The 69,806-nt window shown below is 45.3% G+C and overlaps 2 protein-coding genes and 2 pseudogenes across 2 annotated transcripts; all 4 read right to left on the minus strand.

The window, feature by feature from the left end:
* Nucleotides 1-5,617: 5,617 nt before the first annotated feature.
* On the minus strand, nt 5,618-6,998 carry LOC147980969 (F-box protein At5g49610-like). The gene has a single exon (XM_087517002.1). It carries the CDS (start codon nt 6,944-6,946, stop codon nt 5,807-5,809), a length of 1,140 nt encoding a protein of 379 aa, XP_087373128.1. The 5' UTR covers nt 6,947-6,998; the 3' UTR covers nt 5,618-5,806.
* Nucleotides 6,999-8,925: 1,927 nt separating this feature from the next.
* Nucleotides 8,926-10,359, minus strand: LOC147980970 (uncharacterized; annotated as a pseudogene).
* Nucleotides 10,360-14,051: 3,692 nt separating this feature from the next.
* Nucleotides 14,052-14,594, minus strand: LOC147980971 (F-box/LRR-repeat protein At2g42720-like). Its single transcript, XM_087515817.1, has one exon. It carries the CDS (start codon nt 14,592-14,594, stop codon nt 14,052-14,054), a length of 543 nt encoding a protein of 180 aa, XP_087371943.1.
* Nucleotides 14,595-20,092: 5,498 nt separating this feature from the next.
* LOC147980972 (F-box/FBD/LRR-repeat protein At5g22700-like) lies at nt 20,093-21,693 on the minus strand (annotated as a pseudogene).
* Nucleotides 21,694-69,806: the final 48,113 nt, after the last annotated feature.

Here is a 69,806-nt window from a genome sequence, read left to right on the forward strand (position 1 = left end):
ATTCGAACTGCAAACCTTCTGCAACACCATATGATCCTAGCGTGCGGATTCGAAAGTTCGAAGGAACGGCTGTAGATCAATTGAGATATTCTCAAGTGGTTGGTTCACTGATGTACCTAGCATGTGCTACTCGCCCTGACATCTCATTTGTTGTGTGCAAACTGGGTCGATTTGTTTCCAATCCGGGAGATGTGCATTGGCATGCTATTGAGCGAGTGATGCGTTATTTGCAAGGTACTGCGAACTATGGAATTCACTATTCTGGGTACCCGACGGTACTTGAGGGGTATAGTGATTCGAATTGGATATCTGATGCTGATGAGATGAAAGCCACAAGTGGACATGTCTTCACACTTGGTGGTGGTGCTGTTTCCTGGAAGTCTTGCAAGCAGACGATCTTAACCAGATCGACTATGGAAGCAGAACTCACAGCATTAGACACATCATGCATCGAAGCGGAATGGCTTCGAGAGCTTTTGATGGATTTGCCGGTGGTTGATAAACCAGTGCCGGCTGTCCTTATGAACTGTGACAATCAAACAGTGATTGCCAAGGCTAAGAGTTCAAAGGACAACATGAAATCCACAAAGCACATAAGAAGAAGATTGAAATCTGTCAGAAAATCAAGAAACTCCGGAGTAATAGCGTTGGATTACGTCCAGAAGGCTAAGAATCTGGCAGACCCTTTTACGAAAGGGCTATCATGGATTGTGATAGAAAATGCATCGAGGGAGATGGGTATGAGACCCACGTAAGTTGCCATGGGGGTAACCCAACCTATGTGATCGGAGATCCCGTGAATTAGGACCTGGGAAAACAATCCAGCGGTCAACTGAGGAGAGTATCCTTAATTAACCCACTCCATTGGAGACGCACAATACTCTCAATTCTGTAAGGCAGGCTGACTTTTGTCTTAATGTGTTCCAAAGCTTATGTAAGCAAGATGCTAACCTACAGAGCATTCTTTGGAGGAACACACCTATGTGAGCCTGACTGCTGGTCACAGTCTATGAGATTGGGTAATCTCTAGTAAGCTCATGAGAAGGTACGAAGTATGACTAATAGGCTCCACCCGTGGGGTTTAACCTTCGGCAGCCACGTATCAGCTGACAATAGGCGAAACTTCTGCACGCCAAACTGACAATTCAAGGCATAGTCCATTGTTCAGTTGTGAAGAAGTCTAATCCTGTTGCTCTAGGTGGAAGTTCAACTTAACAGTCTCCACTGAAAATTCTGGTATATCAAACATTGTTTGGAACAGTTGACAAACTTATGTGCCTCGAGATCTGGTGGGGGATTGTTGGATTATGGATGGGCTTAGGCCCATATAAGACACTAATCCCTGGTTAATATTGAGGCCCATGTATGAGATGGCAGGTGGTGGGAAGTTTAGTCCCACCTTGCTAGTTGAGGAGAGTTGAGACCCCTTTATAAGGGCTACTCTACCACTTGCCATTGGGAGCTTGGGAAAAGGAGTAGTATACACGCGCTCCTCCTCCTCCGTCGCCCGCCTCGCCACGCCTCGTCACGACGCGCGTGCCACGGGTCGCGGGAATGAGCCGAAGCTTATTTTTGCCGCTCAGGAATGAATTAATTAATCAGGGATTAATTAACGAGTCGCTAACATGTGGGCCACTGTCCAAGACGTTGGACTGTGGGCTGACTTGCGTTGCCGGGATTCGTCGACCCTCTTGCCAGGAGTGCGACCCTTGCCGAGACCCGATTCGTCGACTCCCTTGCCGGGAGTGCGACCCTTGCCGGGAACAACGACTCCCTTGTCGGGAGTGGGCCGACTCGGTCGTGGGCCTCGGCAAGGCCCACGACTTTCTTCCTTATAGACTATATAAGAAGGCTCTGACCAGTGAAGTAACCTAGTTCGGTTCACTCACTCCCTCTCGCGTGACCTAACCGTCATCTACTGTTCCTCACTCTGTGCTGCCTCCGGCGATCCCATCCCGACGACCGCGTGCACGGCTGGTTGGGAGAGCAGGTGTCTCCGGAACCCTGTCGTTCGAGATCCTGCCCGGGAGAACGGCAATAAGGTTTTTGGGGCGCGTCTCGACGCGACTGCTCCCGATCTGTCCCCAACTCCGTTCGCCTCTGCTTCCACTACTTCCTCTGCATCGACACCATGGCCGACGCCGCCGCAGCTAAGAAGAAGGCCACGGACGACGCCGAGGCTGCTGCTGCCGCCGCCGCGTTGGCCGGGTATGATCTGTTCATCCCTCGTTTACTGGTACTTATGCTAGCCGTATGTGTGCTGCTCATAGAAGGTTCGATTCTATGTTCTGTACGTGCTAGTATGCTTAGGTATCGCTATGAGATGCATACCTTTTATGCCATGCTTACTGTTTACTCGTGGATAAGTCTAATCAGAAAAGTGCTAATATTTCCAACACCTACAGGCTACAGGTACAATACTCATGTAAAGATTTACTACATACTTCACTTTAACGGTGAAGAAGCTATGAACGGGAAGTTCAACCTGGAACTCCTGCATGTTTATCTGATCTATTCACTGTATTACACACTGACACTATGTTGGTCATGGGGAATGATATCATATCATCATAAAGAGCGGAAATACGTGTACAAAAAATAAAGGTACCTTAGCAATTTACATCAAATATACGCAGATGAGTAAATGACAATTGCTGAGTGGCATACTGGCATGGAGAAAACTCATAAACAGGTAACATGTAGATTTTTCTAAATATGAGTATTCAGCATTGAGAATAGCACTAGATAATCAATCTCTCAGAACAAAAAACGGGACATAGATAAAAAGGCAAAGTCAAATTTTCAGTTCAAGAAATAGACATACGAGACAGGTAGAATGCAAAACAATTCTCCAGTTCAAGAAAACAGAGACATGAGGCAGACTAGTTCGCAAACATCTTTCAAACGCACCTGTCCTTCCACTCGGGGTGAGTGGCTCTGCTTGTCGACGGCGTGGCGTCCTCCGATCCAGGACGGAAGGCAGGGGTCCCTTCTTCGGGGGCAGAGACGGATGGGGGTCCAATTTTGGTTGGCCTAATGGAGGTGATGGAGCACGGTCTTCCTCTGTCGGCGGGCTGCTCCCTTGTCCTTGTCGCATCGTCTGCATGATCCTGTTCGCCAAAAGCCTCGATGCTCAAGCCAACGCTTGGGCATTCGATGTTTGTTAGCGGCTCTTTTGGCATCTTGTATCTTTGCCGTTTTTTCTGTTAGTTTGTTCCTCTTCTGTACTTGGATCGATGTAGTGTAGTGGTGGTTTGCTTTATAATATAAAGCGGAGGGAGACCCTTTTTCTTAATGACTTGGCACTTTTGGTACCGAAACAAGCATTGATTTCATGCAACGACATAACAGGGAGAGCTTCTTGATCACAAGTTGATATGCATCAACAGAGAAGTGCGGGTCAAACTTGATATTGCAGCTCATAAGGATACTGACAGTTTAGAACGTTCAGAAGCAGCACGCCATTCAAAAGCTATTAGATCAGATGAAAGGCGAAGCGCTCACAACATCACCAAAGAAGGTATGTGAAACTAAAGTTTGTTTGAGCCAAAGTCGAGTATCACCAAGATTTTTGCAGTGGAAACTGGCAACCAACTTGCCATCCATATCAATTTGAAGTAGACGCTCACCAAATTTGACCAGCACCAGCACATCACCACTGCAAGAAGTGAACACCACATTCGAATACTCGGCAAACTTTCCAAACTGCACCCTGAACTCCGCAACCGGCAATTCAACCCGGTATTTCAAGGCCCAGACCTCGCTTTTCGTAGTCCTGCGCCATCCACATATCAATGGTTGACATTGCAACATTAAAGCTGGACATGCCGAGCATCCCATCCATCTCAAACAGGGTAGCGAACGAAGGAACAACGGGGGGCGCATCTCACGGAGCGACTCATTCGCGGTGTCGAACACCATTACCACGTTGGTTCCGGTCTCATTCTGCTGTATGTTCCAATGCAGGCTACCACGGAACAGGAAGGATGGGGGGTATATTAGGTCCTCCACATCTGTGCCCTCTATGTGCCTCAGCAACGGCTGGGCAGAGCCTAATGCGAAGATGTAGCAGCCATCTGGCGAGTCAGGTGGAAATTCTCCAGGGTTCAAGGTTTGATCCCAGTACAGCAATAGACGGTACTCGCCGGTTGGGCTATACGGGTACATCGCCAAGAGAAGGAGGCCGGAAGACAGCGGGAGTGCGGCGTACTCACGAGTTGCCGGATTGCGGACGACGAAGTGGCCGGAGTTTATGCACATGGCAAGGAGGCCGTCGCAGCAGGCCTCGAGGCGGAAGCAGGCATCCAGCCGGGAGGAGGCGCGCGCAACTCTTAATAATCTCACAAATAAACAGACATTTTTTTTCCAATTCTGGGTCCAAACAAGCGCAGATCAGCAAACAAGTAATTATGAACTACAAATTTTCTTATCCATGACTCACACGATACCCGGGATATGCGATAAAAGCAACCATGAGAGCAGTCCTTTGAAACCAAATGATTCTGACATATATTCTTCACAGCACCAGCATCATTGCAATGATTTTTTGGCAGTGACATGCAGTTGAAAACAGAGGACCAGTGTAACTTGAAAAATTAAACATAACATATATTGCAACAGACTGGTATCAGCAGCCAAATTTCCTGTTTAAATCGAGACTTCTTACTAGAGCTTCCTGATCACAACTTTATATGCATCAGCGGAGAAGCCCGCGGGCTCGAACTTTTGATATTGCAGCTCATGATCATACTAAAAGCTAGGTCGTTTCATCATCAGCTACAACAGAACTTCGAAACATGAAACCAGTGTATATCCGCTAAATATTTAGTATGAATAAACCACTGGATGACCTTTAAGAAAGAAGAAGAAATCGATTAAAAAATCAAGTCAATTCTTCAGTTTAAAGGGAAAGGTGAGACACTGACGGATCAATTGGCAACTATTTCAAAAGCTAGCCAAAATGACTCCATAATTTTTAGAATCAGCATGCTAGCCACTTCAGCCCAAAAAGGATATTCACACAGAAACAAATTTCATGCGACCATGAAACAGTCAAAGCTTCTTGATGATAATCATCCAAGAAACTAGCCGGGACATGCTGGACCCAATTCATACGCATTGCGCCGATCACAGAAAAATAAGAACATGGTTGGCAGTTACAGAATTTAAAGGGGGACACAATCTGGGACCTGAGCCTGACCACAATAACCTACCTTCTGCTTATCAATACAGGTTTAATTTCCCCAGCCCTTAAAATGTTAGGAGATACAGTGAAGTGATAAATATAATTCCAAATGATGCAATGCAAAGGCAGAAGTGTAACAGTATCTTTCAACACCTAACCAGATGCTATGGAACCATGAAGAAGAATGAACTGCAGCAGAACATCTCACTGAAAAGTTGACTATAATGAAAAGAGGATAATCTGCCTCATTTCATCGTCAGCTAAAACAGAAAATAGAAACAGAAATCAAATGTACATTTTCTAAATATTTAATATTAAGAAGAGCACTGAGTAATTGGTAAAAAAGAAGATCTCAATCAACGGAAAAGTTGATTCTGCGGTTAAATAAATAGAGACTTGTAAACTTAGCATAACACTCACGAGTCATGACAGCCACTCCAGCCCAAAAGGATATTCACACAAGTACAAATTTTATGAAACCATGACAGGGTCATGACTTATTGATCATAGTTTTGCATACATCAAAATGAAACTAATCGGCTCATAGTGGACCCAAGGCATACATATTGCAGCTCATGAGAGTACTGACAGTTGGGTCGTTCAGAACCACAACCCACTCTATCAGACGAAAGGCAAAGAGTTCACAACATAACCCTCTAGTGTCGGAAAGAAGGCATGTTGAACAAGAGTTTGCTTGATCCGAAGATTTGTAGGACCAAGGCCTCTGCGACAGAAACTGGCAACCAATTTGCCATGAATGTCAACCTGAAGCAGACAGTAATCAAATTTGACCAGTAGGAGCACATCATCATCCCAAGGCACGGCCACCACATCCCAATAATCAACAGACTTTCCAAATTGCTCCTTGGTCTCTGCGATCGGCAGCTCAACCCGGTATTTGAAGGTCCAGACCTCGCCTTCGTAGTCCTGCATCATCCAGATATTAACGCTTGCTGGTTCCTCACTATGACTGGAGATGCCAAGCGTGTCACCCATCTCAATCAGGTGAGAGTAGCCAGGACCAACCGGAGAGCGCACCTGCCGGAACGACTCAGCGATAGTGTCAAATGCCATCATCAGATTGCCTATGCACCAATGCAGACAACCACGAAACAGGATAGACTCGGGGGAGTGTCTCAGTTCCTTGGCCTCAGGGCACGCTATGTGCCTCGGCGGCTGGCCGGAGCCCAGTGTGAAGACGTAGGAGCCATCATGAGCTTCCGGTGCCAGATCCGTGGGGAGCAGGTATAGCAGTAGTCGGTACTCGCCAGTAGGAGGGTCAGGGTACATCCCCAGGAGCATGAAGCCATCAAGCTGCGGAAGGGGTGCCAACTGACGAGTTGCCGGGTTGCAGATGGAGAGCTTCGGCGGATACTGAACAGAAACGATGAGGAGGCCGTCGCAGCAGGCCTGGAGAAGGAAGCAGTCATGAAGACGGGAGGAGTCGTGTGCAAGTCGAGCGACGGAATGGAGCTGGTCGGCGGCGGCGACCCCTGCCCGGTGGTCGAAAGGGACGATGCTCAGGGACTCGATGTCGTCGCCGACGAAGTCGTAGCCGTAGAGGAGGTGAAGGACGGGCTGGCGGGCGTGGTGGGCGAGGAGGAAGCCGCGGGTGGAGGTGGCGCGGCGCCACGCGGGGCAGACGGCGCGGCAGCGGAGGACGCATTTGGGGGGCAGGCGGAGGAGGATCTCCCAGACGGAGATCTCATCCGGGAGGCCAGGGAGGAGAGGCTTCGCTCGTTCTCCTGCGGGCTCCGCCATGGCCGCCGGCCGTGAGCTCTCGATCCGTCCCAGGAGCAGAGAAAGAGGAGTGGTATGGTAGCGACGGCGGTGGACCTAGCTAGGTCTTTCCCGAGAATATAACAGAGGCATTCGGGCTGGGCCTAGGCCGCCTCTTTGTCATTCAACTGGGCTGGGCTCGGCCCACACTCGTTTACAACTGAATACTCCCCTGAAAAGAAAGCGAAGGAAAAATGAAAGGAAATGGCTGTCAGCGAGGCGGCGGCGGCCGGCGGGGAGCAGCAAGCAACAGAGGAGCAGGCGTGAGGCCGGTCAGGGGGCGGCGGGTGGTCCGCTTGTCGGGATGGTATGGCGCGGCAGCGCAACGAGGCGGCTACTACATAGTGATCATGGCACTCCTGGGTGAACTCACTGGTTGTGCGATGCTCGCAAGGTGCTCGAGCAAATGCCGCGGGCTAAAAGTGTGAAGATGCTCTTGAGGTAATCGAAAGCTTTCACCATGGGCGGACGGGAGAGGTGGTGCCGGACCGGGCAGTGGATGACGTCCATGGATGCCAACCTGGGAAGATGTAATGTGAGAAACAAAGGGAAGGGGGAGGAAGTAGTACTCAATTTACGTGTGAGGTTAGTTTTCTTCGGCGAGTTCGGTATTGTAGTTCTGCCAATTATTAAGAAGTAACTCTTCTGCTCATATGATAATTCTGTAAAAGTACCGAATAGTAGTAGTTTTTAAGTTTTGTCATGGTATTTTGCTGTTTACTCCAGTTTCCATGCTAATATGCTAGTTAATTATTTGGCTGCTGATGCATTATCCATGCAGTTGCTTTTTCTCCGGTGTCCAGTTGCAATTTCAAGCACTATAGAACAGCATATCAAGTTCTTAGTTATTGTAAATAAAATAAAATAAAATAAAAACCGTACACCACTCCAAAATAGAAGGTTGCTTCTGTGCTGCTCTTAAATGTTTGAAATGTTTTTGTTTTCATTGGATCCCTTGTTGAATAGTTCAATCAGATCAGATTGACAAGTCTGCAAATCTAAAGAAAACAATGCCTTTGCGAGTGGCAGGCTGTTAGTTATATCCTTGTCTGGTATTTGGCCAATCTTTTCTGCCTTTCCATTGGCTGGTCTGAAGATTCAAGATAAGAAAGCATGTTGGGCATACTCTTGCCGCCAATAAGCAGTAAGAAGCCCAGAAAAGACATTCCTGTCAACGGTCCAACATATGTCAACAGGAAGCATGCTGTTAGTTATGGCGTTCCAGCAATCATAAAGAAGTACTGAATTGCTGTCCTAATCTGACTCCTGTTGCAGATCCAACATCTGGTATTTAGCCCTGATCAGGCTCAGGCTCAACACACTGGCGCTTAGCAATATTCTGAAAAAAGTAAATATTGTTACCTTTCTGCATTGGTGTGATTTGATTTTGTTCTGTTAATTTCCGTCGGAATTTATTTTGTATTGCTGGTTTCACAGACCATGTTAGCGAGAGAGCAATCTGAGGAGGCCGCTCCACATGGGCACATTGATGGGAGGAACCGCTATCATCTTGATTTACAGTGTAATAGCCTGATTTGCATTTGACCTAACCTTTCGTTCAGCATTATGATAAGCACATTCACCCCATTGTTGGGCCCAAGTAGCCAGAAGATAAGATGGCCTCCAAGATCTGGAGGTTAGCCCTGCTCTAAGTGAAGCCATGGCCTCCAAACAGGTGGTGCGTATGAATCAAGGACAAGGGGAAACAAGCTATGCACGCAACTCCAGTGTTCAGGTATCTTCTCCTCTCTTGATTAATTCACTATAGTACTGTTTCTATGGCATGTTGATCTGCTCTATGACACTTGTCTTCTCAAAACTGTTTCATCAAGAACTTGCTCACAGTATAGCTTATGTTATACTGATATTTAAAAGAAGAATTGGGAAATTTAAGAAGCACGCCGTTTCGCTAAAAGATTAGGCTAGATTTTCTGAAGAATTATAAACCGATTGCAGTGCAGAATGCTCAGCAGAACAGGATGAAGTCCCTGCTGATAGAAACGGACACTGTTGACTTGTCTCGTAGGTTTTTTTTCTGGATTGGAGGGGATAATTCCTTTGCAATTCGATTTGTTTCTGATCGTCCATATAGATCAACTCTAGGCAGAGAAACAGGTCCATATGAACCTTGCCCTGTTTTGCTCAGCGCTAATTAGCTATTAGCATCGATGCATGATCGGTCACATGAATATAATGTCGTTTGGCTCAATCTTGTCCATGGCCCAGCCTCTCATCTCATCCATGAGCTTGTTCTGTATCCAGAGCGGCCCCTCGGCAAATCCACAGTATAGCGCCTCCAGCCGGCCGACGATCCTGGGAACTTGGACAGCTTCCGCTGCGCGCCGCCGCCCTGGTAGTTCACCAGGTTGATCTCCCTCAGGCAGGGGACCAGCAGTTGGTCAGGCAGCGTCTCCAGGAAGATGGTGCCGCCGTCGTACTTGAGATGGTGCGCGTCCAGAAACTCCTCCTTATAGAGGCCGTAGCTCTCTGGCTTCTCGCGAGGCGGCGCCTTGAAGAACAGCGTGAGCACCTCCAGGTTGGGGGCGTGCCCCAGGATCCTTGCCACTGCAGCGACGACGGCGTTGCCGTGGGTATCGTCGTCGTGCGGCAGGGAGCCCGTGAGCTCTAGGTGGCGAAGCTTCAAGAACGCTGGGAACCGTGTGGCGAAGGCGTCGTTGTTGATGCCGGAGCCCAGGCGGGCGGACGTCAAGTGCAAATGCTCCGTGGTTTCAAAGTGGCGGAGGAACTCACCGAGGCGGGTGAGATCCTCCTCCGACGTCAGCTCCCCGCCGCACAAATCGACTCTGCATGACGAGAGGCTTCGCGGGCCATGGTGCATGGTCAGAAAGGATGGCTGCGCGGGCACGGCGCCCCTGTACTCGAAGGCGCGCAGCTCCGACGCATCGATGACGACGCTCGCCAGCCGGTGGCAACACCGCAGGGCCAGCCTGCAGAGGCGCTTGTCGAGGACGGAGAGCTCTGTCACTCTGGCGCAGGCCTCGAGCGTCAGGTCGGCGAGGAACGGGCAGCTGGAGATGAGCCGTTGAATCTTCTTGCCCGAGTCGGCAACATGGGTCAGGACCAGCGCCTTGAGGGACGGCAAGCTGGTGCCGACGGCCGGCGGGTCGAGCTTGCAGGACCCGAGGCACAGTGTGTGCAGGCGCGGCGCAGGAGAAGACAGATCGTGGAACAGTGTACAGCTTGTCCTTCTGCTGCCGTAGCCATGGTCTTTTGGGAGGAGGGGGCGTCTCCACCTCGTCGTCGGAGATGCCGTCGAGGGCGAAGCCCGCCAGGGGCAGGAAAGAGCGCAAAGCTCTTTTTACCGGAACCGGGATGTACCGGTTAGTAATCCATCGTCCATTGGGTGCGTGAGGATTCGTGCAGCTGCCACGCATTATTTCCAGTTTCTGTGATACAACATCTATACCTGATCAAATACAGTGAATGGACCCCACCAAAATTATTACTTGGGCCTACCTTTGATCAGATGCATGCATGCTCCTCTCTCTCACGTACTGTAGGCCACATGCATGGCAGCAAAAGTACATGTGCAGTCTCTCTCCTCTCTTACACAACAAATCCACATTTTTATTTTACCTTTGCTAATTTAAATCATTTATATCCTTTAAACTAAAAAATTAATTATGAAACTATTTATATATTTGAACTTTTGGCGCGAAAATCTTTAAAACAAGGCCAATCTTGAATATATTTCGTCTAGTTTGAGTTTTGTTATTTCAATAATATTTCCACTTCAATATATATTGATAAGTGAAATCTGTTTTTGAAGCAAGTGGAATCTACCTTTCGAAACAAGTGGAATCCATTTTCTGAAATGAGTGAAATCTGTGTTTTGGAATTAGTGAAATATGTCTGCTAAATTGAGTGAAACTATTTTGTCGAAATAAGTTATATCCAACTTTTGAAACGAGTGAACTAAGTTTTTCGAACGAGCGGAATCTGTTTTCTGAACACAACCAAAGATACTTTTTGGAATGAGTGAACCCAGTGTTTTGAATGAGTGAAATATGTTCGTTAAAATGAGTGAAATCACTTTTTGAAATGAGTGATTTTTTTTAAAAAAATGATAGAAATCATTCTATTAAGCTGAGTGAAATATATTTTTTCAATTTAGTGAAATTAACCGTATTGAAATGATTTAAATATACTTTTTGGAATGAGTGAAATATGTTTGTTAAAATGACTGAAATCACTTTTGAAATGAGTGAAATCTTTTTTTATAATGATAGAAATCATTCTATTAAGCTGAGTGAAATATATTATTTCAATTTAGTGAAATCAACCGTTTTGAAATGTTTTAAATATATTTTTTGAAATGATTGAAATCACTTTTTGAAATGAGTGGAATCATTTGTTGAAATGATCAAATCATTCTATCAAACTGAGTGAAATATGTTTTTTAATTTAGTGCATTCTATTAAACTGAGTCAAATATGTTTCCTAATTTAGTGAAATCAGCTGTGTTGAACTAATTTAAAATTTTTTCTTCAAACGAGTGAAATAGTTTTTTTAATGGGGATAAATCCATCTTTTGAAATGAGTGAAATCTATTTTTTTTAACAATGATTGAAATAATTGAAATTGTATTTCAGAAATTTAATGGATTCAAACATGTGAAATTAGTGGTTCGAAATAACTGAAATAAATAGTTCTTCTGAAATAAGTGAAACATATTGAGTGAAACAAATGGATTCAAACTTGTTCAAAAAGTATCCAAAACTAAGCTTGTTCTAAAGATCTTGAAATCATGAGTTCAAATATATAAAAAGTTTCAAAAAATAAATTTTGGTTTTAAAAATATGAGCCATCTAAATTATCAACAGGAAATTAAAAGCAATGAGTTGTATAAGAGAAAACAGACAATGTGTACTGTACTATGTGCAGAAAAAGAGATGCATGTGTCAGTACTGTCTCTTCCATGCATGGGTCCCAGGGTAAAGAAAATACAGATAAAAAACCCAGAAAAGGAATCAAATACGATAGAGAAGGATTGAGATACGTCAGAGTTGGAGCACTGCTATTGGCTAGTGGTCAAAAAACCCAGAAAAGGAATCAAATACGATAGAGAAGGATTGAGATACGTCAGAGTTGGAGCACTGCTATTGGCTAGTGGTCTCCGGTAGCTCCCGGCTCCGGTAAAAAAACTTATTTGAAGAGCGCAAAGCTCTTTTTACCGAAACCACTAATTTTTCTTCAAATGAGTGAAATAGTTTTTTTAATGGGGATAAATCCATCTTTTGAAATGAGTGAAATCTGCTTTTTTAACAATGATTGAAATTGTATTTCATAAATTTAATGGATTCAAACATGTGAAATTAGTGGTTCGAAATAACTGAAATAAATAGTTCTTTTGAAATAAGTGAAACATATTGAGTGAAACAAATGGATTCAAACTTGTTCAAAAAGTATCCAAAACTAAGCTTGTTCTAAAGATCTTGAAATCAGGAGTTCAAATATATAAAAAGTTTCAAAAAATAAATTTTGGTTTTAAAAATATGAGCCATCTAAATTATCAATAGGAAATTAAAAGCGATGAGTTGTATAAGAGAAAACAGACAATGTGTACTGTACTATGTGCAGAAAAAGAGATGCATGTGTCAGTACTGTCTATTCCATGCATGGCTAGTGGTCAAAAAACCCAGAAAAGGAATCAAATACGATAGAGAAGGATTGAGACACGTCAGAGTTGGAGCACTGCTATTGGCTAGTGGTCTCCGGTAGCTCTGGCCGGCTCCGGTAAAAAAAACTTATTCAAAGAGCGCAAAGCTCTTTTTACCGAAACCACTAATTTTTCTTCAAACGAGTGAAATAGTTTTTTTAATGGGGATAAATCCATCTTTTGAAATGAGTGAAATCTGCTTTTTTTAACAATGATTGAAATTGTATTTCATAAATTTAATGGATTCAAACATGTGAAATTAGTGGTTCGAAATAACTGAAATAAATAGTTCTTCTGAAATAAGTGAAACATATTGAGTGAAACAAATGGATTCAAACTTGTTCAAAAAGTATCCAAAACTAAACTTGTTCTAAAGATCTTGAAATCAGGAGTTCAAATATATAAAAAGTTTCAAAAAATAAATTTTGGTTTTAAAAATATGAGCCATCTAAATTATCAATAGGAAATTAAAAGCGATGAGTTGTATAAGAGAAAACAGACAATGTGTACTGTACTATGTGCAGAAAAAGAGTTGCATGTGTCAGTACTGTCTATTCCATGCATGGGTCTCAGGGTAAAGAAAATACAGATAAAAAACCCAGAAAAGGAATCAAATACGATAGAGAAGGATTAAGATACGTCAGAGTTGGAGCACTGCTATTGGCTAGTGGTCAAAAAACCCAGAAAAGGAATCAAATACGATAGAGAAGGATTGAGACACGTCAGAGTTGGAGCACTGCTATTGGCTAGTGGTCTCCGGTAGCTCCCGGCTCCGGTAAAAAAAACTTATTCGAAGAGCGCAAAGCTCTTTTTTACCGAAACCACTAATTTTTCTTCAAACGAGTGAAATAGTTTTTTCATGGGGATAAACCCATCTTTTGAAATGAGTGAAATCTGTTTTTTTAACAATGATTGAAATAATTGAAATTGTATTTCAGAAATTTAATGGATTCAAACATGTGAAATTAGTGGTTCGAAATAACTGAAATAAATAGTTCTTCTGAAATAAATGAAAATATTGAGTGAAACAAATGGATTCAAACTTGTTCAAAAAGTATCCAAAACTAAGCTTGTTCTAAAGATCTTGAAATCAGGAGTTCAAATATATAAAAAGTTTCAAAAAATAAATTTTGGTTTTAAAAATATGAGCCATCTAAATTATCAATAGGAAATTAAAAGCGATGAGTTGTATAAGAGAAAACAGACAATGTGTACTGTACTATGTGCAGAAAAAGAGATGCATGTGTCAGTTCTGTCTCTTCATGCATGGGTCCCAGGATAAAGAAAATACAGATAAAAAACCTAGAAAAAGAATCAAATACAATAGAGAAAGATTGAGATACGTCAGAGTTGAAGCACTGCTATTGGCTAGTGGTGTTCGGTAGATCCCGGCTCCGGTAAAAAAACTTATTCGAAAGAGAAGAGCCACTCGACCTCGTGGTTTTCATCGTCCGAACTGCAAGCGGAGCGGCTGCTGCTGGCACGCTCGTCGTCTTGAACGCCGGCCTGGTTCTCCTCGGCCGCGCTGCGGAGGGAGTAGCCGCGGCCGCAGATTTCGTCGGCGCGGAGGCGCAGGTCGAGGTGGAGCTCTGGTCCACTCTGCTGCATGGCGTACGAGATCCACCGGTCAACCATGGAGTCGAGGTCGTTCATCCCGTCACTGTAGTCGCGGAAGGCCACGCGGAGGGAGCGCATCGGGACGGTGGCGCGGCCGCGGCGGTACCGGGCAAAAAGCACGTCGTTGACGCCGTTGGCGAGGGAGACGGTGCCTTCCGATTGCTCCAGAGAAACGGCGTGGACGCTGGCGAAGACGTCGCGCCACCGGGTGGAGAGCGTGGTCGCCCGCATGGCCTCCATGGTGGGGAGGAAGGAGAGGATGTTGCCAAGGACGCCATCGTCGAGCTTGCTCAGGCGGTCGTCGCGCCCACCAGCGATCTGGGAGTGGCCCATCGCGGCCGGCCGGAACCCTTGCAAAAGAATCCCAGATCGATCAGGGGCCGGTGAAGCGTTTATATTGTATACTATATACTCCTGACGTTAACCGACGTTGCCTTCCTTCCCAAGTTTATTTTGTTTTGTTTTAGGACCCGGATAACTATAGGAGCCTCTATTTGTTAGTTATAAATAACTGAAAAAAAACAAATAGTTCAGTCACTTCTAATATGGACCGTTGGAACCGCCCAGAATAGATCTAGAAATTGTTCATCGTCTTCCTCCTCATCATCCCTCATCCTAACCGCCGGCTTCCACCACCCGCGGCCGGCGGGCGCTATCTCACATCCCTCTATGCCCCGCCGCACCTGGGAAGACTTCCGGCGATTCTCTACACCCTGCCCCCACCCTAAGATATAGAATGGTGCAATTAATTCACCTTAAGATAGATAGTAGGGCTCGTAATTTTCAGATACGTGGAAAATAACAAAACCGGATAACTATGTGTCTTTTGCCTGGGGAGAACCCAGATCGAATCGTGACGCTAATGGTCGTGCGACTTTTGCTATGAGGAACCTCCAGAGTGGACCCCCTCAAAAAAACCTGACGCGACACGATCCTCAAACAAAATAGAATTGGCCACAAAAAAGCCCATATTTTAGCACACACAAGTACCAGACTTAAAAGAAGGGTGGTGCTAGGCGCCGGCCCGTCGGCTCAACTCTCGGCCAATCGCCCCCGCCGCCTAATTCAGCCACGAACTGCCGTTCGATTTTACCCCCTTCCCCAGTCATCTTCTTCCTTTTCCTGTCTGCTCCCGCCCCTCCCCCACTCTTCCCCCCGCCACAACTTGCCATAGGAAACAAAAAGGCTGCCGTTCATGGCATCGTTGCTCGCGTCAGTAGGGCCGTGCGTCATCTCCGACGATGGTGGATGCCGGTTTTGCAGCACCCCGTGCCCTCTGTCGTATTCCACATCAGCAGGTACCGGTTCCAGCAAAAATCAAATGTTGGTTGTAGTAAAAAAAATCCCCACGCCACGCAGCAAAAACACCACCAAAAAAAAAATCACGGATCCAGCTTTTGTTGATGTCGGTTGCAACATTTTGCGGCGTCCCCTAGGGTGGTGGTGCTTGCAGAGGGAGGCCCTCGGGGATCGCTCCAATCGTGTTTGCTGTTTTCCAACAAACTTGAACGCCGGTTGTAGCTTTTGTTTTGCCAGTCTCGCGGCATCACCGGTGAGGGCGTCAAGCTTTATAGCACATTCACCGACGGTTGCAGCACCACATGTTTGCCCGGTTCCAGCAAACTTGGGCGGGACGCAAGCACGTTGTTGGATTGCAGCAAACGTGTTGCCGAATGTAGCTTTTGTGGTTGCCGAATACAACAAAAACATGCCCACCTCCCGTGGTTGCCCTAATATTTGTACAACATAGCAAAAATATTTGGTGTGTGTGCATGCTTTTGCTGGCTAAAACTAGATAGTGGACCAAGGAACCTCCATAATTTTCCGTTATGCTTTTTATGGCATGGGTGACACATGTATTCGAAGACTGTGGCAATTATTTACGCATTGTAAGTAGTGATGTGGCAAAATTCACAGAGTTTGTACAAATAAAAAAATTGGCATCCTAGTTTCAAAAGGAAAAAGAACGTGCCCATGGCAAAAAAATGAGAAAGTTTGTCATGGTTAGTTTATAGCTAAAAGCAAGTAAATTTTTCATGTAATGAATCTATAATACCTAAATAGTTGATCCCCACTATCCTATTTCTCTTGACATGCAGCCTATCCACCTCACTAGACATGCCCCACAGTGCCACCTCATCAAAAAATTCAGCAAATGAACTCACTACGCACTCATCCCCAGCCCGTTTGCTCTTCCGTCTTCTACAACAGACGAGATATTTTTTTCCTCAAAGGATGTTCCGCTGCATCGCTTCAGGATCCTTCTCCCCAAACGTCCCCATCGCGCCGGTTACTCTCTTTTGCACACGATCTTTTATTTCCCATTCAATGGATTACAGTGGGAGATAAACAGATCGGCCTCGCTCTTTTAGACTCTCCGCCTTCCCAATCATGTTTGTTCCCATTCCCTCACCCCATCTCCTTGATCTCCTTCACAACCAAGCCCGCCTATTTCTGCAGGTCTCCTGTTTGCTGGGGTTAAATTCAGCAATCACCAAGATCGACGCGATTGCGCGATGTCGTCCTCACTGTCCGCTGTTGTTCATCATCGAAGCTGCTGCCCACCTCGCGACGAATGTTGTCGCCACCATCATCTACCCATGAGGATCCGAGCCACTGCACAAGGTAATCCCCATCTTCCGCTGCATCTTGATGGACTCCTACATCGCTTATGAGCTTATCCCCAACTGCATGCGAGGAGGAAAAATCTTCTACACGGTGTTCTTTTGGTCTGCAGTCTCTCTCTCTCTCTAATCTATTTCGTCATATCTTCCATGTTTATTCATGTGCTCTCAAAACTGATGGAGAATACTTTTATCTATTATACTGTCAAGCATACCAAATCGATTTGCCAACAAGGACCTTTATTTGTGTGCCATATCTTCCATGTACATATTCACGTGCTACTCAATACCGATGGACAATATATTTATATTAGAAAGTTGTAATGCAGGCAAATAGTTACTGGGGCTTGCAAGGTTAACTGCTCGATCCATGGATACAATTTAGCATCTATAATGAAATCACAAGGTATCACTTTGGTCATACATTTTCTGCTTGACATTTTTAAGCCTCGCTACTATTGTTCATTCGTTGTGACCAAAAGCATTTCTATTCTTTTAATATACATCAGCCTATACAATTGTTGGTACAAATTAATCGCAATCTTCGAATATGATTTTCAGTGATATTTGCTGATTTATGAAGTTTTATATGTCACCAATCATCGCCTCTACTTGAGAAATGCTTGCGCCTAAGTTGGGCTGCAGGCCAAGGAGATGGACTAGCTGACAAACGACCATGCTTACTCTGCTAAATCTACATCTAGGCAGGGTTTCAGTTGAGCCTTTGCGCTAGATCAACACATTTCACAGTTGTTGCCACCAGGAAAATCAGTATTTTGGTTTCTCTTTAAGTTTCATCAAGCATACACACATCTTCAAGGGCAAGAGTGTTTCTAGCCTGTGATGTTGCTAGACTTTTGGAAATTCTGACGGTATTACAGTTCATATTTTCCAAATATGTGTATAATGATGAATATTCGCCTTCACATGTTCAATGATCTGTAGACTTTGGTCCATTTAAACTTCTACTACTTCCTGTTCTGTTGCTAATTTGATGTACTGAAAATGCAGACTTGGAGCAGAGTAAGGAGATTACGACACTCGATGTATAATTGTTGTGCATATACTCAGGGTGTTCCTTAATTAGAAGTTTATTTCAACATCTTTGTTAAATATTCTAGCATGATCATTTACCATGGGACAAAGTATTATGGTAAGCACATTAGCCTATGGTGATGTTGATGCAAACTGACACAAAGCTATTGCTAAGATGATGCACAGTAACATTTGTTCTTTTCTTTTTGTACCTCTAGATATTCGATTTACAATTTGCTGCAGAATTACAAGCTAGAGCTATCTCTCAAATTTTATAAGGGTGATTTCATCGAAGGATGTAATGTCAGACAACCTATAATCTTAAATTTTAGGATAATGTTTTGAAGACAATTATCACTCAAGTATGATGTTATTTATACATCTAGCACTTTGGGTTCGCTCAAGCTGTCAAACATCCTATTTCAATGACTAGAAATCATTATACATCACCCACACAACATGTTCGTTTTCCTTTCCTTATTTTAACAATTTATTTCCTCTATGGTCTAGAGCAATTATTTCTCTTAAGATGTTTGGCCCACAAATGTCGTGCTGCAACGCGCGGGGTATTATCTAGTATATATAGATCTAATGCAAATTAAGATGCCATGGCAGAAAACCTATTTGAAAAGTTTGCCATGGGCACAAGGAAAATTTAGGAAATTGCATGGAGGACATGGTGAATTTAGGAATTTTGAATTCTTTTGCAAATTTATAAATTTTGTTTGTTGGAAAAAAGGATGTCAAATTTAGGAAATTGCCCTGGGGACATGTCAAAATAAGGGAAATTGTTCTCTAGAAAAACATGGCAATTATTTAAAAAATGCTAAATAAGTGTGGGGCAAGAAATAGAGAATTGCCATGTTATGTTAAAACTAGCTTGCCATAGTATATGAAATATATTTGCCATAGACACATGGCAAAAATTGGAATGGTGGATGAAAAATAGATGATGCCATTCTACCTACAATAAGCTGCCATGGTCTAACTAATATAATTGCCATATCTAAAATACTCCTAAGATTGTCATGCTACATAGAATAAATATACCATGGGCTAAATAATAAATTTGCCATGTTGTAAATATTAAAAGTGTATGTAATATGTAAACAAATCACCATGTTATGTTAAAATAACTTGCCATAGTTTATGAAATATATATGACGTAAACACATGCAAAAAACTGGAATACCATGCTACCTACAATAAACTACCCATGGTCTAACCAATATAATTTCCATGGTGTAAACTATTAAAATGAAAAAAAAAGGGATAAGTAAGCTGAGTATGCCATTAGCAGACACTCGGCTTACAGCGCCCGCAGTCACTGAGGAAGATCACGTGGCAAGTACTTTGCCGAGCTACAAGTATAAGCCGAGTGATTTTTTGTTCCTACACAGCGCTTTTGGGAGCACTCAGCTGATAGCTATAGTCTTCTTTACCGAGAGTCCGGAAGTTGACGAGTATCTTTCTCATAATCTTACACTGCCAAGACGTGTGTTATTATAAAATAAACTAGAGTAGAAAGTGAAATAAATTTATTTTATTAAATTTTATTAAATGTGTCCAATTTGATGAAGTTTGATTGATTTGGCTAGTTGTTTCATTGCAGTTCTTAAGCTGTCTTTTCTTTTAATTACCATGATAGGTTGCCCTCTGACCGTGTTACAATTACTAAACAATCGAGCCAAGTTAGAAAAAGAAGAAACATTATTCGGAGGGGGAAAGTTGGCAAGAATTCACCAAGCACACCTGATCATGTGATGATATCATGCTCTTTGTTTACTTTGAGCTTGTGCACGTCTTAACTGTGTTGTTTCTTATATGTACAATGTCAGTACCACAAGAACAGTCTATCTGCACACAAAGTACAATATGTACTGTGGAAATGTATTTACTAATATCAAGAAATAGCCTGCGTGGAGCAAATTAAAAGCCTAAAACTGACCAAGTCGTTCACATGTTCCCGAAATTTTGCAGTTGCCGGAAGAAATTGCAATGAACGCTTCAAGCCAAGGGGTAGTCAGAATGTCGAACTCTGGATCTGTGGACACCATATCGTTTCTTGCATCAGGACAAGCATCATCACTGAAAGACTGACGAGAGTGAACAATGAGCACAACGATTCTCATATTCCCAACGACTACATATGACATAGAGAGTTGGAGACTTTCACTTTCGTGTTTCAAGGGGCAAGACTGCAAAGCCTGAGGCTGAACCAGCAATCGATCTGCCAACCACGTGATTAATGTGCTCCCCTATTTTCAGGTTCCCGTCGTCGATATGCATCTCTTCAAGAACCATGGCGTTCTCCGCCAAGAATTTGGCCAATCGCGCACCAAAACGGTTGGACTCGTCCCTCCGGAATCGCAAGCTCACACACCTCAGGCTACTCTGCAGGCAGGTAAATGACTGTCCAGTCAAGCCATGGATATAATCAGGCACCTCGTACGACATCGTCGGGTTCTTGAATCTGCGGCGCAAGAAGTGATTTACAGACTTGTCGAAATCCAGCTGGTCTTTCTCCGCGAAGACGTCTCATTCATAGCACCCATCGTCCCCGTAGGACTTGATCTCCGACACGGTGCTCGTGCTCAGGTTGAGGCGGAGTTCACGAATCATGGGGCAGCAGTGGAGGACGTGCGCAATGGCCGATCCGGTGGGCTTGCTCCGTCCTGGCTTGTACTGTGCCTCCAGCTCGAGGCGTTCGAGGTCGCGGAACAGGACCTTATTCGGCTCGGGCCCGTTCGTCTCGCAGCCCGGCCTGAGGTGCTCGAGCTGGTTGGTTTTCAGCTTCAAGACCCTGGCATTGCTGAAGCTCGCAGCACATTGCCAGAAGCAGGCGCATGTGTTGTTTTCTATGTAATAATACATGCCAGGGGAGAAGTCTATGTCCACTCGCCTGAGGTTTGCGGCTTCTTGTGGTTTTAGTGCGAACGGCTCGCCAAAATTCCCATTATATCTGAAGCATCGCAGCATCGGCGCGTCCAGCTCTACGCCGGTCCAGTTCGTCCAGGTGCAGTCCGACAACACCGGAGTTTTGCCGGCGGCGGCAAACCCTCGTGTGTGGCTGCATCACCAGGAACATCGTTCTCGGATGAGGAGAGACATACGGAGGAGCTCCAGGACGGCGAGGTGAGGGGCGGAGTCGACGACGCTCTGGAGATCCTCGAGCGGCACGTCGCTGCAAAAGCGCAGCCGCAGCTCCTCCAGCCGCGGGAACGCGACGGGTCGCTGTCCGGAGGCACCCTGAGGCTTGTGCAGCTGGTGATGCGCAGCCGGCGGAGATTCTTGGACGGCAGGGATGCGAGACTGAGGTCGTAATATCCGCTCTCGTCCCGATCTTCGTACGGGTGGCGACGGATGTAAGCGTCGACGCAGAGCTCCTCGACGGATCGGGCCGCCCGGTGCGAGAGCACGAGGCCCACGATGTCGTCCTTCAAGCCGTCATCGCTGATGCACAGGAATACCTGGACGATGTCCCATCTGTGGCCTTCCACGTGGAAGGTGAGCTTCCCGAGGGGGCAATGGCGGCCGTGGGCATCGAGAGCCGCGTGGGCGTCGCGCACGAAGGCGGCTCGCTTGCCGTACAAATTATCGTCCAGGACGTGGTAGGAGCGCGTGTCGAGGTTGACGGCGCTCGACGAGAGCCACAGCGAGCGCCACCGGCGCGCGAGCGCGCTGGTGGACGCGGCCTCCTTGACAGGCGCGAAGTAGAGGATGCGCCGCAGCAGGTCGTCAGGGAGGTCAGAGATGCGGTCGCCGCCGGCCATGGCCGCGCCGGTCGAGGTGTGTGGGAGGCGCCGCGCGTGAAGGGGAACGTCTTTAGTTTAGGGTTTCGGTAGGCCGATGTGTGGAATAGGATTGTGCAAAGGAAAACGAGTTGTGTCGTGGCTTAACCGACCTTCGATTTTCTTTCCGATTCCCAAGCTTTAGGAACAGAGAGGCGAACGACCTCGATTCCTGCCGTTAAGCTCCGGCCGGTTTTGGGAAGCTTCTGGAAGCTTCCAGCCGGTTTTTTTTATTTCGTTCAGGCTTTCTTGAGCTGGGTTTTGTTTGGGTTTCCTTTTTTCTATTCTTTTTCTATTTCTAATTTTTACAGTAGTACTTTTTTCAAATCCTGATGGTCTCTTGTTTCTAGAGAAAGGGAGTCACACATGACACAACTGTTTGGTTAGTCGCTCCGATTTTGCATGCATTGGATGTGATTGAGAAAAAACAGCCCAAAATCAGCATTTGCACATAGTTTGGTTGGTAATTAATTTGGACCCGTCGTTTGGTTGGCTCCGTTGCAGTAGGCTCACATATGACACGCTGTTTGGTCGTGATACGTTCATTTTGCATCATGTTTTTCTTCTGTTATTTATATTATTTTAGGCCTCCTTTGATTTGTAGGAATTTCATAGGATTTCTATAGGATAGGATTTGCAAAGGAAAATTTCCTTTGAAGACCTTTGGTTTGTACGAATGGATTCCTATTCCTATATAGTATATGTCTAGGTCATGTCTACATAGTTCTTGAACCCGTAGGATCCGCACGCTTAACGTTCGATGACGATTTGTATTATGAGTTTCGTGTTTTAATGAACCAAAGTTTGTTCGGAGTCCCGGATGAGATCACGAACATGACAAGGAGTCTCGAAATGGTCAAGACATAAAGATTCATATATTGGAAGGTTACATTTGGACACCGGAATGGTTCAAGTCGTTTCGGATAAGTTTCAGAGTACCGGGGGTTACCAGAACCCCCCACCCCCTAGGAAGTTCATGGGCCTTCATGGGCCCTAATGGAAAGGAGAGGAGGGCCACAAGGGAGCCCCCCCCCCCCATGGCCAGTCCGAATTGGACTAGGGAGGGGTGATACGTCTCCGTCGTATCTACTTTTCCAAACACTTTTGCCCTTGTTTTGGACTCTAACTTGCATGATTTGAATGAAACTAACCCGGACTAACGTTGTTTTCAGCAGAATTGCCATGGTGTTATTTTTGTGTAGAAATAAAAGTTCTCGGAATGACCTTAAAATCAGCGGAGAATTATTTTGGAATATATAAAAAATACTGGAAGGAAGATCCACGTCAGGGGGGCCTCCACCTGTCCACGAGGGTGGGGGCGCGCCCTACCCCCTGGGCACGCCCCCTGCCTCATGGGCCCGCTGACGCTCCACCGACCTCAACCCTGACTCCATATATTCACTTTCGGGGAGAAAAAAACCAGAGAGAAGGATTCATCGCGTTTTGCGATACGGAGCCGCCGCCAAGCCCTAAACTCTCCCGGGAGGGCTGATCTGGAGTCCGTTCGGGGCTCCGGAGACGGGAATCCATCGTCATCGTCATCATCAACCATCCCCCATCACCAATTTCATGATGCTCACCGTCGTGCGTGAGTAATTCCATCGTAGGCTTGCTGGACGGTGATGGGTTGGATGAGATTTATCATGTAATCGAGTTAGTTTTGTTAGGGTTTGATCCCTAGTATCCACTATGTTCTGAGAATGATGTTGCTATGACTTTGCTATGCTTAATGCTTGTCACTAGGGCCCGAGTACCATGATTTCAGATCTGAACCTATTATGTTTTCATCAATATATGAGAGTTCTTGATCCTATCTTGCAAGTCTATAGTCACCTACTATGTGTTATGATCCGGCACCCCCGAAGTGACAATAATCGGAACCACTCCCGGTGATACCATAGTTTGAGGAGTTCATGTATTCACTATGTGTTAATGCTTTGTTCCGGTACTTTATTAAAAGGAGGCCTTAATATCCCTTAGTTTTCGCTAGGACCCCGCTGCCACGGGAGGGTAGGACAAAAGATGCCATACAAGTTCTTTTCCATAAGCACGTATGACTATATTCGGAATACATGCCTACATTACATTGATGAATTGGAGCTAGTTCTGTGTCACTGTCGGTGTCAAAACCGGCGAATCTCGGGTAGGGGGTCCCGAACTGTGCGTCTAAGGCGGATGGTAATAGGAGGCAGGGGACACGATGTTTTACCCAGGTTCGGGCCCTCTTGATGGAGGTAAAACCCTACGTCCTGCTTGATTTGTTCTTGATGATATGAGTATTAGAAGAGTTTATCTACCACGAGATCGGAGAGGCTAAACCCTAGAAGCTAGCCTATGGTATGATTGTATGTTGTCCTACGGACTAAAACCCTCCGGTTTATTTAGACACCGGAGGGGGCTAGGGTTACACAAGGTCGGTTACAAAGGAGGAGATATACATATCCGTATTGCCTAGCTTGCCTTCCACGCCAAGTAGAGTCCCATCCGGACACAAGACGAAGTCTTCAATCTTGTATTTTCATAGTCTAATAGTCCGGCCAAAGGATATAGTCCGGCTGTCCGGAGACCCCCTAATCCAGGACTCCCTCATTAGCCCCTGAACCAGGCTTCAATGACGATGAGTCCGGCGCACAGTGTTGTCTTCGGCATTGCAAGGCGGATTCCTCCTCCGAATACACCACGGAAGAATTTTGAATACAAGGATAGTGTCCGACCCTGCAAAATAATTTCCACATACCACTGTAGAGAGAATAATATTTCCACAAATCTAATCTGCTGACACGTTTCGACAACATGACATTATGCCATGGCCCGGTAATTGTTCGAACCGTTTCCTTTAACTAGCCCCGCACATAACGCGAGGCAGTTTCTTGACACGTCTTGTCAAAGCAGAGATCGTGCCCCCCTTATTATGGGATTCTCATCAATACGGGCGTGGGTAACCCAACCGCGCCTAGGACTCCTAGATTTTAGGCAAGTTCCAAACGGCCACGAGGAGGACGCTTGATATTCACCCTCTTTATAAAAGGTCAAGGTTTTTATTTTTTTCCTCCCGTGCTCAATCGAATCCTTCCCCCGCCTCGAGTTCTAACACCCAAAGCCCAGGTCAGGTGCTTCGGACCTTCAATCCATGTCCGGATCCAGCCTCCAGGGCCGGTGGATGCCCTCCTCCGTCACGGAAGAGGATGTCAAGAAGTTGAGGGAGGCAAGATACTTGACCGTCGAAGTCTCGCATCGGATGCCCGCCCGAGGGCAGGTCGTCCCTACTCCTGAACCCAACGAAGACGTCGTGTTCATCTCCCACTTCCTCCGAGGACTAGGCCTCACTCTGGATCCCTTCGTCAGGGGTTTGATGTTCTATTACGGGCTTGATTTCCATGATCTAGCCCCAGATTCCTTTCTCCACATCTCGGCATTTATTGTCGTATGTGAGGCCTTCCTCCGCATTACCCCTCACTTCGGTCTGTGGCTCAAGACCTTTGATGTGAAGCCGAAGACGGTCGAAGGGCAGTATGCAGCGTGCGAGGGTGCATTAATAAGCACGATTGCTGGAGCTCCGTGGCCAAAAGGTTCCTTTCCAGAGGTGTCCGGATTATGGCAAAGGGAGTGGTTCTACATCACCGCTCCCAGAAGTGCCAAGTGGGTAGCTCCCCCCGCCTTTCGCTCGGGCCCTCCACCACAACTGATGTCATGGATCAGCAGGGGGCTGAGCTGGGGTCCAGCCAAGGATGTGCCCGTACTGCAGAGCCGCATCCAGTATCTCTTCGAGGGAGATTTTAGTTTGGTTATGGTAGTGCAAGTCATGCTGGTTCGTCAAGTCTAGCCTTGCAAACGTCGGACCCTTCGTTTATGGGAATTCAACCGAGAAGGACCGCGCGCTATTCAGAATTTCCTCGGCCTGATGCACGAGGAGATGTACAAGTCATTCTTCAGACCCCAAATAGAGTGTCCGGACACCTCCGAGGACGTGGGCCTGAGCAGCAACCGCACCGCGGCCCAAGTAAGTAATCCTCCAGCCGAACACACTGTCTTTCTATTATCATGACATCATTCTGAAGGATCACTCTTTGACCAGGACTGGATAACAAAGGCGAAGATGATCCGGTGTTCGGCCCCCCTTCCCGAAGGCTTGGACAATCCGGTGCAGGAAAAGATGCTCGAGCCAGCACCTTGCTCGGTGCCCTCAAAGAAAGATGAAGGGGGGAATAGAGAGGGCCAAAGCAGGCCTCCACCGCTACCTGTTCCAACCGAGGGAACGAGCGCCTCCGTGAGGGAGGATAACCAAGGGAAGGAATATGACATTCCCTCGCCCCGGGGGAGGAAGAGGACTACCTCTGTTGACCCGGAAACCAAGGTTTCCAAACGGGAGAAGAAAACTCCACCAAAGGGTCCCGTCTCGGAGGGTGCTCTTGTAGCACAAAGTCCGTGAGGGGATCAGCCCTCTAACAAGCTGTAAGTAATCAAAAAGTACTTAATAGTGAAGATATTCTACCTTACTTCTAAGGAAGATAATCGAAGCATCTATGTTGCAGTTCGGATCTGAGCCCTTCTCAGGAGAGCTCGTCTTCGGGGGATCTTCTTCCGGAGATGATGGAGAGCGAAACGCCTCCCCCGGACTCCCCGGCTCAAGAAGCGGGCGACCTTGAAGTGTCATCACGGAGAGTTTCTCCGGATCCGGCAAGGCCAGAAGGTAATCCCATGGTCATCCGAAGCCCTCAGTATCCAACTCTTGAAGAGAGCAACCAAAAGAATCCGGCACCGTCTGGTATGCGGTCGGACGCACTGAGGGATCTTCTAGGGCGAGCCACTGTCTTAGAAGAGCACCGTACATTGATGGGTACGGTGATTGAAAGGATTTCATCCGCCGAAAGCGGGTTGCATGAAGCCTTTATGAGTCTACTGACGGGCTTTGAGGTACGTGAAATGATATGCATCCACACATTTTTAGGTGCGCCCTGTGTAGATAGTAGCCCCTGAGACTCTGATTGTCGTCGAGAACGGCGGCGAACAGAGGATCGTAGTCCCAGGTAATAACCAGACTGCCGTTATGTGCAGGTGTCTGAAGCTCCGGTGGCTAGCCGGACTGATGAGGTTGCCGAACTAGAACGACGACTGGATGCGGCGGATGCCGACATCGAGCTTGTTAACAAGCGGCTTGACGAGGCACAGGGTAGGTGATATTTATAGTGAATGTCACATAGTAAGAGCAGCGTAATGCCAGTATCTTTAATATGTTGTGATTGCAGATGGAGCTGCCACCGTGGAGGCCCTGCGGGCGGAGCTTGCCCGAGCCAAGGAGCAAGCAAGGAGTAGTAATGCGGCCGCTTTGAAGGCGGCCGAAGAGTTGAAAGCCGAGAAGGCCGCTCATAGCGAGAGCAAAGAGAAAATGGCCGAAATGGCTGAGAAGTTAAAAGACACTACCGACTGCTGCCAGTTTCTTGAAGAAGAAAACCGGGTGAAGGCTACGGACCTTGAAAAGGCCACAATGGCGACCAAAGACACCCGCTCTGCAATGAGGGCGAAGAAGGAGGAACTGCGTGAAGCCGGGGACATTGTGGCTGGGAAGCCCTTTATGCTGCGGAGGAAGTTCGGCGATCCACGGTATGCCCCTCTGGATCGGCTGTGGAGTTCGGCCGAGGCGTATCTGGACTTAGCGGTGAGCGCTGTCGATGCCGAATACTTCCGAGATCAGACAGACCGTGAAGTGGACAAACTGTTCTGGTCGCAATTTAACGTTCCAGAGCGTCCGCTTCCATTGACTGATCAGCTTGCCGAATGGGCCGAACTCAATAGATTGTCCGGACTCGCCATGAGGTCTGTCGTGGATCATCTGTGGCCGGAAAGGCCAAAGCCGAACAGCTATTTTAGCTTGGTGCAGCAGTTCCTTGGTGCGGTGCCGCGCATTAATGCGATGAAGAGGTCGGCGTGCATAGAAGGCTCCCGGATGGCCCTTGCCCATGTGAAAACATACTGGGCGGAGATGGATGCCACCACTGTCACGGCGCAGGGTTCGGCCATAGGCCGAGTGGCTGCCTAGCACTATTTTGAAGAAGTTCTTAAGGGCGCTCGTACGATAGAGGCCTAGTGCTCGAAGAATGTTATGTTTGAGTGACATGTATTCCTATTGTAAAAACAATGTTTTATTGAATTTATCAAGGCTGTATTTATACTTTTGCCCGAAAGTATTGTGATGCCTCCTGTGCGGCCGTTTATGTATACATGTATATAACCTGAAAGATTGCAGTCGTCGGCTTCAGCCTCCACGCATATAATGCGGGGGTGTTCGCAGAAGACGCATATTCACACTTAATCCAACGTCTTGGTCCTAATAAGGAGGTGATAGCGCAGCGAACTAGGCAACCGGACTATAATGCTTTAACACTTTCACTTAGCCATAGGAGTTTGACAGTGGGGCTACTATATAGCCCCTGGTGGCTCCGCGCTCGTCCGGATTCGGGGTGCATACATGCCTGGCTGGGAAACGGCCCTTCGTTAATGCGGAGGAATCCCGAAGAGTCCAATAGGTCATCGAGTGGTTGACCAGTCTCATGCTATATCATGACAGTCAGTTTTTGGCTTTCTCTATCAAGGTGCTCGTCCGGATGAACCAGGGCACAATTGCAGTAGTTCTCCTGGTGCCGCCTTAGCCGATGGAGCGGAACGTAAGGCAGAAAAACACAGGAGCCGGGCAAACCCAACATTTGACCAAAGACATGATTCGGAGCTGATGCATATAAGGCCAAACTCGCGACGCCGAACACTCCCTAAGGCATTCGGTCTTTATGGTGTAAACCGGGTATAAACAGTACCCTTTGTAATAAGCCCCTGGTGTTCAGGTACGTGCATTATTCTGGCGTGGCCACATGCCAAGACGTCAGCATCCTTCTCGGTTGTACTGAGAATCCGAGGGATGTAAATAAACAAGAGACAGTAAAAAAGGTTTACGCAGGGTCTTAATCTACAAAGAATCATTGGAACGGGTCCCTGCTGCACGTCTGCGCCTGTGTCTCCGTTGTGCCGTATCCTGGACGGGTGTAGCACGATGGTCATCTGAAAAAGAGAGGAACTTAATTGAAAAGTTGCCGTGCAAAAGTTAAGTTATACTAAATAAACAATATATAGTTGAAAATGAGTAAAGGTGAGCCTTGTTGCCACTTTTGCGCGCACGTTGAGCCCCTCGTATTGTAATAGGGGTATAGCCATCAAACCTGTATTAATTACATATAGCTGAGCCGGACTCGTCTAGCCGTGTCCATGGTCTTTACGACCTGTCAAATGCTTGAGTTGGTGAGGCCGTTTAGTGTGCGGCGGCCAAGGCGGCCGCACCGTCTTCGGCGTGCAAGGAGCGCTCAATATTTCCATTTACTGTAATGATGCCGCGTGAACCGGGCATCTTGAGCTTGAGGGAAGCATAATGCGGTATTGCGTTAAAGCGAGCGAAAGCTTCGTGTCTGAGTAGTGCGTGATAGCCAGTTTGGAACGGAGCGACGTGGAAAGTTAAGTTTTCACTACGGAAGTTATCGAGGAAGCCGAATATAACCTCTAGTAGCAGGGAGCCCCTGCACTGAGCCTCCGGGCCTGGCGTTACTCCTTTAAAGGTAGCATTGCTGCGACAAATTTTTGTTGGGTCTATCCCCATTTTGCGGACTGTGTCCTGATATATCAGATTCAAACTGCTGCCGCCGTCCATCAGGACTCGGGTGAAGTGGTATCCGTCAATTATTGGATCTAATACCAAGGAAGCCCATCCTGCACGCCAGATACTTGCCGAGTAATCCCGATGGTCGAAGGTGATCGGTTGGGACGACCAATGGCGGAGCTCCGCGGTGATAGGTCCTGGGGCATGTTCCTCTAAAGGTGCCCCTTTTATCACGTGTAACACGTTGGCTGTTTTGACTTCTGGTGGGAATTTGTTCTGTTCCCCTGTGCTTTGCTTGCGAGGCTCGTCCTCGTCTTCACTTGGTGTATCCTGCCCCTTGTGTTCGGCGTTGAGCTTGCCGGACTGTTTGAAGACCCAACATTCTCTGTGGGTATGATTTGCAGGTTTGTCAGGGGTGCTATGGATCTGACATATTTGGTCCAAAATTTTGTTTAGGCTGGACAATTCGTCTCTGTTGCCTTTGGAGGGCGGCTTCTGCTGCCCTGGCCGAGAGCTTTTAAATCCGGCGTTTACCGCCGTGCTCTTCGGGCTGTCTTCTTTATTCCGGCGCTTATTTTTGCTGCGTCGTGATTTCACGTTTCCATCCCTGACTTCGGATGTACTTGGGTCGCTGGTGCTGCATCGGGCTAACCAGCTGTCCTCGCCCGCGTAGAAACGGGTCATGAGGCTTGTTAATGCTGCCATTGTTCTCGGCTTTTCTTGACCGAGCTGTCTGCAAAGTCATTCGTCTCGAACGCTATGCTTGAAGGCTGCTAAGGCTTCGGCGTCCGGACAGTCAACTATTTGGTTCTTTTTAGTGAGGAACCTGTTCCAAAGTTTTCGTGCTGACTCACTGGGCTGTTGAGTTATATGAATTAAATCGTCTGCATCCGGTGGTCGGACATATGTCCCTTGAAAATTTGCCTGAAAGGCGTCTTCGAGCTCTTCCTAGCTTCCGGTGGAGTTTTCGGGGAGGCTTTTAAGCCAGTGCCGAGCTGGCCCTTTGAGCTTGAGGGGTAAGTACTTGATGGCGTGGAGATCATCTCCTCGAGCCATATGGATATGGAGGATGTAGTCCTCAATCCAGACCCACGGGTCTGTTGTTCCGTCGTACGCCTCTATGTTTACGGGTTTGAATCCCTCTGGAAATTCATGATCCAGCACCTCGTCGGTGAAACATAGAGGGTGTGCGGCACCCCTGTATTTGGGTGTACCGTAGTATTAAGATGTTTGTTGTGTTGCATTGTATGTTCGAGCGCGCCTGCGTGGTCCATAGATGGATCTGGTTGCGCCGTCCTTTTGATGCGAGCCCTTACGCGGATGGCGTACTGGTTTATGTGCGGCGTCGATTGCCGCTTTATGTTGGCTATGAGGTCGTATATCCGACTGGATGGCCATTTTATTTTTTAATTGTGGAGTATCTAAGGCCTCCTCATCAAATTCAGGTAGCAACTTTCGCTTCGGATAGCTCTTGGTGTGGCGATTACTGCCGTATTTCGCTGCCGTGTTGAGTACTTCACTCCATTTGATTTTGAGTGTGTCTTGTGCAGCCTTGAGCCTTTGCTTTTGTTTTTTCAGACTCCTCGCCATGGCCACAAGCCTTTGGTGGGCATTATGTTGCTTCTGGCGCCTGTCCGGTGTGATGTCGTCCGGACTGTTATCTTCGACGGGGTTGGGTTGTTCGGCTTGATTTTCCGTGTTGCCGTGGTCGGGCAATGGTTCACCCTGCTCTAACGCTGGGTCTATGTGATCGTTATTTCTGCTGAGGCGGGATTTGGAGCGGCGTTTACGCCGCCGCTTTGACTGCTGCTCGAGGGAACCACCCTTCGCTGCGTCCTTCCGTTCCTCGTCGTTATTTTCTTTGGGTGTGTCCACCATGTATACGTCATGTGATGAAGTGGGCGTCCAGTGCCCTGTGGGCAGTGGTTTCTCTTCTCCTCCCGCATCGTCGTCCATACCGTCGATGTCTTCGGAGTCGAAGTCGAGCATGTCGGTTAAGTCATCGATAGTGGCTACTAAGTGGGTGGTGGGTGGGCGGCGAATTTCTTCGTCATCCGCATCCTAATCCTGCCGGACGTAGTTCGGCCAGGCCTCTCCTGACAAGGAGAGAGACCTTAATGAGTTCAGTATGTCGCCAAAGGGCGAGTGCTGAAAAATATCCACGGAGGTAAACTCCATGATCGGCGCCCAATCGGATTCGACAGGAACGAGCGCAGGCGGTTCGGAGTCCGTGGCCGGAGAAGGATCCGGCAGTTTGGCAACACGGCTCTCGTGAAGGGTAAGGTCGATATTTGGCTCGATCGCTGCTGAGGATACGTCCTCTATGACGGGGTCCATCCACCCGTACATGGATGGCGCAACTGGCTCCGAATTGAGGCTCGGAGCGGCTGCCGGTGCGATCTCCTGAATACGGTCTGATGGTAGCTAAATCGTACTCATCGTGACCGTGCGGTGCACAAGGCAGGGGCTCGAATCCGTCGAAGATCAAGTCTCCACGGATATCGGCCATGTAGTTTAAGCTTCCAAACCTGACATGGTGGCCAGGGGCATAACTTTCGATCTGCTCCAGATGGCCAAGCGAGTTGGCCCGCAGTGCGAAGCCGCTGAACACAAAGATCTGTCTAAGGAGAGAAGTCTCACCCTGGACTACATCGCTATCGATGATCGTAGGAGCCATCAAGCCTAATGGCGACGACACAGAGGAACTCTCAATGAAAGCACCAATGTCGGTGTCAAAACCGGCGGATCTCGGGTAGGGGGTCTCGAACTGTGCGTCTAAGGCGGATGGTAACAGGAGGCAGGGGACACGATGTTTTACCCAGGTTCGGGCCCTCTTGATGGAGGTAAAACCCTACGTCCTGCTTGATTTATTCTTGATGATATGAGTATTACAAGAGTTGATCTACCACGAGATCGGAGAGGCTAAACCCTAGAAGCTAGCCTATGGTATGATTGTATGTTGTGCTACGGACTAAAACCCTCCGGTTTATATAGACACCGGAGGGGGCTAGGGTTACACAAGGTCGGTTACAAAGGAGGAGATATACATATCCGTATTGCCTAGCTTGCCTTCCACACCAAGTAGAGTCCCATCCAGACACGAGACGAAGTCTTCAATCTTGTATCTTCATAGTCTAACAGTCCGGCCAAAGGATTTAGTCCGGCTATCCGGAGACTCCTTAATCCAGGACTCCCTCAGTCACCCTAGGTTATGACTGTTACATGATGAACCGCATCCGGCATAATTCTCCATCACCGATCCATTGCCTGTGAGCTTTTCATATATTGTTCTTCGCTTATTTACTTTTCAGTTGCTATTGTTATCGTCACTACAAAACACCAAAAATATTACTTTTGCTACTGTTACTTTTGCTATCGTTACCAATACTATCATATTACTTTGCTACTAAACACTTTGCTGCAGATACTAAGTTTCCAGGTGTGGTTGAATTGACAACTCAGCTACTAATACTTGAGAATATTCTTTGGCTCCCTTGTGTCGAATCAATAAATTTGGGTTAAATACTCTACACTCGAAAACTGTTGTGATCCCCTATACTTGTGGGTTATCAAGACTATTTTCTGGCGTCGTTGCTGGGGAGCATAGCTCTATTCTTTGAGTCACTTGGAATTTATATCTTCTTATCACTATGAAGAACTTGAAAGATGCTAAAACAAAAATGTATCCCTCAACTACGAGGGGAGGTAAGGAACTGCCATCTAGCTCTGCACTTGATTCACCTTCTGTTTTGAGTAAGCTTGCGACACCTACACCTGCTATTCATTCTGATATGTCGCATGTTATTGATGATGCCACTTCTTATATGCATGATACTTATGATGAAACTACTTCTATGCTTGATACTACTGTGCCACTTGGTGAATTTCTTGATGAACAACTTGCTAGGGCTAGAGAGAATGAAATTATTGAAACTGATAATATCGATGAAAGTGATGATGAAGACTCTCCCCCTAGATATGAATTGTCTTTTGTTCTTGAGGGTTATGTTATGGATGAAGAAACTGCTAGAGACTTTCTTGCTTGCAATGATATAAGTGATCTTAAGAAATTATTAGCTAAGCTGAAACAAAAAACTTTGAATGCTAGAATGAAATATGATCCTGCTTATGCTACATCACCTATCTTTGTTACTGATAAGGATTATGATTTCTCTGTTAATCCTAAGATAATTACTTTAGTTGAATCTGATCCTTTCTATGGCTATGAATCTGAAACTGTTGTGGCACATCTTACTAAATTAAATGATATAGCCACCCTGTTCACTAATGATGAGAAAACTCGCTATTATTATATCCTACGTACACGCAAGATCATGGTGATGCATAGCAACGAGAGGGGAGAGTGTCGTCTACGTACCCTCGTAGACCGTAAGCGGAAGCGTTTTGACAACGCGGTTGATGTAGTCGTACGTCTTCACGATCGATCGACCCTCAATACCGAACGTATGCACCTCCACGTTCAACACACGTTCAGCTCGGTGACGTCCCGCAAACTCACGATCCAGTAGAGCTTCCAGGAAGAGCTTCGTCAGCATGACGGCATGGTGACGGTGTTGATGAAGCTACCGACGCAGGGCTTCGCCTAAGCACCGCTATGATATGACCGAGGTGGATTATGGTGGAGGGGGGCACCGCACACGGCTAAGCGATAAATAATCAATTGTTGTATCTCCAAGGGGTGCCCCCTCCCCGTATATAAAGGAGTGGAGGAGGGGGAGGGGGGCGACCTCCTATGGCGCGCCCATGAGGAATCCTACTCCCATCGGGAGTAGGACTCCCCCTTCCAAGTAGGAGTAGGAGAGGAGAAGGAAGGAGAGAAGGAAAGGGGGCGCCTCCCCCCTCCTTGTCCAATTCATACTAGAGGGGGAGGGGGTGCGCGGCTGCCCTGGCCGCCCCTCCTCTTCTCCCACTAAGGCCCATTAGGCCCAATATACTCCCCGTGGGGTTCCGGTAACCCCCCCGGTATTCCGGTATATGTCTAAAACCTCCCGAAACACTTCCGGTGTCCGAACATAGTCGTCCAATATATCGATCTTTACGTCTCGACCATTTCGAGACTCCTCGTCATGTCCGTGATCATATCCGGGACTCTAAAATACCTTCGGTACATCAAAACACAAAAACTCATAATACCGATCGTCACAGAACTTTAAGCGTGCGGACCCTACGGGTTCGAGAACTATGTAGACATGACCGAGACACGTATCCGATCAATAACCAATAGTGGAACCTGGATGCTCATATTGGTTCCTACATATTCTACGAAGATCTTTATCGGTCAAACCGCATAACAACATACGTTGTTCCCTTTGTCACCGGTATGTTATTTGCCTGAGATTCGATAGTCGGTATCTCAATACCTAGTTCAATCTCGTTACCGGCAAGTCTCTTTACTCGTTCCGTAATGCATCATCCCGCAACTAACTCATTAGTCACATTGCTTGCAAGGCTAGTGATGTGCATTACCAAGAGGTCCCAGAGATACCTCTCCGACAGTCGGAGTGACAAATCCTAATCTCGATCTATGCCAACTCAACAAGTACTATCGGAGACATCTGTAGAGCACCTTTATAATCACCCAGTTACGTTGTGACGTCTGGTAGCACACAAAGTGTTCCTCCGGTATTCAGGAGTTGCATAATCTCATAGTCATAGGAACATGTATAAGTCATGAAGAAATCAATAACAACAAACTAAACGATCAAATGCTAAGCTAACGGAATGGGTCAAGTCAATCACATCATTCTCTAATGATGTGATCCTATTAATCAAATGACAACTCATGTCTATGGTTAGGAAACTTAACCATCTTTGATTCAACGATCTAGTCAAGTAGAGGCATACTAGTGACACTTTGTTTGTCTATGTACTCACACATGTACTAAGTTTCCGGTTAATACAATTCTAGCATGAATAATAAACATTTATCATGATATAAGGAAATAAATAATAAATTTATTATTGCCTCTAGGGCATATTTCCTTTAGTCTCCCGCTTGCACTAGAGTCAATAATCTAGTTCACATATTTATGTGATTAGTTCACATCTCCATGTGACTAATACCCAAAGGGTTTACTAGAGTCAATAATCTAGTTCACATCGCTATGTGATTAACACCCAAAAAGTGATCATGTTTTGCTTATGAGAGAAGTTTATCCTACGGGTATGCAACATTCAGATCCGTATGTATTTCACAAATTTCTATGTCTACAATGCTCTGCACAGAGCTACTCTAGCTAATTGCTCCCACTTTCAATATGTATCCAGATCGAGACTTAGAGTCATCTAGATTGATGTAAAAAGCTTGCATTGATGTAACTCTTTAAGACGAACTCTTTTATCACCTCGTAAGCGAGAAATATTTCCTTAGTCCTCTATGGATAATTTGACCGTTGTCCAGTGATATACTCCTAGATCACTATTGTACTCCCTTGCCAGAAAGATGCTAAGGTATACAATAGGATTGGTAAATAGCATATCATACTTTATAGAACCTATGACTGAGGCATAGGGAATGACTTTTCATTCTCTTTTTATTTTCTGCTGTGGTCGGGTTTTGAGTCTTTACTCAACTTCACACCTTGCAATACAGGCAAGAACTCCTTCTTTGACTGTTCCATTTTGAACTACTTCAAAATCTTGTCAAGGTATGTACTCATTTAAAAAACTTATCAAGCGTCTTGATCTATCGCTATAGATCTTGACGCTCGATGTGTAAGCAGCATCATCGAGGTCTTTCTTTGAAAAACTCTTTTCAAACACTCCTTTATGCTTTCCAGAAAATTCTACATTATTTCTGATCAACAATATGTTATTCACATATACTTATCAGAAATGCTGTAGTGCTCCCACTCACTTTCTTGTAAATACAGGCTTCACCGCAAGTCTGTATAAAACCATATGCTTTGATTATTTTATCAAAGCATATATTCCAACTCCGAGATGCTTGCACCAGTCCATAGATGGATCGCTGGAGCTTGCACACTTTGTTAGCACCTTTAGGATTGACAAAAATTTCTTGTTATATCATATACAATTCTTCTTTAAGAAATCCATTAAGGAATGTTGTTTTGACATCCATTTGCCAGATTTCATAAAATGCGGCAACTGCTAACATGATTCGGACAGACTTTTAAGCATCGATACGAATGAGAAACTCTCGTCGTAGTCAACACCTTGAACTTGTCGAAAACATTTTTTCGGTAATTCGAGCTTTGTAGATAGTAACGCTACTATCAGTGTCCGTCTTCCTCTTGAAGATCCATTTATTCTCAATGACTCACCGATCATCGAGCAAGTCAATCAAAGTCCATACTTTGTTCTCATACATGGATCCCATCTCAGATTTCATGGCCTCAAGCCATTTTGCGGAATCTGGGCTCATTATCGCTTCCTCATAGTTCGTCGGTTCGTCATGGTCTAGTAACATGACTTCTAGAACAGGATTACCGTACCACTCTGGTGCGGATTGATACGTCTCCAACATTTCTATAATTTGTATTGTTCCATGCTGTTATATTATCAACCTTGGATGTTTTATATGCATTACTATGCTATTTTATATGATTTTTGGGACTAACCTATTAACCTAGAGCCCAATGCCAGTTTGTGTTTTTTCCTTGTTTTTAAGTATGGCAGAAAAGGAAAATCAAACGGAGTCCAATTGACCTGAAACTTCACGGAGATCATATTTGGACCAGAAGAAGCCCACAGAGTACCGGAGGTGGGCCGGAAGAGCCCCAAGGCCACCACGAGGGTGGGGGCACGCCATACCCCCTGCCTCGTGGGCTCCTTGTGGCTCCCCTAACCGACTTCTTTCGCCTATATATATATATATCCATATACCCTAAAACATCCGGGTGCAGAATAGATCAGGAGTTCCACCGCCAGAAGCCTCCGTAGCCATCGAAAACCAATCTAGACCCGTTCCGGCACCCTGCCGGAGGCGGGAATCCCTCTCCGGTGGCCATCTTCATCATCCCGGCGCTCTCCATGAAGAGGAGGGAGTAGTTCACCCTCAGGGCTGAGGGTACGTACCAGTAGCTATGTGTTTGATCTCTCTCTCTCTCTCTCTCTCGTGTTCTTGAGTCGGCATGATCTTGATGTATCACGAGCTTTGCTATAATATTTGGATCTTATGATGTTTCTCCCCCTCTAATCTCTTGTGATGAATTGAGTTTTCCCTTTGAAGTTATCTTATCGGATTGAGTCTTTAAGGATTTGAGAACACTTGATGTATGTCTTGCATGTGCTTATCTGTGGTGACAATGGGATATCACGTGATCCACTTGATGTATGTTTTTGTGATAAACTTGCGAGTTACGTGACCTCATGCACTTATGCATTTGGGTTGACACACGTTTTCGTCTTGACTCTCCGGTAGAATCTTTGGGGCACTCTTTGAAGTTCTTTGTGTTGGTTGAATAGATGAATCTGAGATTGTGTGATGCATATCGTATAATCATACCCACGGATACTTGAGGTGACATTGGAGTATCTAGGTGACATTAGGGTTTTGGTTGATTTGTGTCTGAAGGTGTTATTCTAGTACGAACTCTTGAATAGATCGATCTGAAAGAATAACTTTGAGGTGGTTTTGTACCCTACAATAAGCTCTTCATTTGTTCTCCGCTATTAGTGACTTTGGAGTGACTCTTTGTTGCATGTTGAGGGATACTTATATGAACCAATTATATTATTATTGTTGAGAGGACTTGCACTAGTGAAAGTATGAACCCTAGGCCTTGTTTCCTAGCATTGCAATACCGTTTTCGCTCACTTTTATCATTAGTTACCTTGCTGTTTTTATATTTTCAGATTACAAAAACCTATATCTACCATACATATTGCACTTGTATCACCATTTCTTCGCCGAACTAGTGCACCTATACAATTTACCATTGTATTGGGTGTGTTGGGGACACAAGAGACTCTTTGTTATTTGGTTGCAGGGTTGCTTGAGAGAGACCATCTTCATCCTACGCCTCCCACGGATTCATAAACCTTAGGTCATCCACTTGAGGGAAATTTTCTACTGTCCTACAAACCTCTACACTTGGAGGCCCAACAACGTCTACAAGAAGAAGGTTGTGTAGTAGACATCAAGCTCTTTTCTGGTGCCGTTGCCGGGGAGGTTAGCGCTTGAAGGTATATCTTTAGATCTTGCAATCGAATCTTTTTGTTTCTTATTTTATCACTAGTATATTTTATAAAAGAAAATTACAAAAAAAATGGAATTGAGGGTACCTCATATGCTTCATCTTTTTAATATCTTTCATGAAAATAAGGATTCCGATAATTGTGGCAAATTGTTAGAAGAAGAAATCTATAAAATGTTTGGCACTAAATATTTGTATGATGAGCATGATTGCAATGTTGTTAGTATGAATTCCTTGAATATCCATGATGCTAATGATATGCAAAGCCACAAGCTTGGGGATGCTATGTTTGATGAAGATGATATTTTTTGTCCCCCAAGTTTTGATGAGAAAATTTATTATGATGAAAGCATGCCTCCTATTTATGATGATTATATTGATGAAAGTAGATTTGGAGAGGTCATGACTTTATTTACTGATGAATCCACTATTCCGGAAGAGGTTCCAATTGATTATGAGAAGAAAGTTGCTATCTATGATGATTATTGTGATGACATGTATGCTATAAAGAATAATGATAACCATGAAACTTGTCATCATGATTTTAGTTTTCAATTGTATTATGCCTCACATGATAGTTATTTCATTGAGTTTGCTCCCACTACTATTCATGAGAAGAAATTTGCTTATGTGGAGAGTAATAAAAATTTTATGCTTGTAGATCATGAAAAGAATGCTTTATGTGATAGTTATATTGTTGAATTCATTCATGATGCTACTGAAAATTATTATGAGGGAGGAACATATGCATGTAGGAATTGCAATAGTATCAAGTTTCCTCTCTATGTGCTTAAAGTTTTAAAGTTATGCTTGTTTTGCCTTCCTATGCTAGTTGATTATTGTTCCCATAAATTGTTTGCTCACAAAATCCCTATGCATATGAAGTGGGTTATACTTAAATGTGCTAGTCATATTCTTCATGATGCTCTCTTTATGTTTCAATTCTCATCTTTTATGTGAGCATCATTGAAATCATCATGCCTAGCTAGGGGCGTTAAACGACATCGCTTGCCGGGAGGCAACCCAATTTTATTTTTGTTCTTTGCTTTTTGTTCATGTTTAGTAATGAATAATTAATCTAGCCTCTGTTTATATGTGGTTTTATGCTTTTACTTAGTGTTTGTGCCAAGTAGAACCTTTGGGAAGACTTGGGGAAAGTCTTTTTAATCTTGCTGTAAAAAACATAAACCTTAGCGCTCACGAGAATTGCTGCCATGTTTTACTGGAGAGTGTTATTTAGTTAATTCTTTTTGAAGATGATTAATAGATAAATTCCTCACGTCCATCAATTTATTTTAGAATTTTTGGGGTTCCAGAAGTATTAGAAACCTACAGATTACTACAGACTGTTCTGTTTTTGACAGATTCAGTTTTTCGTGTGTTGTTTGCTTATTTTGATGAATCTATGGCTAGTAATAGAGTTTATGAACCATAGAAAAGTTGGAATAAAGTAGGTTTAACACCAATATAAATAAATAATTAGTTCATTACAGTACCTTGAAGTGGTGGTTTGTTTTCTTATACTAATGGAGCTTACGAGTTTTCTGTTAAGTTTTGTGTTGTGAAGTTTTCAAGTTTTGGGTAAAGATTCGATGGACTATGGACTAAGGAGTGGCAAGAGCCTAAGCTTGGGGATGCCCAAGTCACACCAAGGTAATATTCAAGGACAAACAAGAGCCTAAGCTTGGGGATGCCCCGGAAGGCATCCCCTCTTTCGTCTTCGTTCATTGGTAACTTTACTTGGAGCTATATTTTTATTCACCACATGATATGTGCTTTGCTTGGAGCATCATTTTATTTTATTTTATTTTATTTTGCTTGCTGTTTGAATAAAATACCAAGATCTGAAATTATTAAATGTTAGAGAGTCTTCATATAGTTACATAATTATTCGACTTGTTGGAGTAATGGGCCACGGGTAGCCTAACCCGAGTCCCGGAACCTTTCAAGACATCGGGCCGGATGCGCCCCTCAAAGCATCAAGATGAAGCGCCGCCTTCTGGTGGCCGGCTGGCTGAACGGCCGACTGCTAGAAGGCGGCCATGCACAGGAAGGCGGCACCAAGACAGGCCGACTCCTGGCGGGCGGCCTCCAGAGAGGCCGGCTCCCAGCAGTCGGCCCATGGTGCCCTCAAAGTCTGCACCCCCATTAAAGAAGACATGACGGGGTGAGGCAATAGTGTAGCCTATCCCCCCCACGAATCCGGGGCCGGGCGTGGCCACAGTGCCTTATACCAGCGGAGATCTCCGCTCGGCGCGGCACTGTTGCCACTTCGCCCTCGACGTCACTACTGACAGGCAAAGCCCTGCTCCCACGACCGCCTGTCGGTACGGCCCAAGGACGGCGGGCCCTACCGATCAGCGAGAGCCCGGAAGACAGAGGAAGCCACACCAGTCGGACCCAAAGGAGGCTGGCTCCCAACAGCCGGCCCGATCCTTCCTCAGGGGCCCATGCACCATTAACCAGATAAGATGCAGAGTGGCTACAGTGATCTCCCACCAGGCGGCGGGACTGTAGCCACACCTCCCCAACCAAGCGCGCGTCATTAGCAGCACGGCTACAGTGATCCGTAGCTGGCAGGACCCGCGAGCGGCGGAGGCGGCCTGTCGGCTCCGTACCAGACCAGCCGGCGAGGCCCACCAGGTGGCGGGTGATACGTCCATTTTGCATCATGCTTTTATATCGATATTTATTGCATTATGGGCTGTTATTTCACTTTATGTCACAATACTTATGGCTTCTCTCTCTTATTTTACAAGGTTTACATAAGGAGGGAGAATGCCGGCAGCTGGAATTCTGGTCTGGAAAAGGAGCAAATATTAGAGACCTATTCTACGCAACTCCAAAAGTCCTGAAACTCCACGAAACATCTTAAAATAAATAAAGAAAAATCCATGCCAAAGATGAAGGCCAGGGGGTCCACACCCTGCTCACGAGGGTGGGGGCGCCCCCCCCCCTAGGGCGCGCCCCCTACCTCGTGGGCCCCCTGGTGGCTCTCCCACGTCCATCTTCTCCTATTTGAGGTCTTTCGATGAGAAAAAAGAGAGAGGGACTTTTCGGGACGAGACTCCGCCGCCACGAGGCGGAACCTTGGCGGATCCAATCTAGAGCTCCGGCAGAGCTGTTCTGCCGGGGAAACTTCCCTCCGGGAGGGGGAAATCATCACCATCGTCATCACCAATGCTCCTCTCATCAGGAGAGGGCAATCTCCATCAACATCTTCACCATCACCATCTCTTCTCCAAACCCTAGTTCATCTCTTGTATCCAATTCTTGTCTCAAAGTCCGGGATTGGTGCTAGTAGGTTGCTAGTAGTGTTGATTACTCCTTGTAGTTGATGCTAGTTAGTTTATTTGATGGAAGATCATATCTTCAGATCCTATATGCATATTATTACCCCTCTAATTATGAACATGAATATGCTTTGTGAGTAATTACGTTCATTCCTGAGGACAAGGGAGAAGTCTTGCTATGAGTAGTCATGTGAATTTGGTATTCGTTCGATATTTTGATAAGATGTATGTTGTCTAGCCTCTAGTGGTGTTATGTGAACGTCGACTACATAACACTTCACCATTATTTGGGCCTAGAGGAAGGCATTGGGAAGTAATAAGTAGATGATGGGTTGCTAGAGTGACAGAAGCTTAAACCCTAGTTTATGCGTTGCTTCGTAAGGGGCTGATTTGGATCCATATGTTTCATGCTATGGTTAGGTTTACCTTAATACTTTTGTTGTAGTTGCGGATGCTTGCAATAGAGGTTAATCATAAGTGGGATGCTTGTTCAAGTAAGAACAGCACCCAAGCACCGGTCCACCCACATATCAAATTATCAAAGTATCGAACGCGAATCATATGAACGTGATGAAAACTAGCTTGACGATATTCCCATGTGTCCTCGGGAGCGCTTTTCCTATTATAAGAGTTTGTTCCGGCTTGTCCTTTGCTACAAAAGGATTGGGCCATCCTTCTGCACTTTACTTACTTTTGTTACTTGTTGCTCGTTACAATTTATCTATCACAAAACTATCTGTCACCACTTATTTCAGTGCTTGCAGAGAATACCTTGCTGAAAACCGCTTATCATTTCCTTCTGCTCCTCGTTGGGTTCGACACTCTTACTTATCGAAAGGACTATGATAGATCCCCTATACTTGTGGGTCATCAAGACTCTTTTCTGGTGCCGTTGCCGGGGAGTGAAGCGCCTTTGGTAGGTGGAATTTGGTAAGGAAAAAATTATATAGTGTGCTGAAATTTACTATCACTTGTTACTATGGAAAGTAATTCTCTGAGGGGCTTGTTCGGGGTATCTTCACCCCGACCAGTGGAGCAAAGAGTTGCTCCTCAACCTATTCAACCTACTGAACCTACTGAAAATGAAAATGTCTATTTTGAGATTCCTTCGGGTATGATAGAAAAACTGCTAGCTAATCCTTTTGCAAGAGACGGAACAATGCATCCTGATGAGCACCTAATATATGTGGATGAAGTTTGTGGATTATTTAAGCTTGCAGGTGTGCCCGATGATGTTATTAAGAATAAGGTCTTACCTTTATCTTTGAAGGGAGATGCATTGACATGGTATAGGCTATGTGATGATATGGTATCGTGGAACTACAAACGATTGAAATTGGAATTTCATCAGAAGTTTTATCCTATGCATCTTGTTCATCGTGATCGTAATTATATATATAATTTTTGGCCTCGCGAAGGAGAAAGCATCGATCAAGCTTGGGGAGGCTTAAATCAATGTTATATTCATGCCCCAATCATGAGCTTCCAAGAGAAATAATTATTCAAAATTTATATGCTCGGCTTTCTAATAACAATCGCACCATGCATGCTCGATACTTCTTGTGCTGGCTCTTTTATGATGAAGACTACTGAATTAAAATGGGATTTATTGGAAAGAATTAAACGCAACTCTGAAGAATGGGACCTCGACGAAGGTAAGAAGTCAGGTATGACACCTAAGTTTGATTGTGTTAAATCTTTTATGGATACCGATGTTTTCCGTAAATTTAGCACTAAATGTGGACTTGACTCTGAAATAGTAGCTTCTTTCTATGAATCTTTTGCTACTCATGTTGATCTCCCTAGGGAGAAGTGGTTTAAATATCATCCTTCCATAGAAGTAAAAGTAGCTGCACCTATTAAATTTGAAGAAAAGACTGTCACTTATAATAATCCTATTGTTCCTACTACTTATGTTGAGAAACCACCTTTTCCTGTTAGGATAAAAGATCATGCTAAAGCTTCAACTGTGGTTCGTAAAAGCAATATTAGAACCTATACACCTCCTGAGAAAATTAAAGTTGAACCTAATATTGCTATTGTTAAAGATCTCCTGTCTGATAATATTGATGGGCATGTTATTCATTTCTGTGATGAGACTGCTAGAATTGCTAAACCTTGTGTTAAAGATAAACATAGACTCGTGGTAGGCATGCCTATTATTTATGTTAAAATAGGAGATCATTGTTATCATGGCTTATGTGATATGGGTGCCAGTGCTAGTGTTATACCTCATGACTTATACAAAGAAATTATGCATGATATTGCACCTGCTGAGATAGAAGATATTGATGTTACCATTAAGCTTGCCAATAGAGATACCATATTGATAACCCACAAGTATAGGGGATCGCAATAGTTTTCGATAAGTAAGAGTGTTGAACCCAACGAGGAGCTAAAGGTAGAACAAATATTCCCTCAAGTTCTATCGACCACCGATACAACTCTACGCACGCTTGACGTTCGCTTTACCTAGAACAAGTATGAAACTAGAAGTACTTTGTAGGTGTCGTTGGATAGGTTTGCAAGATAATAAAGAGCACGAAAATAAAACTAGGGGTTGTTAAGGTAAAGAAGCAACTAAAGTAAATATAGCGAGTGTGGAAAAGTGGTGGTAGGAGTTGCGAAATTGTCCCTAAGCAATTGACTACTTTACTAGACCGATAGCAAGTATTCTGTGGGAGAGGCCACTGCTAGCATGTCATCCCTGACTTGGAATTCTATGCACTTATGATTGGAACTATTAGCAAGCATCCACAACTACTAATGTGCATTAAGGTAAAACCCAACCATAGCATTAAGATATATTGGCCCCCCTTCAATCCTGTATGCATCAATTTCTATGCTAGGTTGAAGCTTCTGTCACTCTTGCCCTCCAATAAATAGTCCTATTAACATACACTAACCCTATGGTGTGATCCAAGTGCGCGCTCATATGATGGGCACCAAAGGACAGCAACATAACCACAAGCAAATTAAATCAATCATAGCAATTCATCAACCACCGATAGGACAACGAAAATCTACTCAGACATCATAGGATGGCAACACATCATTGGATAATAATAGGAAGCATAAAGCACCATGTTCAAGTAGAGGGTACAGCGGGTTGCGGGAGAGTGGACCGCTATAGATAGAGGGGGGAAGGTGATGGAGATGTTGGTGAAGATGGCGGAGGTGTTGGTGAAGATCGCGGTGATGATGATGATGGCCACGGCGGCGTTCCGGTGCCACCGGAGGAGAGGGGGAGAGGGGCCCCCTTCTTCCTCTTCTTCCTTGACCTCCTCCCTAGATGGGAGATGGGTTTCCCCTCTGGTCCTTGGCCTCCATGGCATGGGAGGGGCGAGAGCCCCTCCGAGATTGGATCTATCTCTCTGTTTCTCTCTGGTTCTGCGTTCTTAGATTCTTCCCTTTCACCGTTTCTTATATTCCCGGAGATCCGTAACTCCGATTGGGATGAAATTTTAACACGATCTCTATCCGGATATTAGCTTTCTTGCGGAGAAAGAAGGGCTCCAACCGCCTTACGTGGTGGCCACGAGGGTCAGGGGCACACCTGACACCCTAGGGGGCGCCCCCTACCTCGTGCGCCCCTCGGGCACTGTTGAGGATATAACCATTAAGGGTAAACCGCCCAGGAGGGGCCGGTTCACCCTCACCTATGCTGAAGCCCAAGGAAACCTAGAAGATGGCGCTTTACGGATAAGGCTTAGAGGCCCAGATCCCGCAGGCGATTTAGGGCCCATGGTAGTAAACCGACATGATTGTATAAACTAATATTATAAGATAGGAAAGAGGAGACCGAGGCGGACACTTGTATGAGCCAGCCTCGGGACTCTGTAGACCGGCCGGGGTCCTCCTGAGTATATAAAGGGGTGACCCAGCGGCGGTTCAAGGAACAACAACTCGAGAGCCAGACAAAGCGGATTCGCTCCCTGGCCTTCGAAATCCTAGCAATACCAATCACAACTAGACGTAGGCTTTTACCTTCATCGAAGGGGCCAAACTAGTATAAACTCCCGTGTCCCCTTGTTCGGTTTAACCCCTTCAAGCTAACCCGTAGCGATGGCTCCGTGACTAAGTCCTTTTACGAGGACATCTGCCGTGACAATTCCATGACAATTGGCGCCCACCGTGGGGCTGTCGCACGGTGGTTTTGAGTTCTTGAAGGGCAGCTTCGATGGACTCAAGGGATACGCCGTGGGCTGGATGATGAAGAGTCGCCGTGGAAAGCTCTACATCGACAACGCAGGATGGGGTCCCGAGGCCGATTCAATCGAATACGGGTACCGGGTCCCCTTTGGTGGGATTCACGTCTTCATCGGCAGGATCGGCGAACCGGCCCCCGAGCCAGACATCTGCACCGACATCATCGAAATGGCTCGACGTGCAAGTCCTTCACCGGTTCAGCCTGAGGCAAGGCATGTTTTCGTAGGTGTCGTCCATGGAACGGGGTACGAGGAGGGACCGGTCTCCGATGGAGAAACCGTAGTCCGCAGTGGTGAAGAGTCTTCTTGAGAAACCGAATCGCTTTACCAGTTGCAGGATGGCCGGATTGAGGGAGGATCCGAGGGCAATAGTATTCCGGATTCCCTCGGTCTGCCAAACCGGGCCGCCATCTTCATGGCTGGCACATGATCGGCGCCTCATTCATCTACCACTGCAGCAGTGCTCTCCGGTTCAACGACGGCCACACCAGCAGGGGCAGGAAGCTCGGCGCCGCCTCCGGCCCAAGTCTTGTCTGATTTGTTCGACGCTCTAGCAGCACTGATGTCCGCGGAGGTAGATGCAGCAGCCAGGAATCAACACGATACGGAGATTCTAAAAGTGAAATATCAGATAGCCCAGGCTAAAGCGGACCTGGCAGCAGAGAACGCCAGGATGGCTACAGAGCGGGCCGAGTTGGAAGCACAGGCTTATCGGATTAGACTGGATCAGAATGCTTCGGAAGAGGTCATGAGAAGAAGGTACCGATCACATCTCCCGTCGGTTTATGAGCCGCAGAATCTTTTCAACACGCCAGGTGCAGGAGCTGGTAACCAACCCACGCTAAACCGGGCGGGGGCGCCGGGAGCAGGAGCGCCGGTTCAGCCGCGCGCAACAGACCTGCCTCGCCAGAACAACGGTGTACCATCAACGCCGCCCGGGCATTATTCCAACCCGTTGGATAACATTGTGGTCACCGCTTCGCGTCTGGCGGCCCTCCCAACCGACGGCGAGTCACCAGTTGTAGTGGAAGCGCGTCGGGCCAGGGATCTCCTTCAGACAGCACTAAATCAACAGCAAGCGTATTCACACAGCCGTGAGAGGATTCATTCCACTCCCCGTCCAAGCCGGAGTTATAGTAGACACGTGGAAGACGAACCGACCGTGTCCAGTAGCGCACGCCACCGAAATTCGCCACGGGGGAACAACCCGGCCAGGGGAGGTGCTAATGTGCAAGATGTTGTGGACCACGGCTGCGCACGACGAGAGGCCGAGTTGACAGCTCAACACGAAGCACGACAACATACTCCGGTTCACCCCACTGCCTCCGTGGAGCCAGGGGTGATGTTCAGTTCCCTAGGGGTACCATGTTTAACTCCCGCATGCGTAATGTGCGATTGCCCAAGGATTTCAAGGGACCTCGTAAGGTACCAAATTACACCGCCGATTTACAGCCAGAGGCGTGGGTGGAGAGCTATGAGATGGCAATGGAGATGTTAGATGTGGATGAGGCGGTGTGTGCTAAATATTTCACCATGATGTTGGAAGGAACAGCTCGCACTTGGTTGAAGAGCTTGCCGACCAACTCTATTGGTTCATGGGCCGAATTAAAGCACTGGTTTATCCAGAACTTCAAGGATACGTGTAAGCAGCCGATGTCAATTGTAGATCTGGCCGCTTGTGTCCAAGAGGAAGGAGAGTCCACGACCCATTGGGTCAAACGGGTCTCGATGATTTTGCATTCATCATATCGTATCAATGCAGACACCGCAGTGTTAACGTTAGAGGGCAATTGCCGTTTCAAGCCGTTGAAACAGAAGTTGGGGAGGCTCAAACGTCACTGCAACGACATGTCAACACTCATGGCCGCTTTGGTTAAGTATGCCGATTCAGATAATACCAAGGATCCGGATTCAAAGGAGGACAAACCGGAGAAGGGAAAGAAGAACGGCGGTGCAAAAGGGCAGCACCACAACCAAGGAGGCCATGGGAATAATGGTAAGCGTAAAGCGGATAGTTCAGATTTGGTGGCTAACACAAATATGCAGCGTTGCAAAGGTAAACCGTCCCAGCGCGGTGGAGGGATGAATCTGGAGCGTTTGTTAAACCAACCCTGCCAGAAGCATGGAACCAAGGAAGCCCCTTCCACACATCTTTGGAAGGATTGTCATATAATGGGGGAGTTCAAAAATTCTGATCTATACCGGTATGATCAGGATCCGCCGGGCGGTTCGGGCCCAGGTTTCCATGGGGGCGGCGGTTCAAGCTCTGGATTTCAGAACAACCAGGGCCATCAGAACAACCATGGTAATAACCAGCAGAATAACCAAGGGAATCAGCAACAGTCAGGTTACCAGAGTCACCCCAAGCAGTTGAACAGTGGACAGTATCATGTGTTCACTACTAGCCTGTGCAAGCGGGATCATAAACTTCACAATAGGGCAGTCAATACTGTTGAACTGGCCGTACCACGTTATCTACGATGGTCGGAGCAGCCCATTGTGTGGAGTAGAGAGGATCACCCACCCCAGGTTGACAATCCGGGTCAACTAGCCTTGGTGGTAGCACCTCGGGTGGGGGGCTATAAGTTTACCAAGGTTCTGATGGATGGAGGGAGCAGTATCAACATCCTGTACTATGAGACTTTCCGTCGCATGGGGTTGACAGATAAGAATCTTAAACCGTCAAACACTATTTTTCATGGTGTAGTACCAGGTAAATCGGCATAACCTATTGGAAAGAATGCTTTGGAAGTCATGTTTGGAGATGAGCATGATTCCAGGTCTGAGACTTTGACCTTTGAGGTGGTGAAAATCCAGAGTCCATATCACGCGCTATTTGGACGGCCGGCTTACGCGAAATTCATGGCAAGACCCTGTTATGTCTATTTACAGCTCAAAATGCCGGGTTATAAGGGGACGATCACAGTACATGGGAGTCAAAAGATTGCTTTGGATTGCGAGGAAGGTGAAGCGGCCTATGCTGAATCGGTTTGTGCTACAGAGGAGCTGAAATTCTATAAGGACAATGTTGATCCGGCGGACATGACCCCTCTGAAGAAACCTACGACTGAGCATGACCCGGCCCTGACATTCAAACCGGCTAATGATACTAAACTCGTTGACTTCGTCCCTGGTGATTCATCCAGGCAGTTTAGTATCAATGCCAATCTGGATCCGAAATAGGAAAGCGCGCTCATCGAGTTCATCCGTGAGAACCGGGACATCTTTGCATGGAAACCTTCTGACATGCCAGGTGTACCGAGGGAACTCGCTGAGCACACTCTCAATATTGATCCTAAGTATAAACCGGTCAAGCAGTACCTTCGCCGTTTTAACGAAGAAAGACGCAAGGCCATCGACGAAGAGGTAGCCCGGCTACTGGCAGCTGGGTTTATTGTCGAAGTGTTTCATCCCGAATGGTTGGCTAATCCGGTGCTTGTTCTTAAGAAAAATGGCACTTGGCGTATGTGTGTGGACTACACTGATTTGAATAAAGCTTGCCCGGCAGATCCTTTCGCTCTCCCGCGTATTGATCAGATCATTGATGCAACGGGGGTTGTGAGCACCTGAGTTTCCTAGATGCTTATTCAGGTTATCATCAGATTAAAATGGCAGTTAAGGACCAGGAGAAGACAACCTTCATCACTCCCTTTGGAGCCTTCTGCTATGTTTCTATGCCCTTTGGGCTCAAGAGTGCCCAAGCAACCTACCAGCGTTGTGTGCAAAATTTTCTTCACAAGCAGATCGGGCGTAATGTTCATGCCTATGTGGATGATATTGTGGTGAAATCCAGGAAGCACGAAACCTTGATAAATGATCTCAAGGAAACGTTTGACAATCTTCGGGTTTACAAAATGATGCTCAACCCGGACAAACGCATTTTTGGTGTTCCGGCAGGCAAACTCTTGGGCTTTCTTGTGTCCAACAGAGGTATTGAGGCAAATCCGGAAAAAAATCAAAGCAATCACATCCTTGGCTAAATCGGCGTGTATCAATGATGTTCAGCGTCTGGCAGGCCGGATTGCAGCCCTCAGCCGGTTTATCAGCCGTTTGGGAGAGAAGGCAACTCCCCTGTATCAGATGTTGAAGAAGATATATAAATTTGTCTGGAGTGACGCCGCTAATGCGGCATTTGAGGAATTGAAGCGGCAGCTGGCTGAACCGCCAGTCCTCGCTGCTCTAGTTGATAATGAGCCTCTATTGTTGTACGTGGCTGCCAATGCCCGAGCGGTCAGTGTGGCGATTGTGGTTGAGCGTAAGGAGGCTGGAAAAGAATATCCGGTTCAACGACCAGTTTATTGTATCAGTGAGGTACTGATCGAATCAAAGCAAAGATATCCGCATTGGCAGAAGCTAGTGTATGGAGTTTTTATGGCAAGTAGGAAACTCAAGCAATACTTTCAAGGCCATCCTATCACAGTGGTTAGTTCTGCTCCCTTGGGCGATATAATCCAGAATAGAGAAGCAACTGGCCGGGTTGCGAAGTGGGCGATTGAGCTTGGTCCCCATGGTTTGAAGTATACGCCCCGAACAGCCATCAAATCTCAGGCGCTTGTTAACTTCATCAATGATTGGACCGAGTTACAGGCACCAGAGGACAAACCGGATAATACATACTAGACCATTCACTTTGATGGATCCAGGCAGTTGGAAGGCTCGGGGGCTGGGGTTGTCCTCACTTCCCCTCGAGGAGATAAGATTTGTTATGTTCTCCGCTTAATGTTTCCTTGTACTAAGAATACAGCGGAGTACGAGGCCTTACTCCACGGCCTTCGTGTAGCTAAGGAAATGAACTTAAGCCGGGTTCGATGCTTTGGAGATTCTGATCTGGTGGCTCAGCAAGTTTCTGGTACTTGGGATTCTAAGGACCCACTCATGGCGGCTTACAGGCGCGAGGTGGATATTGTAGCGGGTCACTTTAAGGGTTATCAGGTGGAACACATCAACCGGCGCAAGAATGAGGCAGCAGATGCTCTAAGCCGGCTGGGATCTCAGCGTAAGACGGTACCACCCAATACCTTTCTAGATATCTTGCATAACCCATCTGTAAAGTTGCCTACAGAGGAGGATTTAGCTGTTCCTGATCCGGAGGCCCAGTTGGTAGCCGTTTTACATGCCACTCCGTATTGGACGGTTCCATATTTGGCGTATCTGAACCGGGGCGAATTACCAAACGATGGACTTTTCGCCAGACAGATAGTCTGGCGGTCCAAGTCTATGGTTGTTCACAATGGCGAGTTGCACCGTTCTAGCATTTCAGGCGTATTCCAACGTTGTGTTTCTCCTGAAGAAGGACAAGAGATTCTACGTGAAATCCATGAAGGGGATTGCGGTCACCATGCCGGTTCAAAGTCCTTGGTTGCTAAAGCTTTCCAACACGGGTTCTACTGGTTGACAGCTCATTCTGATGCGGAAGACTTGGTAAAGCGGTGTGACGCTTGTGAGAAATTTTCACGTCGAGCTCATGTTCCTGCTCAAGAGTTATGCATGATTCCCATCACTTGGCCGTTTGCTACTTGGGGGCTTGATATGGTTGGACCCTTTAAGCGCTCCAAGGACAAGAAGACCCACCTGTTGGTGGCGGTTGACAAGTTCACCAAATGGGTTGAAGCGGAGCCCATCAGTAAATGTGATGCAGCCACGGCGGTTCAATTTCTCAAAAAGATTATTTTCCGTTTTGGCTTTCCACATAGCATCATCATAGATAATGGTACGAACCTTTCTAAAGGTGAGATGGAGGAGTTTTGCCAACAAGAGCACATCCGGCTTGATGTAGCGTCCGTGGCTCACCCCTAGTCTAATGGTCAAGCTGAGAGGGCGAATCAAGAAATCCTGAAGGATATCAAGCCTCGGCTTATGGTCCCTTTGAAGCGGACGCCGGGTTGTTGAGTGGAAGAATTACCATCTATGTTATGGAGTATAAAGACCACCCCAAACCGATCTACGGGATATACACCTTTTTTCCTGGTCTATGGGGCTGAGGCTGTCCTCCCAAGTGATATTCGTCACGACTCGCCCCGGGTTGCGAATTATGTTGAAGCGAACAACGAGCAAGCATGCCAAGAGGTGCTGGACCTGTTAGATGAGAAACGAGACATGGCTTTGGCGCGGTCGGCGGTTTATCAACAAGACATGCGGCGTTATCACAGCCGCCGGGTTAAGATAAGAACCTTTCAAGAAGGCGATTTGGTACTTCGGCTCATTCAAGACCAGACTGATATGCACAAATTATCCCCACCTTGGGAAGGGCCCTTTGTGGTCAGCAAAAATCTGCACAACGGATCATACTACCTCATTGACGTTCGAGAAGACTCACGTAGCTCTGAGGAGGAGACCCGGCGGCCATGGAACATAGCTCTCCTACGGCCTTATTACACTTGAAGCCAGAAGCTTTTCGTATGTACATATTTCAACAATTGATATATTATGATCAATATAATAACCCTGCATCCTTGCTATCAAGCAGGGTCTCCGCCGTTTTTTCTTTAAATATCTGTTAACTTGGGGGCTTCAGCTAATAAAGCGAAGTACTACCTGTTAGCCCGGCTACCATGCCACCATCTAGCGTGGGAGCTTCACACCCAAGGGGCCAAAGAGAGTTTGATTGCGTAAAGCACGACTCAAACATAGGCACCCATTGAGCACATCTCACAAAGTTACTTGGGGGCTCTTTGTGTCAAATACCAAAGAGTTTGAAAGGACCCTTGTAGCTGGATATCGACCCACGGCTTGGAAGCCTGGTGTCTTCACCTAAAACCCTGGGTTAACCTGCCTTCATCAAGTAAGCCACTCCTATCCAGGTAATCCTGGCACGACCCGTCGAACGTTTGACAGTTACTCTCATTTGAGACCCCGAACTTGTCAAAGTTAAAACGATGATTGGTTAGTTGGAGGGCCATCTTAAAAGGCTTCGTCAAAATGGTTTAACTCAGTGGCCTGCAGCCCATGAAAAGCCTCGATTTGGGCCTGGCAGCCCTTGAAAAGCCTTGACCATAGTTTTTGTTTGCTTCTTGCCAAGTTTTGTTTTTCGTAAGGTTTATGTTAAACCGGTGTTTTTTAACCCGGTATGGCTTACGGATCTTCTGTTAAAGCATACAATTAAAGGTAACCCGACATCCTTCAAAACCGGTCTGGCTTTGACACCTTGTCTCCGGCAATCGGCCGGTGTTCATCACAACCCGGTTCTATATCATATATATACCAGCATGGCATGGTGGAAGTTGGGTTTTCACCCTTCTTCAAATCACAATTGGTAAACCAACAGCAATGTTTTGTATCACAGATTTTCCTTATGCAGACACAGGGATTGCATAATATTGTAAAAATGCATAAGCTAGTACCAAAATTATCATGACAAATCAACGCAAAGTGTATCCCAGTGCGCGATGGCAACAGATTAAAGTATTTTCACTAGCCTATTACAAGGCGCTTGAAGGCCCAAAGTATGGTGTTTCTAGCAGAACAAGGTTTATGGAGCATCACTCTGATTGCCGGATCAAGTCTCATTACCATGTTGATGCAAAGTTGATGGGTCATCTGGCGTCGGATCAGCCTCCTCCTCCCCACCTAGCGGCTGGAAGTTTGTGGTGGTCCAGTCAATCTGGGTTAAGGCCTGAAAGATAGCTTCTTCACTGATAACTTCTGACGGATCAATGTCAGGGGCATAAGTGTGCTTACAGATTCCCGGAATAAGATTTTGCGCCTCCGGGATGACAGTGTTAACCCGTTTGTTGTTGGCATCATAATAAGACCGGTGAACAGTCAAGTTAGCATCTTCTGCCAGCTGACTCGCCAGAGGACGCATTTCCCTTGTCACTCTTTTAAGGGCTTCATCATCAAAATCTGCCCCGTTTTCTTGTGTGCTTGGAAAGCCTTTGGCAAGGTCAACCGGATCCAAGTCAGCTATCCACGCTTTGGCTCAGGTAAGTGCCAACAAAGCACCAGCCCAGGTAGCAGATCGCTTTACCTCTTCTATCTGTGTTGGTGCCATGGATAGCCTTGCCAGAGTGTCCTTGATCAGTGTTGGGGCCGGATTGTCATGGGATGCTGCGCAGATAACCTGTTGAGCACCGGTGTATAGTTGTTCAAGCAGAGTATATGCTGCTTTCAGCTTCATCCGTACATCTGAGCCCAGATGAGTAATGCGGCTACCTGCAACGGTTTAAGAATTTCATATTTCAACCGGCACCTTACAAGATGGATATTTCAGATGCCTTGCTAGGAGTACTTACCAAATACTGCGGAGGTCATGGCGTTCACTTGACGCTTCAACCCAGAAAGTTCTTCTGCCACCGGTTTAAGAGCAGATTCGGCGTCTTCAGCCCGTTTCAGCAATGTACCCTTCTCAGTGTCCCAATTGGCATGTTCAGTCTTGAATTCTTCCTTCAGTCGTTCTATGGAAGTTAAAGCGGCTCAAAGTTCATCTTTGGCTTTAGAAGATTCTTCTTGATGAGATTTGATACTCTCTTGAAGATTAGCAATCTGCGTCTATTGATGGTTTATGTCAGCCTGCCACAATCAGAGGAGCATATCAATATTTTATCAAAATTCCCAAGCATACAACTGGTTCTACACTTGGCACTTGGGGGCTAATGCGGATTGTTTCTTTCTTACTGCTTATTCAAAGTCCCAAGGATTCATACAAGTTTCAATCCTGGCACTTGGGGGCTAATGCGGATTGCTTCTTTCTTACTGCTTATTCAAAGTCCCGAGGATTCATACAAGTTTCAATCCTAGCACTTGGGGGCTAATGTGTATTTGTTCAAAAAAACTTTAAAGTCAACAATGTGCAGTTTGGAAATTCAAAAGTCCCGGTTTGTCTTTACAAGCTAAACCGGCCCTTGGGGGCTACAGGATACAAGGCAGTGAAAATACAAAGATAAGGATGAAAATGTTTACCTCATAGCGTTCCTTCATCAGATTTACCAAGTCAGCCTCATTATCTTGGCTTGTATAAAGCCGGTTCAAGAATCCGGAATGAAGATCCTGGGCAGAAAGATTAGCATATTTTGACAAGTCAGCTTCCATCTTCCTCTTGCCCATAGAAGTAAACTCATCCTTGGCGGTATGTTTTGCCAAGATAACTGGATCGCCCGAAGCGGTATAAGCAGTGCCAGTAACAATAACGTCATCATCTTTGGTTGGGCTTGGCGAATTAGCAGTTGACCTCAGTGGATCAGCAACCGAACTTGCAGGTATAGCGTGTGGACTTGAGGTGTCCTCATGTGTGGCCGGATCAGCTTCTGGCGGATCAGCATTGTTAGTTGGCTCTGGTGGGACAGAATCATCCATGAGATTATCAAGATTTTATCAGGATTTTCAGGAGCTTTCTCCGATTCAACTTTGCCAGTAGGGGCACTGGTCTTGGCCTTCTTACTCAGACGAGCTTTAGCACTAATATTAAAACAAGGATTAGCATGATTAACTGAATTATGAAGGAGAAGGGAGGACTGCATGCTTACCCAGGGACGGTTTTCAGCGGAGGCAGCTGAGTGGTTGATGAACCGCCAGACGGATTAGAAGATGCCTAATAGTTTGAATCAAATGGATTGAGAGGGCATCGGAAGAAACCTTTCAAAAGATAATGTTTTTCAGGAGAACAAGCAACCTCTGGACGATGTTTCTGGTTTGGTGTATGAGGTAAACCGGAAGAAGTGACCTGTTGACCACTGTGTCGGGTTGTGCGACGCCCTTCGGTTTGCTGTGTCTTCAAAGAAAGTTTTTGATCCAAATGAGCAACAAGGTGAGAGCATTTCACTTTCCGAACTGCACGGCGAAATCGTTGAACCGGCACAAGTTCTGAGTCAGAAAGACAAATTACCTCAACATGATCTGCTTGGCTGGCCTCCGCAACATCCTGGGAGTAATCATTATCAGTAAAATATATGAATAGAAGTCAAGGGAGTCAAACTTTACCTCTTCAGCTGAGTCACCGACATCCTCTGACGGTTCCGAAGACTCAGCAGTTTTCTTTTTGGCAGCTCTCTTGATGACCTTGGTCTTAATACGAGGAGCCTTAGCCGCTTTGACTTGAGATTTCCTTTTCCAGAAGGAGCTACTGGCCTATGAGATTGCACAAAGGGTTATTATAGCAGTGTCAAAGCGGAGAAGGATTAGGAAAAGTACAAGGTTAAAGTCTTTACCGCTGGCGGTTTGTTGGAGGCATAAAAAGACGCAGACCAATTTGAGTACATACGGTGAGCGGTTCGTCAAGTATTTTCTTTACACCTTCAGCGACTTCATCGTCAGTCAGTTCTATTTCATTAAACCGTTGTGGATCATTGGTATTGCCAGTATATTCAAACATCAATCTGGGCTGGCGGCTTAAAGGTAGAATGCACCATGAAATCCAATAGCGGACGAGACCAACACCAGTTAAACCGTTGGCAAGGAAAGCCCGGAGTTTGGCGAGTTGAGGTGCATAGGCTTGTCGGTCTTTGGCAGACAATCTCTGAGGTAAAGGGTGATTATTGCTGAGCTGGTGCGGACGGTAGCCTGGTAAAGGATTCTCTTCAGCAGGGGCAGTATTCTGACAGTAGAACCAGGTTTGGTTCCAGTCTTTTGGATGGCTGTGAAGTTTGGCGTGAGGAAATTCAACCTCTTTCCTCTTTTGGATCGACACACCGCCAAGTTCAGTATTGGGTCCGTCAGAAAATTCAGTCCGGCGGTTTAAGTGAAAGAGATCTTGAAAGAGGTCGACAGTTGGTTCTTCTTGCAGGTAAACCTCGCAGAATACTTGGAAATCGCATATGTTGGACACAGAATTTGGTCCAATATCTTGAGGATGAAGTTGGAACCTGGCAAGAACATCCCGGAAATTTTTTGATCCGGGAGGACTGAAACCTCGAGCTAAATGTCGCATGAACACAATCACTTCTCCATCTTGAGGCTCAGGAGGGCACTCAGGGCCAGGAACTCGCCAATGGAGGACATTTTTTGAAGCTAAAGCGCCTGTGGTGACATATTCATTGATTTGCGTTTCTGTGATCCGAGATGGAACCCAGTTGCAAGCAGCAAATTGCTTCGTCATCTTACAAAGTCTGAAAAAGGAAAATAGATGGTTTATGATTGGCGGTTCATATGTGTTTGTCAAATGTTAAACCGGCAATTCAAGGTATATGTATGAAGTGAACGAGGCATTGCTGTTCAAAGTCTAGATGGCGGTTTAAGAGAGGGCTAATGACATACGACGGATTATCAATACTAAAGGATAAACCGCCCATTGGAGGCAGAACCCAATCTGAAAATTTGTTAAGTGTTGCGGAAACAAGTTTCATAAGATGGTGATAAAATTTTGGATCTACCGTTGTTCAAAAGACAAATTTTTCTGAGCTTCACAATGGTGTTAAACAGAACAGAGAAGGTTCAGATAAGGATTTATACAGGAACAGTAAGATGTTGTAGTACAGCAGATTAAAGCTACAGATCCAGCTGCAAGGGGAAACTATTAGGCCTAGCTAGATTCAGTACGATGCTAAAGGAAAAGCAGAGGAAGTGCTGATGAACACTGACGAACACCAAAGAAACTTCGAAACACTAATGCAGATTTAACAAGTGAAGGGAAGGAGTATTTACCAGAGACACGCAGCGGTGGAGTATCTTAAGAGATCTAGTACGAACAGGGTGATGCAGCGGCCTTGTTGGTGCAGACTGGAAGATCGACGACGGCGGCGACGGCGATGCTTGAGGTCTTCGGGTCGCGAGGAGGAAGACGATATGAATAGGAAAGGGGGGAAATGGAAGGCGCCCCGGTCTTATTTATAAGGGAAGTGGAATAAAATAGCAGGCGCGAAAATCGAGGAGTCGAGAGCGGCAAAAAAGGATGTAGCTATCGCCTCGATCTTCGGGAATTAATTAAAGAGAAAGGAATCTTCATAAATCTTTTTATACAGGGATGACGTCACAATGATTTACTGCGGTGTCAGAAGATGACATCATGGCAGTTCACCAAAGTTCACAGGGAGAAGACAATATGGCGGTTTACGAGAATTGTCAGAAAGTCAAGTAGTTTTTTTCTAAAGATTGAAGATTGACATGAACAGGTTCAAATCATTCTGGGGCCTAATGTTGAGGATATAACCATTAAGGGTAAACTGCCCAGGAGGGGCCGGTTCACCCTCACCTATGTTGAAGCCCAAGGAAACCCAGAAGATGGCGCTTTACGGATAAGGCTTAGAGGCCCAGAGCCCGCAGGCAATTTAGGGCCCATGGTAGTAAACCGCCATGATTGTATAAACTAATATTATAAGATAGGAAAGAGGAGACCGAGGCGGACACTTGTATGAGCCAGCCTCGGGACTCTATAGACCGGCCGGGGTCCTCCTGAGTATATAAAGGGGTGACCCGGCGGCGGTTCAAGGAACAACAACTCGAGAGCCAGACAAAGCGGATTCGCTCCCTGGCCTTCAAAATCCTAGCAATACCAATCACAACTAAACATGGGCTTTTACCTTCATCGAAGGGGCCGAACTAGTATAAACTCCCGTGTCCCCTTGTCCGGTTTAACCCCTTCAAGCTAACCCGTAGCGATGGCTCCGCGACTAAGTCCTTTCACGAGGACATCTGCCGTGACAATTCCACGACAGGCACCGTCTCGCGATGATTCCACTTCCCAAAATTCATAAATATTCCAAAATAAATCTCCATCAGTTTTTATTCCGTTTGGACTCCTTTTGGTATGGGTTTTCTGTGAAACAAAAAACATGCAACAAACAGGAACTGGCACTGGGCACTGGATCAATATGTTAGTCCCAAAAATAGTATAAAAAATTGCCAAAAAGTATATGAAAGTTGAATAATATTGGCATGGAACAATCAAAAATTATAGATACGACGGAGACGTATCACATATCACCCATTGGAATTGTTAGAGATGTTGAAGTCTTGTGTGGGAAAACTAAATATCCTGCTGATTTTCTTGTTCTTGGTTCCCCACAAGATAGCTTTTGTCCCATTATATTTGGTAGACCCTGCGTGAACACAGTTAATGCTAAGATAGATTGCGAAAAGGATGTTCTTACTATTGGTTTAGGTGATATGTCTCATGAATTTAATTTCTCTAAATTTCATAGACAACACCATGAAGAGGAATTGCCTAGTAAAGATGAAATTATTGGTCTTGCTTCTATTGTCGTGCCTCCTAGTGATCCTTTAGAACAGTATTTGCTAGACCATGAAAATGATATGTTTATGAATGAAAGAAGGGAAATAGATGAAGTATTCTTTAAACAGGAACCCATCCTGAAACACAATTTGCCTGTTGAAATCCTAGGGGATCCTCCTCCACCCAAGGGTGATCCTGTGTTTGAGCTCAAGCTGTTACCTGATACTCTTAAATATGCTTATCTTGATGAGAAAAAGATATATCTTGTTATTATTAGTGCTAACCTTTTAGAGCATGAAGAAGAGAGATTATTGAAAACTCTGAAGAAGCACCATGCTGCTATTGGATATACTCTCAATGATCTCAAGGGCATTAGTCCCACATTATGTCAACACAAAATAAATTTGGAGAAAGATGCCAACCAGTTCGTGATCACTAACAACGGCTAAATCCTAAGATGAAAGAAGTGGTAAGAAAGGAAATACTAAAGCTCCTTGAGGCAGGTATAATTTATCCCGTTGCTGATAGTCAGTGGGTAAGTCCTGTCCATTGTGTCCCTAAAAAGGGAGGTATTACTGTCGTTCCTAATGATAAAGATGAATTGATTCCGCAAAGAATTATTACAGGTTATAGGATGGTAATTGATTTCCACAAATTAAATAAGGCTACTAAAAAGGATCATTACCCCTTACCTTTTATTGATCAAATGCTAGAAAGATTATCCAAACATACACATTTTTGCTTTCTAGATGGTTATTCTGGTTTCTCTCAAATACCTGTGTCAGTTGATGATCAATCTAAGACCACTTTTACTTGCCCGTTCGGTACTTTTGCTTATAGACGTGTGGCTTTTGGTTTATGTAATGCACCTGCTACCTTCCAAAGATGCATGATGGCTATATTCTCTGACTTTTGTGAAAAGATTTGTGAGGTTTTCATGGACGATTTCTCTGTCTATGGATCCTCTTTTGATGATTGCTTAAACAACCTTGATCGAGTTTTGCAGAGATGTGAAGAAACTAATCTTGTCTTGAATTGGGAGAAATGCCACTTTATGGTTAATGAAGGTATTGTCTTGGGGCATAAAGTTTCTGAAAGAGGTATTGAAGTTGATAAAGCTAGGGTTGATGCTATTGAAAAGATGCCATGTCCCAAGGACATCAAAGGTATAAGAAGTTTCCTTGGTCACGCCGGTTTTTATAGGAGGTTCATTAAGGACTTCTCAAAAATTTCTCGGCCTGTGACTAATTTATTACAAAAAGACATACCATTGGTTTTTGATGATGATTGCGTAGAAGCATTTGAAAAACTTAAGAAAGCATTGATCTCTGCACCTATTGTTCAGCCACCTGATTGGAATTTACCCTTTGAAATTATGTGTGATGCTAGTGATTATGCTATAGGTGTTGTTCTAGGGCAAAGAGTTGATAAGAAATTAAATGTTATTCAATATGCTAGTAAAACTCTAGACAATGCTCAGAGAAATTATGCTACTATTGAAAAATAATTTTTTAGCAGTTGTATTTGCTTGTGATAAGTTCAGACCTTATATTGTTGATTCTAAAGTAACTATTCACATGGATCATGCTGCTATTAAATATCTTATGGAAAAGAAAGATGCTAAAACTAGACTTATTAGATGGGTTCTCCTCCTACAAGAATTTGATTTACATATTATTGATAGAAAGGGAGCTGAGAACCTCGTTGCAGACAACTTATCTAGGCTAGAGAATGTTCTTGATGACCCACTACCTATTGATGATAGTTTTCCTGATGAACAATTAAATGTCATAAATGCTTCTCGTACTGCTCCATGGTATGCTGATTATGCTAATTATATTGTTGCTAAATTTATACCACCTAGTTTCACATACCAGCAAAAGAAAAAGTTTTTCTATGATTTGAGACATTACTTTTGGGATGACCCACATCTTTATAAAGAAGGAGTAGATGGTGTTATTAGACGTTGTGTACCTGAGCATGAACAGGAATAGATCCTATGCAAGTGTCACTCCGAAGCTTATGGAGGACACCACGCTGGAGATAGAACTGCACATAAGGTATTGCAATCCGGTTTTTATTGGCCTACTCTCTTCAAGGATGCCCGTAAGTTTGTTGTATCTTGTGATGAATGTCAAAGAATTGGTAATATTAGTAGACGTCAAGAAATGCCTATGGATTATTCACTTGTTATTGAACCATTTGATGTTTGGGGCTTTGATTATATGGGACCTTTTCCTGCCTCCAATGGATACACACATATTTTAGTTGTTGTTGATTACGTTACTAAGTGGGTAGAAGCTATTCCAACTAGTAGTGCTGATCATAACACCTCTATTAAGATGCTTAAAGAAGTTATTTTTCCAAGGTTTGGAGTCCCTAGATATTTAATGACTGATGGTGGCTCACATTTTATTCATGGTGCCTTTCGTAAAATGCTTGCTAAGTATGATGTTAATCATATAATTGCATCCCCGTATCACCCATAGTCTAGTGGTCAAGTAGAACTTAGCAACAGAGAGCTTAAATTAATTTTGCAAAAGACTGTTAATAGATCTAGAAAGAATTGGTCCAAGAAACTTGATGATGCATTATGGGCCTATAGAACTGCATATAAAAATCCTATGGGTATGTCTCCGTATAAAATGGTTTATGGAAAAGCATGTCACTTACCTCTCGAACTAGAACAAAAGGATCATTGGGCTATTAAAGAGCTCAACTATGATTTCAAACTTGCCGGTGAGAAGAGGTTATTTGACATTAGCTCACTTGATGAATGGAGAACCCAAGCCTATGAGAATGCCAAATTGTTTAAAGAAAAAGTCAAAAGATAGCATGACAAAAGAATACAAAAGCGTGAGTTTAATGTAGGTGATTATGTATTGCTATACAACTCTCGTTTAAGATTTTTTGCAGGAAAACTTCTCTCTAAATGGGAAGGTCCTTACGTTATCGAGGAGATCTATCATTCCGGTGCCATAAAAATCAACAACTTTGAAGGCACAAATCCGAAGGTGGTGAACGGTCAAAGAATTAAACATTATATCTCAGGTAATCTTATAAGTGTTGAAACCAATGTTATTGAAATCGTAACCCTGAAGGAATACATAAGGGACACTTTTCGGAACGTTTCAGACTCCGAAAAGGAATAGGTATGTGGTACGGTGAGTAAACCGACTCCAAAATAGTTCTAATGGCAATTTTCTTCCGTTTTGGAATATTTAGAAAAATAGAAAAATAAGAAGCACTCCGGGAAGGACACGAGGGTGGAGGGCGCGCCCTACCCCCCTGGGCGCACCCCCCTACCTCGTGGGCACCTCGTGTGCTCTCCGGCTCCGTTTTCCTACACGTCACGTATTTTGGTCGGTAAAAATTCATTATATAACCTCCCGAAGGTTTTAACCACCGTATCACACAAAAATCTCTTGTTCTTGCTTCGAGTTGTTTTCTGCCAGGGTTGTCAAAGCTAAGCATCATGTCGTCTCCCTCCTCCTCCAACAATGAGGGCAATGATGCTTGGCTAATTAAGATAGAGCTTAAGAGAGAAGAACCTATGGAGATCAACAAGGATGAAGGGATCAAGAAGGCCACGGAGGACCAAGTTCCGGCAACAGAAGACATCCTTCAACTTGATCACAATCTTCTTACCCCAACTGAGATTGAAGCTTTCAAGATGATTGAGCTAGCTCATATAAAAAACAAGTATCTCACACGTGAAAATATTTTGTTGAACGAGCATATCATCGCACTCAAGGGCATTATCCGCAAGTTGGAAGACCTCCTACGCTCGATGTGCGACTACCCATCATCACCACCATCTTCTTCACCAACAAAGGAGACATAATCACATGGGTATGGGCACTCCCCTTGGCAACTGCCAAGCTTGGGGGAGTGCCCCGGTATCGTATCACCATCACTTTTATCTTTACCACTTTTCTTAGTTCGATCCTTTTGATAATATTTTGATCTAGTAGAATAAAAGTTCTTAGTATGATCTAGTTGTGAGTTTTGCTTTATGATCCTTCTATGTAATCGAGTCCGTGAGCTATATATATAATAAAGATTAGTGTTGAGTCAAGGGCTTGATTATTTTGCCATGATCTTGAGTGAATAAAATAAAAGAGAAAAATAAAAAGAAACAAAGAGATCATATGGATCTTATGGAGAGTAATGAGCTCACATATAAAGAGTATGATGATTAAACGTTGTTGAGAGTTGACAAACATAGTTTTCGTCATCGTTGCAATTAATAGGAAGTAATAAAGAAAGAGAGGTCTTCTCATATAAATATACTATCTTGGACATCTTTTATGATCGTGAGCACTCATTAAAATATGACATGCTAAAGAGTTGAAGTTGGACAAGGAAGACAACGTAATGGGTTATGTTTTCTTACATCTGAAATAAATTATATTGTCATGGATCATCCAACATGATTGAGCTTGCCTTTCCCCATCATGCTAGCCAAATTCTTTGCACCAAGTAGAGATACTATTTGTGCTTCCAAACACCCTTAAACCAGTCTTGCCATGAGAGTCCACCATACCTACCTATGGATTGAGTAAGATCCTCCAAGTAAGTTGTCATCGGTGCAAGCAATAAAAATTGCCCTCTAAATATGTATGACTTATTAGTGTGGGAGAAAATTAGGTTTATACGATCATGTGATATGGAAGAAATAAAAGCAACAGACTGCATAATAAAGGTCCATATCACAAGTGGCAATATAAAGTGACGTTCTTCTGCATTAAGATTTTGTGCATCCAACCATAAAAGCACATGACAACCTCTGCTTCCCTCTGTGAAGGGCCTATCTTTTACTTTTATCTCCTACCTTGCATAAGAGTCATGGTGATCTTCACCCTTCCTTTTTAAATTTTATCTTTTGGCAAGCACAACATGTTGGAAAGATCGTGGTATATATGGCTAATTGGATGTGAGTTTTCATGAACTATTATTGTTGACATTACCCTTGAGGTAAAACGTTGGGAGGCAAAACTATAAGCCCCTATCTTTCTCTGTGTCCAATTAAAACTCCATACCCATAAGTATTACGTGAGTGTTAGAAATTGTGAAAGACTATATGATAGTTGAGTATGTGGACTTGCTGAAAAGCTCTTACATTGACTCTTTCCTATGTTATGATAAATTGCAATTGCTCCAATGACTGAGATTATAGTTTGTTACTTTTTCAATGAAGTTTATGATTCATACTTGAAATTGTGATTTAATTATTACTCTAGCATAAGAGATCATATGACAAGAATTATATAAGTTGTTGTTCTAAGAATGATCATGATGCCCTCATGTCCGTATTTTATTTTTATCGACACCTCTATCTCTAAACATGTGGACATATTTTTCGATTTCGGCTTTCGCTTGAGGACAAGCGAGGTCTAAGCTTGGGGGAGTTGATACGTCCATTTTGCATCATGCTTTTATATCGATATTTATTGCATTATGGGTTGTTATTACACATTATGTCATAATATTTATGCCTATTCTCTCTTATTTTACAAGGTTTACATAAAGAGGGAGAATGCCGGCAGCTGGGATTCTGGGCTAGAAAAGGAGCAAATATTATAGACCTATTCTGCATAGCTCCAAAAGTCCTGAAACTTCATAGAAGTCATTTTCAGAATATATAAAAAATACTAAGCGCAAGAAGTTCTAGAGGGGGGCCACACCCTGCCCACGAGGGTGGGGGCGCGCCCTACCCCCCTGGGTGCGCCCCCTGCCTCATGGCCCCCATGGTGGCCCTCCGATGCCCATCTTCTGCTATATGGAGTCCTTCAATGAGAAAAAAATCATAAGCCAGCTTTCAGGACGAGACTCCGCCGCCACGAGGCGGAACCTTGGCGAAACCAATCTAGGGCTCTGGCGGAGCTGTTCTGCCAGGGAAACTTCCCTCCGGGAGGGGGAAATCATCGCCATCGTCATCACCAACGATCCTCTGATCGGGAGGGGGTCAATCTCCATCAACATCTTCACCAGCACCATCTCTTCTCAAACCCTAGTTCATCTCTTGTATCCAATTCTTGTCTCCAAGTCTGGGATTGGTACCTATGTGTTACTAGTAGTGTTGATTACTCCTTGTAGTTGATGCTAGTTGGTTTATTTGGTGGAAGATCATATGTTCAGATCCTATATGCATATTAATACCCCTCTGATTATGAACATGAATATGCTTTGTGAGTAGTTATGTTTGTTCCTGAGGACATGGGAGAAGTCTTGCTATTAGTAGTCATGTGAATTTGGTATTCATTCGATATTTTGATGAGATGTATGTTGTCTCTCCTCTAGTGGTGTTATGTGAACGTCGACCACATGACACTTCACCATTATTTGGGCCTAGAGGAAGGCATTGGGAAGTAATAAGTAGATGATGGGTTGCTAGACTGACAGAAGCTTAAACCCTAGTTTATGCGTTGCTTCGTAAGGGGCTGATTTGGATCCATATGTTTCATGCTATGGTTAGGTTTACCTTAATACTTTTGTTGTAGTTGCAGATGCTTGCAATAGAGGTTAATCATAAGTGGGATGCTTGTCCAAGTAAGGGCAGTACCCAAGCACCGGTCCACCCACATACCAAATTATCAAAGTACCAAACGTGAATCATATGAACGTGATGAAAACTAGCTTGACGATAATTCCCATGTGTCCTTGGGAGCGCTTTTCTCTATATAAGAATTTGTCCAGGCTTGTCCTTTGCTACAAAAAGGATTGGGCCACCTTGCTGCACTTTATTTACTTTTGTTACTTGTTGCTCGTTACAAATTATCTTATCACAAAACTATATGTCACCTATAATTTCAGTGCTTGCAGAGAATACCTTGCTGAAAACCGCTTATCATTTCCTTCTGCTCCTCGTTGGGTTCGACACTCTTACTTATGGAAAGGACTACGATAGATCCCCTATACTTGTGGGTCATCAGGGGGCACGCCCTACCCCCCTGGGTGTGCCCCCTTCCTCGTGGGCTCCTCGTGGCTCCCCTGACCGACTTCTTTCGCCTATATATATCCATATACCCTAAAAACATCCGGGGGCAGAATAGATCGGGAGTTCCGCTGCCAGAATCCTCCGTAGCCATCGAAAACCAATCTAGACCCGTTACGGCACCCTGCCGGAGGGGGGAATCCCTCTCCGGTGGCCATCTTCATCATCCCGGCACTCTCCATGATGAGGAGGGAGTAGTCCACCCTCGGGGCTGAGGGTATGTACCAGTAGCTATGTGTTTGATCTCTCTCTCTCTCTCTCGTGTTCTTGAGTCGGCACGATCTTGATGTATCGCGAGCTTTGCTATTATATTTGGATATTATGATGTTTCTCCCCCTCTACTCTCTTGTGATGAATTGAGTTTTCCCTTTGAAGTTATCTTATCGGATTGAGTCTTTAAGGATTTGAGAACACTTGATGTATGTCTTGCATGTGCTTATCTGTGGTGACAATGGGATATCACGTGATCCACTTGATGTATGTTTTGGTGATCAACTTGCGAGTTCCATGACCTCGTGAACTTATGCATTAGGGTTGGCACACATTTTTGTCTTGACTCTCCGGTAGAATCTTTGGGGCACTCTTTGAAGTTCTTTGTGTTGGTTGAATAGATGAATCTGAGATTCTGTGTGTAACATCCCAAATTTTCAATTTGGAATGTTATACATAGATCATCATGCATATCATATTTTCTTGCATTTTGGTCGATCCTAGAAATTTCATGCAGCTCAAGGATCTTCGGAGAGAGTTGGAGATTTCGTTATTTTCATATTTGAGAGTTTTCTCGAATTTGAAAAGAGGATCGTTTGATTTATTTATTTCATCTTCAATAATTTTTCCAATATCAAAAATATATGAGAGAGGGAATAATATGACTTCCCCAAATTTAGGAAAAATGAAGATTTAATAAATAGATCAATTTTGGTTTTGCCGAAGTTTTGTTTGCGTTTTATTTGGATAGGGAAAAATGCGCGTTTTCAAAAATTGCATTTTTAGGCCCGGAGAAAAGTTCATTTTGTTCGACTCATTTTTAGGAGTCGGGGAAAATTCACTTTAGATTTTTCGGAGTTCGTTTAGTTTTCTTTTCTTTTGTTTTTCTGCGCGCGTAACCATTTAAAAAAAAAACTCCCGCCAGGCCAGCCGGGCCAAAGGCCCAGCCAGCCGCCGCTGTGCCCCAGCCTCCCTGGCGCGTGCGCCAGCGCCAGGCACCAGGCCGCCGCCTCTGCTCTTAGCCGAGTCCTAGTAGGACTCTAGGCTAGCCCCCTTTCCTTGTTTTGTTTTCCCTCTTTTGCTTGCCCCCTACCCCAAGTAAATTCCCCCCCCCCCCACCTATATAAATACACCCTAAACCCCCCCCTCTCCCCACATCAATCCCAAGCCCTCTCCTCCTAAGCAGCAGCGCGTAGCCCTAAGCCACCGCCTTAGCCTGCTCCCACACCCGCGCCGCGCCCCAAGCCGCCGCCGCCTTACGCCGCCGTTCGCCGGAGCCCCTTGCCAAGGTTGCCCCGCGCCGCGTCTCTTTTTCTTCCCTCGGTTCGGTTTTTCTTCTAAACCGTTCCGTTTCTTTTCTTTTCTTCCGGTTTTTGTTTCAGGTTTTCTTCCGAAACCCTAGATCGGTTTTCCGTTTCTTTTTCGGTTTCTTTTCCGAAAACCCTAGATCGGTTTTCGTTCTTCTTTCGGACCGTTCGTCTCAACGAACGTGATCACCGATTTTTCCCCGGTTAACGATGCCCATTCGTTTAACCGTTCGTCTCTTTCTTTTCGTCGGATTTATTCCGCGATCGTGATCTCAGATCCGATCTTCGTTCTAGTCTTTCTTCTCGCTCGTTTATCGGAATCAGGTGATTCAAGCGCCTGGAGTTTCGTCTCGAAACCGCCGTTCCGTCTAATCAACTTGAACAAGCTTTTTCTACAGTAAAATTTGACCTAGTTTCAACTTGCTAGAACCGAGTTGTTTTCTTCCGCCGTTTGTTTTCCGTTTCTTTGTTCGGTTCTTTCTTTCTTTGCAACCGGAGTTCTTAAGTTGAACTTTCTGGTTCGTTCTCTTGTTCGAGTTTTACCTGTGCATTAGATGAGTACTTATTGTGTGCTTGTTGTTTGTCTGCGATAGATTACCCGGATTGCGCCGCTTGTTACTTCGAAACCCTAGGTCTCGCGGATCATCAGCAAGGCAAGTAACACTTTGATCATACCTTTCCTACAACCCATGTTTTATTGCATTAGATCAATCCTCTCACATTGCATGATTAGGATCTAATTAAATTGTGGGATGGGAAGTAGATGAGGTAGTACCTATTACCTGTTTATTATCAAACCTTTGGGAGTTACTTCTACGTTTGCTTTTATGCCATGCTATGCTAGTAGACGTGGATTGGGTGAGTGATATCCATGACAGATGTGAGTTGATAATTTTAATGGTTTATCTAAGGTGGCAACTTAAACACACATCTAGGTGGATTGAGGCACCTGATGTCTATCAGGACTTGCCTGTTTTTATTTCGGACCGCCACCCAGGCTCAAAGGGATCATAAGATCTTTCATGCTAGAAACTTCCGTGTGCAGCCACAAGCCATTATGGGCTCTGGCATAGTTGATTAAGTCGTGCGAACTCTTACGGGTAGACTAGCAGATGTAGGGGAATGTAGGTGTACCGGTCTACCCACATGTAAGGTGCTAGCGCTTCTGAAAGACCGTGTCTCGGTCATCCGTCTTCTCAAACACCCTGTAGTGCGAGAAACCAAACGGAGGCGATCGAGTCTTGTGGGGAAAAGTGCGCAAACCTCTGCAGAGTGTACAAACTAATCATGATTAGCCGTGTCCCCGGTTATGGACAACTTGAGTATCTAGTACTTGAATATCATGTGAATCTCATCATGTTACTTCTAACTAATGTTGTTGGGTTTTTAATCACTTAATTGGGATTGAGAATGCTGTCAACCATTCTCGATGTTTCACAACCACCTTGATAGTTAAATAAATTTATTCCTTTGCAGTAGGGAAAAATTGGCTTTACGCAAAACTGTAACCATAGAGCTTTCCACCAGCCATATATGCATATAGTTTAGCTGTTTCATTCCATTACTCTCTATGTGTTACTTTGCCAGCATATTCCATGTGCTGACCCATTTTCGGGCTGCAACTTCTCATGTTGCAGACTTTTCAGACGACGAGTAAGGTGCTTTTAGGTCGTGGTTCTCTACTCAGTGATGCCGTTGGAGTTGATGGACCCATTTATCTTCCAAGTCTTCCGCTGTTATCGACACTAGATGGCCTTAAGCCATATTTATTGTAATAAGCTCTCTTTTGAGACAACGATGTAATAAGTGTGTGATTGCCACTCTGCTATAAATCCTTCGATGTACTGTGTGGTGTCAGCATTACTGATCCAGGGATGACACCTGAGCACAGAGCGCTTGATCCATTCGGGTCGGGTCGCGACAGAGATGGTATCAGAGCACACGCTGACTATAGGACACGACCACTAAGTTAAAGCCATAGATCACCATTCTCTTCTCATTTTCTAACTCCTCATCTTTTCTACTCTATTAGGATGACAAACGCGAAGATTAAGTATGCTCAACCGGATGAAGGCACACCATTTGGATTTCACCTGAAGGAAGTCACCAAGTACCTGAACATTGGACCACCAAGCTTCACAGGAACCTTCAACGCCACTC

The sequence above is a fragment of the Triticum urartu genome, chromosome 3A (genome assembly GCF_056163025.1).
Source record: "Triticum urartu cultivar PI428250 chromosome 3A, HENAU_Tu73, whole genome shotgun sequence".
NCBI classification, from domain to species: Eukaryota; Viridiplantae; Streptophyta; class Magnoliopsida; order Poales; family Poaceae; genus Triticum; species Triticum urartu.

What these genes read in the sequence shown, in the direction of transcription:
- LOC147980969 (XM_087517002.1), bottom strand. Translation starts at nt 6,946, where the DNA reads ATGGCGGAGCCCGCAGGAGAACGAGCGAAGCCTCTCCTCCCTGGCCTC.
- LOC147980971 (XM_087515817.1), bottom strand. Translation starts at nt 14,594, where the DNA reads ATGGGCCACTCCCAGATCGCTGGTGGGCGCGACGACCGCCTGAGCAAG.